This window comes from Haemaphysalis longicornis, unplaced genomic scaffold (genome assembly GCF_048455015.1).
Source record: "Haemaphysalis longicornis isolate Haplotype H1 unplaced genomic scaffold, Haemaphysalis longicornis Haplotype H1 scaffold_265, whole genome shotgun sequence".
NCBI classification, from domain to species: Eukaryota; Metazoa; Arthropoda; class Arachnida; order Ixodida; family Ixodidae; genus Haemaphysalis; species Haemaphysalis longicornis.
Genome location: NW_027526323.1, coordinates 54,883 through 126,971, shown reverse-complemented (window position 1 = coordinate 126,971; position 72,089 = coordinate 54,883). Strand labels below are relative to the sequence as shown.

The 72,089-nt window shown below is 48.7% G+C and overlaps 1 protein-coding gene across 1 annotated transcript; it reads right to left on the bottom strand.

Moving 5' to 3' along the window:
* Positions 1-21,043: 21,043 nt before the first annotated feature.
* LOC144172894 (monoglyceride lipase-like) lies at positions 21,044-45,919 on the bottom strand. The gene is made up of 7 exons (XM_077701485.1): positions 45,830-45,919; positions 31,066-31,178; positions 30,068-30,204; positions 28,624-28,734; positions 24,278-24,451; positions 22,068-22,199; positions 21,044-21,279 (listed from the first exon to the last, which is right to left on the bottom strand). Exons 2-7 carry the CDS (start codon positions 31,163-31,165, stop codon positions 21,091-21,093), a joined length of 843 nt encoding a protein of 280 aa, XP_077557611.1. The 5' UTR covers positions 31,166-31,178; positions 45,830-45,919; the 3' UTR covers positions 21,044-21,090.
* Positions 45,920-72,089: the final 26,170 nt, after the last annotated feature.

The window sequence follows — 72,089 nt, the reverse complement described above, 5'->3', positions numbered from 1 at the left end:
AGTAGTAGTAGTGGTAGTAGTAGTAGTAGTTCTTGTTGTAGTAAGCTTTGATTTATGAAAGAGAGATGGGAAGGGATAGAGCTCTAAGGCGGGATTAAAATTACAGAACCTCGGAAGCTATTCGGCAGCTTTGGCCCTACTCAGCAGCGAAAGCTGCTCTAAAGACTCCGAGCTGGACAGGGCTCCCTCCCAGGACTCTAGTGAGGTTTTGTAGCAATTTCGTCCGAAGCATTTGGGCGACTTCAAATGTATGAACTAAATCAGCTTTCTGCTGACATTGTTGGCAGTCTTTCTTGTACATTGGTGAGAGTCTGGAGAAGGTGAATTGTATGTTTCTGAGATTTGTTGCTTCTTCAGGACCTAAGCTGAGGTGTGTCGCAAGCATTGATCTTCTTTTGAGTTTATTCGATGTTATTTCGTCTGTGCCATGAGGGGAAGCCGGGAGGGCGTACGAATGTTCCGGCTCTCAGTATGGTATGGTAGTCCTTCCAAGTGAGTCGGCGCCCTCGTTACCATCTAGCCTCTGACAGGCAGGAGTCCAGAAAACTGCGTGTTTGTGTTTAAAATTTTTTGAAGCACTTTTTGAGCATCTCTTGGAATGACGGCGCAGATTAAGGTTCTCATGGCACTAGTCGAGTCAGTGCAATTATGGATTCATTGTTCTTGAATCCAGCCCATCTGATTGAAAGTATATATTGGCAGGTGGATCTCCTTCTTGTGTATTGTTTTTTTTATAATGATGAAATAAAGCATTTTTATGTTCTTTTGTGCCTACGGCCAAAGTTTTAGTGTGCTTGCTTACGGTTGCAAAGGTATACATAGCGGTTGGGGTGTCCTGGTAAGTTCTTCTAATGTATCGAATTCATGCCAATCTTCTGCCGTTATTGTGAGTATAGTCCATTTTTTGGGAATAGGACAGGCTGTGATACATTTCCGCTTTCCTATTCTTGACGTCAAGAATAGTGCTTAGTTGTCAATAAACTTACCGTATACTTGTCAATAAACTTACCAGTTTAATGGTGCAACAATAATAACAGTATTCTTAGTAAGCTTATTGACAGCTACGCTGCTGCAATGATGTCGTGAATGGGAAAGCTCAAGGTACAATTGCCGAAAGTGTCGTTTTGTTACTGTCATCATAGAACATGCGTCTTTTTTCTCATCTTAGTTATTCTGCCTGAGAAACATGGCCCATTGCACAGCGGCTCGGCGTAAATACAGGGTTAACTGTATGTAGCCAGAACGATATCCTTAAGGCATGACGGTAACATCAACGTTTTGCGTGTGCATCGCCAGCAGGACAGCACGTGGGGATGGCAAAGATTTCGGACACACGGCAGGGGCAGACACGGTAACTTTTCCGTGTGGAAAGGCGGTGTTTCAATTTTGTAACCATGTAGCGCCAAAGAGGTGTTTGTGAGGCGACACCTTCGTTTTCTCGTGCATCTTGGGGGCCACACTAACACGAGCTAATTGCTTTTCGAACGTTATGTTTAACTTCGTCGTCTACCATTAAAGAAGGTGTTGCTGCATTAGCTGCTTTGTAAAGTCGACGGTGCCGCCTGGGGCCACGGCCGCAAAGTAAGTTCGAGAGAAAGATTCACAGGTAATGGTTTAGGAGATGCAGCTTTTTCCTCCATGAATTTTTTTCCGGGATCTGAAAATGGAAAATGTCGCATCCGTTTGAAGTGAAGCAGTATGATTAGGAAATTTCGGACTAGAAGAGAAATCAGTCATGGTCCGCAATTTTATTGATTGTAGTGTTTAACGCGTCCATGCAACGCAGGCGATGAGGTGCGCCGTAGTGCAGGGCTCCGCATTAATTTTGACCACCTGGGGATGTTTAACGTGTGCCAAATCTCGTAAACACGCGAGTTGTTGTTTTTCGCCTGCATTTTAAAAGTGGCTGCCACGGCGGTGGATCGAACCAGCGTCCTCGTGATCAACCGCACAACGCCTTAACCACGGAGTCACCGCGGCGGGTATGGTCCAAAATTTGAGCCCCCGAATTACATCCATGGAGGGGAGTCGGTCTTCCAACTCAGCTATCTAAGAGGCTAGCTGTCTATAGTGCTAGAGCGAATTACTTGAAATCTCGAAGTGAGGAACTAATCTGGAACCAACGATCGCACCAGGACAATTTCTTAAACTGCGAATTTTCTTGAAAATTTTTATAGGCTTCTTTTGTATCCATACGCCTGCCTTTTAGGAGGATGTCAACATTTTCTTTCGCCAAAACGTACTGCACTTTAAGGGCTTTTACTGAACCCGTCGCAGTGATACGCTGACTTAGTAGCAAAGGCTGACGTTACGAGCAAAGTTCTTTCGTGCGCATGCAGGTACACACGTTTACCATTTAGGTGTGTACACTGTGACCAGGATTAGTTCGTCGGGAAGATGAAGTATTGCCTTAACATTGCAGTTTTTAGGAGCGAAGCACCTTAGCGCCTGGGGCTGCTGTTGGTGGTGCTGGTGGCCCACAAACGGCCCCGTACCCACTCAGGCGGATTGGCCAAGGAGATGTTTTTCAATAAAAAGAACCACAGAAGGCAAAACATTACAACCTAAGAAAGAAATTAGTAAGTAGATTCAAGAGAGGAAAGGAAAAAAAGAGAGGAACGAGAAAGCCAGATTTGAATTCTTTTAACACGGCAGACGAGCCGCTTCCGAAATGAAGGAATGGATGGCGTGACAAACATCCCCACGGCAGTGGCCTAGCTTCGCGCCCCAAAAGACAAAACGACTAGCAAACTTAATGTCAGTCCAAGACGTCGCAGGGGAGCCTCCAGTAACCTTGTTGTTGGCGTCTCCTGTGGTCGTCGTAATCGTCGTTGTAATCGTCGTTCGTGTCATGTAGTCACGGTACTGAAACACCAGGGAAACTCGTTTACCCTACGCGCTAAGACGTAACGCTTACTAAAACAACGACGGGGCACTCAATTACGCCTCGCGCTGAAGTGCTTTGTAACGCCTACTAAAAACAAAACACCGGGACACTCGTTCACGCCTCGCGCTAGAGAGCGTCGTGCTTCAAAGATTGATTGATAGATTGGCTGTTTATTGGAGGAGGTCATAAGACCCTGAAGGGGATGGGGGAGAGTGGGAAAGGGAAAAAAATATGAAAATAAAAGTAATCGATAACACATTTGCACTTTATGACCCATTAGAAAGTCAGTTCGCACTTGTCACAGAATCACTGACCCATACAGGGCTGAGTCAATCACGAATCAAACTGCTTTATAGAGACCATTCTGGAGAGAGAACTCTACAATTGCCTCTAATAAAGAGGGATTAGCACGCATTTGGCTAATATGGTCCTGTTCATCACACGGGATGGAGTGTAGTGTTAAAAGTTCCGATCGTCCTTGTGAAAAGGCAGAGCACATCCAGATAAGGTGGTAAAGATTGGAAACGACTGATTCCCCACAAAATATGCACTTTGGAGTATATGCTGTGCGAGGATAGGTACATTTAAAGGGTATATGCAGAGTTTGCGTATATCTTGTTTGCAATAACTTCTCCTTTTCTGGGGAGACGTTTTAGAGGTGTGAGGAAACCCACAGGGGAGGATTCCTGGAGGCGCTGACGACTAAGGATCTTTGCTTCAAAGACAAGAAATTTTTACAGCAAAGCCTTACACCTACTGTACCCCAAACGGTTTCATCTTCATTGGCAAAAAACGCCAAGGTGCTAAGAATACACTTAAGAACTGCATGCTCCGCCCCTCACCAGATTTCACCTTTGTGGAGATGTCCAGGGATTTTTTTATTACTACTGGTTTCCCATAATAACTGGACCTGGTGCTTTTCAGAGCAGCTCAAGCCGATATCTTCTATTTTAGCATTTTTTATTTATCCAGTCTTGAAAACTATTTTTAAGCGTTGTACTTTTAGTTCAGAATGGTCAGCACAAAATTAACGTGCCTTCGTAAATGAAGGAACTCTGGTTGACTTGGCCATGTACTTATATATATCGCCTCAAATATGGCTGAGGTTTCTTTCACGCTGAATACCATGGACGTGTAGTATCCTCGGAAAAATATCATTAACACTTTGGGATGGTCTCACGTATAAAGAATTTGTGTTTACCGACAGAACAACAGACCAGAATTTCCGCTTTGAGATACCCCAAGGAAGACTACCACGATTAAAAACAAATGTCCACTTTCCAACGCGCTTTGTAACTCCTGTTAACTGCGAAAATATTTTAGCATAGTCGGGTGCGTTTTCAAAAAAGAAAACACTGCACATTCTGTGGTCACGAAAATATATTGCTTGAAACAAGGCTATTTTTAAGATGAAGGTGGCAATATTGAAACGCATAGTAAGCGAATAGTAGCTCCGCAGAAATAATTTATTTCGAGGAATTCAGAAATCCGCATTAACAGTTACGCTTTATAAAATCTAAATGCTACTTCGCATATAGGGCGCCCCTTTTCTCGTTAAATCACCAGAATATAGAACTGATTTCGTGAATTTTTGTTCACTAACACTTCGGGACACCTCTTTAGCAGGATTTCTTGCAAGTTACTGATAGCAGATGCTCAATCTTGTGCACGTGTGTTCATCAGCAATTTTCCTCCACCAAAAAAGTTTTGTTTGATCCCCGCAAGTTACTAAGCTAGTACATTCGGTATGCAGCGATCGGTTTTATTTGAATAATAAGCGTAGCCATCATTTCATATGCGTTTGGTCCACCCCTGCTGAAACAACATATAAGAAAAATTGGAATCTGTGTGCCCGCAATTTTTATATTGCAGTTATTTCGCATAAACGAACTAAAAATGGTCCCTATACTTAAAAAATCTTCCCACGCGATCAAAACGTGTTTGAATGAATAGGTTATATGTTCACCTTCTTCCTCTGCAGAAACAATGAATTGTTCTTACATGCACAAATAAGAAGCCGTAATTGTAGGGGATGTAAATATTAGGTTGCTTGACACGGATAGTACTTCTCATGCAAATTATACTGATTGTTTTACTGGATTTGGCTTCAAATCGCATGTTAAGTGTCCAACTAAACAAGCACCTCACGCGACCGGTACACTGAATGATCACGTGTTATGCAACATGGCACCACCTGTCTGTGTGTGGGTTGTTGACACTGATATTACCGATTATTTTCCTATTTTTCTTACATTTAGAACCATAATCCACTCACGAAATACCAGCCACTGTATATCTGCATTTAGTTCCGATTCCTTTGTTGAGGCTATGAGCAAAACTGACTGGGCGGCTATTATGTCTAAATCCGATCCCGATGCAGCGTAACGAAAATTTTGCTCGTCATTTTTACTCGCCTTGTCGGCTAATACGCACTGTGTAATGTAGAAAGAAATACGATCCATGGGTGGCAAAGGGTCTCCTAATAAGTTTAAAAAAGAAGAAGGCATTTATAAATAAAGAAGCGTCAGCCCTTTAATATGAGTCTGGCTAAACGATATAAGCCCTACTGCCGCCTACTAAATATCTTGCTCAAGCAAGCGAAAAAAGCGTGCTATGAAAACGAATTCGACAAGAATAGGAATAGCCCCCCAAAGCAATGGCAGCTCCTCAACTCCTTCCTTAACAAGTCATCTGCTGACGTCCCTGTAATAAAAATTGACTACAATTGATGCACCCTCTCCGGGCCCAAATAAATTGCCAATGCCACATTGGAATACCACATGAAGTCTATTCCACGTTCGTTGACTCTAAAAATACAGGGGCTCAGATGGATGACATTTATGAAAGGCATTTAAAGCCGTTGCGGCCGCTTTTCTGATAGAGGCGAAAAGCAAAAACGCTCGTGCGTACGAGATTTCGGCGCACGTTAAAGATCCGCAGGTGGTCAAAACTAATCCGGAGCTTTCCACTACAGCGCGCCTCATCGTCCGCGTTGAGTCAGCGCGTTAAACCTTAAATCAATCAAATGCACTTAAAACTGGTTGCACATTAAGTTTCCGACAAGCGTTGTCATAGTATCAACCTTGTGTTTGAACACGGTTTATTTCTTTCATTCTTAAAAAAAACTAAGTTATTCGAATCTGAAAAGGCGACAAACAAACAGTTTCCAACTACAGTCCGATTTCAATTCTTTCCTCCCTTAGCAAACTATGGCCCAAAAATTGTTTGTTAAGCATCTGAATGGCTATTTATCCAGATTTAGGTTGCTGTATATCGATTTGGGAATTTAGTTGCATCTGTTTTTTTAGATCTCACTGGAGCATTTGACACAGTAAATCACCAAGTCTTGTTTCATAAACCTCAATACTATGGTGTAACTGGACCTGCGCTGACATTCTTAACAAATTGCCTGCTTGACCAACAATGCACAGTACACGCACAAATACCTTCTCTGCAAGAAAATATGTTAACTAGGGAGTACCGCAGGGCTCTGTTTTGGGTCCTTTGCTTTTTATTTTATATATCAATAATTTTCCGGGTGACCTTACCTTTTATAACTGTCGGCACTGCGGTTTTTACGCAGATAACAACCACATCTTCATCTCATAAAACCATTCGTGGTCTTAAAGTTAAATCTTGCATGAAGTGTCATAATGAACTGGTGCCGCAATAGTCACTTATTAATCCCACAAAACTAAGTTTATGGTCTTTAAAAGTATTTAGATGTCATCTATTATTGCCGTAATAAAACTTGGTATTCGTTCCATTCCCGCATGTACTGCTGTCGTCTTTCTCTGCATACATCTAGAGCCGAGCCTTACCTTTCGCTGTCACCTTAACCATCTTAAGCAGAAGTCTGCGTTTGGTATGGGCTCATGGGTCAAAGCTCGCGCTTTGTTTTTTGGCGCAGCACTGCTGGCGTTGTATTTTGCTTTCATTAATAGTCATATCACTTACGGTATAATCACATTGGGCAAAACACATGCTTGTAACTTATCAATACAGCACATTCAAAATCAGTCAATACGCATTGTCATTTCCAGTTCTTTGCTGTGAGCGCCTACACGTTACTCCACTCTAACAATATCCTACCCGTAAATCTTTTGTTCGTCTTGAATCTTACTTTAATCCACAAATTGCTGCATAATCAGCTTGCACTCCCACTTATGGCATCTCACGTTCCGCCTAATAATAATGTGAGAAGTTTTGCGGCTAATAAAAATTTCCTGTTGCCCCCCCCCCCCCTCATATTCATTACGAGAAAAAGACCTCCGCATTCAGAGCGATTTTATTCTAGAAATGGGTTGCCGGCATGTATAAAATCCTGCATTTCATTTCCATTGTTTAAAAAGTCTCTTAAAATCACTTTCTCAAATAACTGTTCCTGTCGACCTTCAACTTTTTGACTTGTTTGTTTTTCGTTTCCTTTGATACCATGTTGAGTCTTTTGCAGCGTAAGCTACACTGGCTGAGGTTGAGCAGTTCCGCGTGGACCTTGAACGGCCGAGCTGCGCAAGCGGGAGCATTGGATAGGATTGGATTGCATTGGAGTAGATTTGGATTGTATTAAATTGGATTGGATTGGATTGGATTGGATTGGCTTAGCTTGGCTTGGCTTAGCTTGGCTTTGCTTGGATTTGATTAAATTGGACTGTGTTTGCAATCCGATTGAGCACGGGTGTGTAGAGAATTGGGTCTGCACATTCGCCAGTCTGCGGATTCCAGAGGAGTGACTTAATAGCCGCGGCAGAGCACTGGCGCCGCGCGGCGCGTGCCCAGCTGTGCGCCTGGGTTGCGCAGTAGCCAAGTATGACGCTGCACAGGAGCCGCTTGATAGCCGTTTTGCGTGGTTCTGGAGAGCCGTGCTTCGCATGCGCGAGGAGCAGTGACCGGACTGGACTGGTCTGGACTGGACTGGACTGGACTGGACTGGACTGGACTGGACTAGACTAGACTAGACTAGACTAGACTAGACTAGACTGGACTAGACTGGACTAGACTAGACTGGACTGGACTGGACTGGACTGGACTGGACTAGACTAGACTAGACTAGACTAGACTAGACTAGACTGGACTAGACTGGACTAGACTAGACTAGACTAGACTAGACTGGACTGGACTGGACGGGACGGGACGGGACGGGACGGGACGGGACTAGACTAGACTAGACTAGACTAGACTAGACTGGACTGGACTGGACTGGACTGGACTGGACCGGACCGGACCGGACCGGACTGGATTGCACTGGACTGGACTGGATTGCATTGGGTTGGATTAGAACTAGTTTGAGCAGCAGTAATCATGATAATCAGCTAATCCTAGACAAGCAGGGAACCTAAGAATAACCAGCTGAACCTTAGCTCATGATACGTATATTCTGGAATAGCCGCGCTAAGCCACTGCTAATTTTTTGGCTTCATTTGTGGTGTAAAAGTGGATTTGCATGTCCTAATTTTGTAACAACGTTCAGTTGCTCTGTGCAGATTTTACCATCGTATCAACCAATAGAAGGTCCCACTAAAGTCTTTGGCTCGGGGGCTCTCGTCTGTATCCCCTTGGTTTTGTAACTACTACTTTTCGGAAACAATAAAAATTAAAACGAATTACATTTTTATTCTACGTTGGTTGCTACCCGCACGCCAAGAACAATCCCCGTTGTTATACCCACGGGTGAACGGTGCCTAATTATCTATTGACACCAGCTGTAAACTCGCGTGCATCTGGAAATATGTCTCGGAACCATTTACATCATCGTTTGTGTACTACTGTTACTAAAAAAAATGATGTTCTCTAATAAACTTGCCGAACAGTTTGTTCTAAGCTTTCAAAACCCCCTAACTCTCAAAAAAGATACGTAAAGAAAAGCGCCGAAACAAAAAATATTTAAAGCCGTTCCCCTCAACTTGAAAGCTGTCGGAGATGGAGAGCACTGATTCGCCATAATTGGCTGTGGCGCCGTTATCCGCTCACTGCTACCACCCATCACGCTCTTTGCCTCCCTGTCTGACTCCTCTCTTAATGAATTGAACGGAGGTTGGTCCAATGAAATTCAAATTTATCGCCTTCCCAGTGCTCGCCCGCCCCCTGCCTTGAACAGCGTGAGCGGGATCTCGCACGTTCCGGTGCCTTACTGCTCAGTTTGGAATGCGTCGTTCTTGGCCGCCCCTTTTATCGCTTACTATCGTAAAAACTGAGCCAACGGGCGCTCCTAACTAAATGAATGCGGTGGTGCCTGCTAACTAAGCATATTTTGCCTCAAATGTACCTGCAGTTTTCTTGGCGCTAAACAACGGGGAGATGTATGACAAGCGCCAGTGGTTCAGGAGTAGCGAACGGTTATATAAACGTTACGTTACGCCCTGGGGCTGTACTTGGGTCCGTTATTTCGTGGCGCCGCTAGAGTCCGGCTGTCGCGTGACATTGTGACAGCGAACTACGACGACAAGGCGAGACCCTAATGTGCTCTGCACTTAAAAAACCCGGGCCGTGTCCACTAATGTGAAACCTGTGGAGAGGCTGAAGCATGCAGTGCAGAAGTGTATTCAAAGATTGTAAGTCTCTCTCTTGTCACGCGGCGCGCGCTGATTGCGTGCCGGAGAAGCGCCGGTCGGAAAAGCAATCGCGTGCTTGTTGAGGTGGTGGCGCCCACACTTGCGTTGAACCGGATTCAAGAAATTAAATGAGAGGCCGACAGTAAGTTGTCTTCCTGTTACACGCCACATAATATAAAGAAGTATGCTTTACCGAGAGAACCTGGCGTTTGAAACCAATTTCGAGACGGAATTTCGAAACGGAGGGTATAAAATGTTTCTCGCCGTCGCGGCGGGCTTGTCGCTTGCGCTCAGCTAGCCTCACTAGATCCAGCGTAGCCTTCAAAGATAATCTGGAAACATAATATTTACCAGGAAAACATGGTGGGGAGTCCAATTGTTCACTGGCGTTTAATCATCCATAGTGCGGTTTTGATGCTCAGCGCTCGAGTCTGAGGCCTTGGCGCATTGGCGTTTTTGCCCACGGATATTAAACCATTTGGGGGGTAGAGGTACACAGCTTTGCTGTAAAACGTCATGCCTTTGAAGCGCGAAACGTTCTAGTGCGAGGCGTTGGAGGACGAGTGTCCCCCGGTGTTCTTTAAGTACGCGTTAGGTTCTAGCGTGAGGCTTTGAAAAATGAGTGTCCCGGTGCATGACTACATGACTACAAAGTAGTACTACATGACTACATGGCTAGTACTACATGACTACATGACTAGTACCATGACTACAAAAGACGGCGACAGGAGACGCCGAAAGCCCTAGCCCCTAAGGTCCTTCGTCCCTAAAAAGTATTATATCCGAAAGCGGCTCCTCTTTTCGTGCCCCCCGCACGGGGCACCTTGAGTAATCTTGGTGACGGTACTGGCGATACCGCGGACCCCGAGCCCCCAAACATAAGCTGGATCCAACCCTGGCGATGTGTTTATAGGTGGAGGGTTAGAAACCACGAACGGTGGCCGTCGGAGCCCAGGTCAAGCTCCGGCGGATGGGCTCCCTGTCTGTTCACCAGGCAGGGAGCTCCGGGACCTCTTTGACTACCAGGGTAAGGTCCAAGAAGAAAGTACCCCCGTCTTCCTGCTTTTTCCTATGCCATATGAATAAATCAAACCCCCCCCCAGACGTGATCGGCCCCCTAAAAGGGGCCGCACCGAAGTATCTTTTCCTTCTTTGCCTTCTATCTCGCTCCCAAAGCCAGATAACTACCCTCGTTTTTTGATCATGGAATCTGAGGACAAATCGAAGCCGGTTTCTTCTCAATCTGTATTTCTTGTTTCTAAATACTTTGAAGGTATCATCGACAAACCATATGACGCCAAAAAACTGGTGAAGTGCTAGTTGAAGTTAAAACCCAGCAGCAATCCACAATCCTCCTGAAACAAACCCGCATGGCAGATCTGGAGATCAAGGTCACACCCCACCGCAGCCTCAACAGTTGTCAAGGTGTGATCTCTGAGGCAGATCTCCTAACCGAGACAGAGACTGATCTGCTCGAAGGCCTAAAAGAACAAGGCGTGACAGCAGTAAGGCGCATCGTCATCAGGAGAGAGAACAAAGAAATAGCCACCAAACATCTGATCCTGACTTTTGAACGCTGCACACTGCCCGAGCATGTCAACGCAGGTTTCATCCGTTGTTCTGTCCGGCCGTACATCCCGAACCCGAGGCGCTGTTTCAAGTGCCAGAGTTTCGGGCATGGTACCAACTCCTGTCGAGGCAGAACAACATGTGCCAAATGCGCCCAGCACGATCATCTATCCGACAACTGCACTGCAACCAACTTCACCTGCCCGAATTGCCAGGGTCCACACGCAGCATACTCTCGCGCTTGTGAAAAGTTTCATCTTGAAAAAAAATCATTAACCTTAAGATAACCGAAAACATCACCTTCCCAGAGGCGCGAAAGAGGTTCGCCTCCTTCCCTCTGGGCAGGTACGCCGACGCAGCTCGCCAGGGGGCGGAGCGGCGTTTGGTTTCGGCGGGGACCCAGTACCGCGAGTCGGACTTGGTCCCGCCTCCGCCCCCCCCCTGGGTTGCCTATGGCAGCCCAACCCGCCTCCGCACCGCTCGCTCACCCAGCTGCGGCTGTGGTGGCAACAACATCTGTTGGGGATGCCGCTGCATCCACTGCTTCCTCTCCACCGGCCCAAAGCACACGCAAGGGCACGGAGATGGAGACGGAGGCAGTCGCAGCGACCCCCTCCCCCGCCTCACTGCCTGTGCCACCTGTGGTGCTCCCCACGCCTTCGGCACTGGCAGCGCAGGCAAAGAACACCCGAAAGGGTACCACGTCAAGGGGGCCCAGTCCGCTGGGCACCCCCTTGCCATCAGATGACGACATGGACGTCGAGCCCTTCCGGCTTTCATCGCAGCGGAAGGAACGGGCTGCGACGTCCAGGTCAGTAGAGAAGGCCAGAAAACCCCTTCCAAGAGTGCAAGCCCCGAAAGACCCTACATAAATAATCACACTCCAGTAGCTCTAACACATCATAATAGGAAGAGAAAACGTAGTTCAATGGAACTGCACAGGCCTTCTGAATAATCTTGACGATGTGCATGAGATTCTGCATGCCAATCAGCCAAGTTTAATGTGTGTCCAGGAAACACATCTGAATTCTAAACACACAAATTTCTTGAATAGTTACCTGGTATACAGGAAAGACAGGGATGGCTGCACACACTCTTCTGGCGGTGTGGCCATAATTGCCCGCAAATCCTTAGCATGCCACCCTGTCACCTTGAACACCGTCCTTGAGGCTGTAGCCGTCCGCACAATATTATTTAATAGATTGATAACGGTATGCTCCATCTACATTCCTCCTGATGTAGCACTTACGAGCTCTGACTTCGAGGCGCTGGCTGACCAGCTGCCCGAACCATACATCCTAACAGGCGACCTTAATGCTCACAACTCTCTTTGGGGCTCTTCTCGCACGGATGCCCGAGGTCGCCTGATAGAGAAGTTTTTAACATGCTCTTGAGGATTCCTTTTCAACAAGAAACAGCCTACATACCATAACACAGGTCACAACACATACTCACATCTTGACTTGGCTATTGGTTCTGCGATTCTCTTTCCATGTCTTGAATGGGGCGTGGGCACATACCCATATGGTAGTGACCGCTTCCCCACCTCACTAACATATATAGGTAAGGGCCCGAACAGTCCATCTTCCCAAAACAGGTTTAATGAAGCAAGAGCTAACTGGAATACATTTACAGAGACATCCAAACTACACTACACGTCCATAACACACCTACACGTCGAAGAAGCTACCCAACTGCTCACGGCGCACATCCTCGACGCCGCCGAAAGGTCTATTCGCCACGCCTCTGTTGCCCCGCGCAACCAGCGGAGGCCGTGGTAGAATGAGGACTGTAGGCGGGCGCGAGAGGCCCAGAACAAGGCGTGGGGTATCCTTCGTCGGTACCCCACGTCGAGTAACCTCCTCTTGTTCAAACGGGCCAAGGCGTTCGGAAAACGTGTGCGCCGTGAGGCAAAACGCGATAGTTGGCGTACATTAATAACATCAATTAACTCCTACACAGACACACGGAAAGTATGGACACGAATACGCAAACTCAAGGGACATCAAACACACAGCCTGCCTCTGGTCAGTACAACAGGGAACACACTTGAAGACCAGGCTGACACACTCGCACAACACTTCCAACACGTTTCCAGTTCAGCACACTACACAAACACCTTCATGAAACACAAACTCGTGGCCGAACAGAAGCCTTTACATGACAATGACAGGTCAGCCACCTCTTATAACTCCGAGTTCACGCTTCATGAGCTGAGGGGTGCTCTGAGCACGTGTACACCCTCAGCTCCAGGCCCAGACAACATTACATATACAATGATACAGAACTTACACACAGACACTCTTGTAACACTTCTTCACCTTTTCAACAAGATTTGGCTTTCGGAGCACATTCCAAAGTCTTGGAGGGATGCCATAATTGTAGCATTCTTGAAAGAAGGGAAGGACCCTTCTTCTCCCGCTAGGTATCGACCCATTGCCCTGACCAGCTGCCTGTGCAAGCTTCTCGAGAAGATGATAAACCGGAGGCTCGTGTACTTTTTGGAGTACAACGGCCTTCTCGAGAGCTGCCAGGCAGGCTTCAGGGCGGGGCGATCCAAGAATGATCAACTCGTAGCTCTTGAATCGTATATTAAGGATGCCTTCGTGCATAAACAGTACTGCGTAACTGTGTTTTTCGACCTCGAAAAGGCTTATGATACCGCTTGGCGTTATGGAATCCTTACTGACCTCAAGTCATTCGGTGTTTCTGGTAATATGTTTAACACTCTTGCTAGTTATTTGTCGGAGAGAACCTTTCGCGTCAGAGTTGGTTCTGCACTGTCAAAGGTACTGTCAAAGGTACATGTGCAAGAAAATGGCGTGCCGCAAGGTGGAGTGTTGAGCTGCACGCTCTTCATAGTTAAGATGAACTCTCTTGGAAAGGCATTGCCACCCACAATCTCTTATTCCATGTATGTAGACGACGTCCAGATATCCTTTAAATCATGTAACATGTCCATCTGCGAACGTCAAGTCCAGATCGGCGTCAAGAAGCTTACCGGCTGGGCAGACAAGAATGGTTTTAAAATTAATTCCGGAAAGAGCTCTTGTGTTGTATTCTCCAGGAAGCGTGGGGTCCACCCGGACCCAGACATCACTCTTGCGAATGTGCCAATTCCTGTGAACAAGGAGCACAAGTTTTTAGGCATTTTATTCGATGAAAAACTTACATTCATCCCTCATATCAAACAGCTCAAATGTAAATGCCTAAAAACGATGAATATTCTTGAGGTTCTCTCACATCAATCTTATGGGGCCGACAAACAACTCCTGCTGCGCCTGTACACGGCGTTGGTGGGGTCTCGGCTCGACTACGGCAGTGTCGTGTATGGGTCGGCGACAAAGACCGCACTGAGAATGCTCGACCCAGTGCTGCATCTTGGCCTTCGCCTCTCGTGCGGCGCTTTCCGCACTAGCCCTGTCGAAAGCCTTTATGTCGAGTGCGACAAGTGGTGTCTAGGGCATCAGCGGGAGTATGTTGACCTGCTATATGCATCTAAGATTGTATCCCTTACCAACCATCCTTTTAATCCAATCATAAACAATACATCAAACTTGCAACTCTTTTTAAACAGGCCATCCATTTCCTTACCTTTCTCTCTCAGAGTTAGGGAGGAGGCTTCTGCACGCACGGTCCCTCTTTCAGACACGAAAAGACACCCATCCATAATTTAATTCCACCATGGCATCTACATCCTATATCATGCGACCTATCATTCACATTAGTAGAAAAAAGTAGGGTACCCAGAAGTGCAATTCTGCAGCACCTCCTGTTCCTGCAGGACAAGTACAGGTGCGCAGAATTCTAGCGACGCGTCGAAAACTGGTTTTACTGTATCTTGTGCAGCGCACGGACCAAATTTTACCGTAACTAAAACAATGAATTTTCATAGCAGTATTTACACGGCAGAAGCCTATGGCATTTTACTCGTTTCAAACCACATCCTCGAACATAAAATTCCAAAGTCCATCATCTACACAGATTCTGTAAGCGTTGTACAGGCACTGCCATCCGGAAAGTCATCTAAAAACTATGTGATCAATGCTCTTTTCAAGGTACTAATGACTGCATATGCCTCAAATCTTCAAATAACTATATGCTGGGTACCAGGTCACTGTGGGATCCCTGGAAATGAGACTGCTGATCAAATGGCTGGTGCTGCTGCTCTCATGACCACAGTTGACATAACAACAGTACCTTACACCGACCTAAAGACACACATCAGACGACAGCTTCGTAACACATGTCAATTACGCTGGAGTCAACAGACAACAAACTACACGTAATAAAACCACAACTGGGACGCTACATAACTGACTCACACAACAGATACACTGAAGTCGCCCTGGCTAGGCTGCGGATAGGCCACACACATGTTACGCACTCCCACCTGCTCACTAGAACCTCGGGACCCACGTGTAGCAGGTGTGGAAAGGGCCTATCCGTAGTCCACATACTAATCACATGCAAGGCACTTGACACAACACGACACAAACATTTCCCTGAATTATACAGACGACACATTCCTTTGCACCCATCATACTTTTTAGCCGACGAACCAATGTTTTCTAGTCAACGTGTTTTTAAGTTTTTAGCTGAGGTAAACTTTCTACAGCTCTTGTCATATCACGTGTAATCACCCTGGCCCTATACACCAGCCATCTCCATTGTCTTTTGTTTTGCATCACCTTTACTTTTAGTCACATGTTTTAGTACTTACGGTCTGGTCAAAACTCAATAATTTCTTCTTGGCGCTCTTTGCCCATAGTCGGCCTTGCGCCAATAAAGCCCAACCATCATCATCATCTTTTCGTGCCGATTGCATTCATGTCGGATACCATTAGCGGTGCGTCTTTCCAAGTTCAATAAGTTTTCAGAATTTCGACGGGATTTATTACCAACAAGCCTGCGCCAAAACGCGACAAATAAAAGAATTTCTATTCAATCCCCGTTAGGCAAGTTAAGAGACATAGCACGGCGTTTCGGTATAAGCGGCTGCTTTGCGTCTGTGTCACTTTCCGTGCTCAGTAGCACAAAAGCACTTACTTCCAATCGCAATGAAATGAGGGTCACTTTATCTCCCTTTACGTCAGCTGTATACCGAACGCTACACCCCTTTGCCTCATCTCAGGGCATAACAGTCATCAGACGATGTACTAATTGCTTCGTTAGGCTAATGCGAGGAGTAACGCTTACGGCGATGCATAAACCAAGTGACAATAAAGTGAAAACTACCCGAAGCTATCAATAGAGGGCTGCTCCGGAGAAGTTCTGCAGATGAAGAAGACATATCCTTTTTCCTTAAATCAAGAGATCTAGGTGCAGACTCCTTGGCAAGGTTTGGTAATCTGGACAGCCATTTTTTAGTTTGCGTCGATGTTTTTAGTTTTTGTGCAGAATCATTTATTTGGCCAGCGCCCCATAAACAAGTTCAAACACGCCTCGCAAGGGAGATAATGCGGTAGCTGTAATAGTTTGAGCACATAATTTTTAAATGCAGAGCATTTCTTTAACTCACGATGTCACCCGTTCTAGGCGTCCGTAGTAGTCCGCATCGCTCGCAGGTGCGCCCTCTCGACGTGATAAAGGCGGGTGCCGGCGAGGCTGGAACGCACTTATCGCCGCGCTCTCTCGTCAGCCCCGCTCCTCCTCGCCTACTCTCCGCTCGCGTCGCGCGCTCTCTCCGCGGTCGGTTCGCGCCCAACAGGTGGGGGCGCGCGCGTCGCGGGATCAACAACATCTGTGGCGTGATCGTGACGTCAGCATCGCGAGCGCGTGGCGCGATCGTGGCGTGATAAAGGCGGGTGTCGGCGAGGCTGGAACGCACTCATCGCCGCGCTCTCTCGTCAGCAGTTCCCACAAGTGCAACAACATTAACGTAACGCAAACTACTTAACCTCGTGCGCCCCCGGAAATGCTCTGCATTTGATCGTGCCCCTCGCGAGGGGGATGTTTCTTTAAACTTTTTTTTTCAACTCGTGTGCTGTAGTTTTTTTGGCGGTATTGAATTTGAGGGGCAAAGGGGATTCTGTTGTATTTACCGGGCCCTTTTGCACTGGAAGTCCACCGTTTTCGGTAAGTGTCGGGATGCTATTAGAGTTCCTGTGATCAGTGATACCAGTGGTATCAATGCAGTGCGTATGCCTTCTAGCAGCGCTTGGTGAGCGAAGAAATCCGAAGATTTCTTTCTCACATTTGGCGCTGATATTTGTTACGCAAATAGCTGAGCGATTGTGACCGAGACGTTTGATGTTAGGCTATCCGTTGCTTCATGATTCACTTTGTTATTTTGTGTCTTGCTCCTCAGAGCTTGTTGAGTCACATGGTGATATAACCTCGCCGAGGGCGGGGTTTATGTAACCAAACTAGGTTCTCCTCCTCTCCACTTCTGAGCCCTCACTGCTACCCTATCGCCAATAGAATCGAACATCTCGGCGAACTTTGTCGAATGTTCTAAGAATTTAACAAGTCCCCTCTTTCTCCAATAAACGTCCTCTCCCATTTGATTTGTATGCGGACATGTTGCAGCTACAGCAGCACGCACAGGTATAAAATGCTTAGCGAGTACATTAACCGCATTTCATGTTTAAAAGGCGTAGGACGCGAATATTCAATCACGTTTAGAGCTGACGTTCGTCGAGCCTTCGCATCAATACCGTATTTCAACCAACGACGCCTTAAATTTTCCCTCTTTCGTAAAGACCAGCACGAGACGTCGCACTTTTCGAAAAGCTGTAGGGGAATTCCGGAACAAAGGTTGCGTCGGGAACTCATTCTAGAACAGGCATGTCGGGCCGGTGCTGATGCGATCCGGTATCCGCCCTTGTAGAGACACGATGCCGGCGCGCAGCCCGTAATTTATACGCTAATAAGGACATGTCAAAAGGAACGTAATTAATGCATCGTTTCACACGTTCTTTCGATATATCCCCGAGCTCTAATTGGCGCAGGAGCCTGGGACGGGAGCCCGAGAAGCGTAAAAGTGGGCGCAAGGAGAGGCAGCGAGATTTTATATCCACTAGCTGGCTCCCAGCAGGCTCAATATATATAAGGACGCCGTCGAGAGCTATGGATAAAGGTTTGAGAAGAACTAGGCCCAATAGGGGAATCGGCAAGCCCAAAATAGGCATCAAAGTGGCACTGCAGCCAATGGGTGTCCGCTGCGTAAGCGACCGCTCAGTTTCCAAGTGTTTTGGTGGGAAGTTTCTCACCAATGCAGTTATTTCGCGCTTGGCGCCGTAAAAAGCCGTGATAGCAAAAATCACCAAAGTTTTACTTCTAGTGACATGAAAAATTGATAAAGGCACTATTGCGATAAGCAAATGACTTCTTCCACGTGGCTTGATGAGTCGTGATTGGACTGCGGAGAAAGCTAACAAGGAATATATCTTAGTAAGGTGAACGTCTGGGCTTGTTGGTTTCACATGCTCAATCTACAGCGCAATCAAAACACACACAAGGACAAGTGACGGCAAGTACAGCGCTGCGTATGTCTTTTACTTGTCCTTGTGTGTGTTTTTTGAGCCGTATATTAAGCTAACAAGGAAGGTTGAGCTATCTGAGCGAGCTGTTTGATGTTGTTATCTTCTTGTCGAGGCGGCCTTCAGGCCAATGGACCTTCCTTCCAGTGAAAACATTTAGCAATCGAGCAGCGATGTTTGCGAGGTAAACGAATGAATCGCGTAAAACAAAGGGATAAAAATTATCAAACCAACACTGAGGAGGCAGTGTTCTTAAGTGCTATTTATTATTTAAATATTGATCATTCCCGACTACCATTTATATCTGACCACGTAGATCTGCAATGATTCACACAAAAAACGCTATAAGCGAGCAATCAGCAAAGTTAGTTGCAAGCAAACATTGCTAGCAGCCTTGCTACCGTCCCTGGGCCACTTTTCGGCACGATTTGTCGCCCATCCTTACACCTTTTCAGGCGACATTTACATAAGGCAAATATTAAACACAATGGCGAGCAGATAGATATTAGTTTTCGTCGACAGGCGTCGTAAACTTTCCTGATGACCGAGTACGGAAATTGACTGTTGTAATGCCTTCCTTCCACGTGCAGCGTGCACAAGTGTGCGGGGTAAAAGCGATGCTACTCTTCAGTGTGTGGAGTTACTAGTTCGTTTACCAGAAAGTGTTGCGCATACAGTGAGCCATGAGTCACGCCTCCTCCTTGTCCTCTACATAAGCTGGGGCATTTTTCATCATCCATGTCAGGCTTAACAAGCTCACATTTGTTTATCTGTGCTATCAACCCCCCCCCCCCCCCCAAAAAAAAAAAAAAGAAAAGAAAAATTGCCCCTTTTAACAGCAAAGCTGTATAAGCGTCAGCTTGGACTAGTGACGTTAGCAAAAAAAAAAAAAATTGGCCGCATATCTGCTCTTTTCGTTGCAAATGTCGTCAAAAGACGATAGTCTTTGTAGGCATTTGCCGAGGAAATGCCCCCCTTCGCTTTCCTGCTCACCTGTCATGATGTTCCTGTTCCGTAGCGCTCATCCCACAGTAAATACACCAAAGGTTTGCTCAACGAGATTTGAATTTACCGCGTTCCACTGCTACAGGCGGGGTTCCTCGATTGCAGCGCTGCAGTACGGCGGAGACGCGCGTGAATGGAGGCGGCCGACTACAAGGTTTATAGAACCGCGTGCCGTGCTCCATGTGCGTTCCAAGCAGAACGTGGAACCTAGCTAGTGGAACCTTTCGTTGCTGTTGCCGCGTGATTTTTCATATGCTGCCAGGAGGCGGCGGTTTTCGGCAGTAGATGTACAATATAATTTCCTATCGAAAAACCAAGCACCCAGGGATTTTTTAATAAAGGAACACTGTATATATCCCTTTTGTACTAATTTCCTGTCTTATATTTGAGTAATGCCTTGTTCTTGTTCAACAAAGTTGACAAGTATGAACATATAAACCGGGCTTAGACGTTTACATGTGGCTGTGATTATATAAGACTATTTCGCAGTAGGCATTTTACTTTGGCCGGGTGGCTGAATCGAGTTACAGACAGACGGACAGACAGACAGACAGACAGACCAAAATTTCTGGGTTTAAATAGCCCAAGAAAGACTATCGTCTTTAGTAGTAAGAAAAATACGGAGCGCACTTGTGCGCGCGCCTCGCGAGGATCGCCAAGCGTCTGCCAGCCCGACCTTCAAGAACACTCTGCCCAACATTCGTGGCGCGACCTCTCGCGTGGTGTCCTCCTCGCCAGTTCGCGAGCGTTTGCACCTGAAGTGGGGAGGGGAGCACGGACGGCGAGTTCGGTAGCCGGTTTACACCTCTCCCGAAAGGGCCGCTTCCGAACGCGATCCACTTTGTGAGAGATGTGAAAGCCTTCCGACAAAACGATCCGGGCCTGTCAGTCATGCAGGACTCTCAGCGAAACCGGCGTGCTCGCGCCGAGCTGTTGCGGAATTAGCCGGCTTACACATTTTTGCTGCGGGGCGCACCGTAAGCATCTAATCGCAGAGGTCATGCGCAAACGGTCTATACCGCTATACATCACCGCCACCTCGATGGCTTCCGGTTTACCGTGACGCGAACAGCGAATGTCGCTGTTTGCGTCGCGTTTTATCTGCTTTTGATTAGCGTATAATCGGCAATGAGAAATCTCTCGGCCTCGAATCAACGCTGAAATGGCTATGGGAAGGTCACACTTTCGTTTGGAACCAACTTGCTCGTTGCCTTGAGTGTTCCTTGTGCCCTGAGAAAGTTTTGGTTGCAGGAGAGGCGAACAAAACAGCTTTTCACCTGGAACGTGAAAGAGGCCCGACGGGGGAACTGCCTGGTCGCCACTTATTCCCTGTTTCGCGTCTTCACATAAGTGGGGTCGCTACGGCGACCCGCCTAGCGCTGACACCAACCTACCGTACACGGTTGGTGCAATATCTGACTCCCCTTATATGCAATCCATTGAGAGCAGCCGTTTACTGTGCATGGTGGGCAAAGTCACAAAACAATAGTGACAGAAAACAAAGCCAACGTAGCGGTTCCAGTTTCGAGACATTTAATTTTCTCCCTGTCACGTTTGCATTTCAGCATGTTTCAAAATGTGTTTCTGCGTCACGTTAGGATTCAGTGATCTCCGCTGAAGTCGTCGTATCTTCTTCCGGTGATTTCTTGCACGATGACGGGCAGGACACGGAGCGTCGCCTCGTTGGCAGCCTCGCCACGAACCATTCGGTGATGTCCTTCAGGACCTGTTCTTTTATCCCTCCGGGTTCCATCAGCAGGTTGTGGTAGGCACCCTCGTAAACCTGCAGAATGGGAGGGCAGTATAAACGAAGGGGCTACTATTGGGCGATAAGCGGCGTATTCAGCATGGTATAAGCGATGACAGGGTTTTAAAAAATTGCCAATTCCAGGTCTCTGATTTGACATTTTGCAGATTTTTATTGTGTCAACAAAAGTTGCGGCGCACCGGCAAAAAATTGCCTTGCACAGACGTTCTCTGTGCTTGGAGCTGGTGTTGTCTTCGTCAGGGAGATCGGCGCTTTGAAAGGTTCGCCTTACATCTATTATTTCACGACAAACTCGCCACGGCTCTCTATTCTGAAAAGAAATCAGCAACTACCACGTACAATTATTTAAATCCTTTTGTTGTGTAACTAGCACCTTTACACACCATCAAAAACAAAGAAAAACACTCTTTTCAACGGTGAAATTAACAAAACTACACCATTTAATAGTCTATTCTTGGGTCTTTGCTTGGGTGTACGGGTGGTTTAGGCAACGAAACATCTTAAAGGGTGTTTTCATCGGTACTGTTTTTGGCTAGGGTGTGAGGATGTTAGTTATAGACAGTGAATTACATCCTTAAGGGTTTACATTATTGCGCATTGTACGCCAAGCTCAATAGGACTATGAAAAATGCGGCATGCCCGATCGTTCAAACCGCGGCATGACAAAATAAAAGCTTGTGACGTGAACATTTTTTAGAAGCCTCTATGCTGCAACCGACTATCCTCACTCTTCCTCACCTCACTAGGCTACAAGTTACGGTTAGCATTTTGCACGCGAGTAGACATTGATGTAATGATGATACCTTTATGGTCTTGTCCTTGCTCGGGATTTTTTGGAAGAATGTTTTAATAACTTCCACGTCGCCGAGCTTGTCGTCAGAGCCCAACAGGACGAGCAAAGGAAGTTCGAGAGTCCCCGCTTTATCCAACGCCTCCTGAAAAGTTGGGAAAAATGACACGCGCACATAGCACTTTCTCTGACGGACTGAACAGCGTCGACGTGCTCATCCGGGCCGATCTAAGAGTACGTTTTCTTGGGTCGAATTACAGCTACCGGGATTTCTAAAGACAGACAACAGGGCGACCATAGCGCTTCTGAGAGATTGTAACAGGAATCTAAGCAGGCCAATGATTGATAGGAGAACCATAAAACTCTGAGGATGGGCTAAACCATCTAGGAAGATAGAGACAAGTTGGAGGAATGGTAGGTAAATTCATCACGTGAGGCTTTATAACAACGGTGGGTATGTTGTAGTCATTAGGGAAACGATACAAAATGACACTTATACTTTAACTCTTTGCTATCCATCCTCTCGTGGCAAACTAGACGCCCACCTGCATATACGTAAAAGGAATTGTTGCCGAAAACGTTGGCCACGTATCTTCTCGCTCAGATGCAAATGTTTTTCAAAGACTCTGCCGCCCCTGCCACGTACACGCCCCTCTTTTCTCACTCTCCCACCTCTCAAGCTCTTTCCCTCCCCTCCTCCTCCTCCTCCTCCTCCTCCTCCCACGACGAATGCAGTGGAAGTTGCTTAAATTAAAATCAAATTTCCCGCCTTCACACGGCTCGTGCACCATCTGTTGGGACAGCGCGCGTCATTTTCTTCACCTTTCGTGTTTTGGTGTGCTTGTAACAGCACGATCCGACATTCTTTGTTCTTCTGCTCATTTTCCATTTTATCTTGCTTCTGTTCGAACCGCTTTTTACACGTTGTTTTGAGCCCGCAGAGGTTTGGTAACCGCGCCAGCGAACGAGGCACTCCATGGAGAAAGGAGCTGGTCCGGCGATAGGGTGAGGGGGAGGGCGGCATGTGCTGCTAATGCGTCATCTCCCAGCGCGTCGCAAGGCTCAGTATGTCTCCCTGCCTCCTCCTCACACCCGCCAGACGCCACACCTCCGTTTGTGGCTCTTCCGAACCAGGTGACATTTGCTTAGGACGTTCAAATGCGATTTACATTTAGGTCGATTGTACGTGCGTTTACGTACTGCGCGAGAAATTGTCGTATGGGTCCATTCTTCGTCTGCGATTACGGTGTTTGAATATTTGACGGTCCGTTGCACCGTCGAAGATTGGACGCACCTAAAGAGAATGGTTTTGCCGCACTTTTGAAGCCGCTTTGATGTGACAAAACTTCCGCGCTTCTGTCAACTTCCCCTAGGAAGGCTGGTAAATATTCTTGCTCTAGAGAGCACCGCTGAAGAAGCAGTCCGGCACATTTACACTCTGTATAATTTATTTTCCGCAGCAAGATGGCGCAAGTAGAAGCGGAGGATAAATACCGATTTTTTAAATAAACAGTGACCTTTAAAACTAACAAAACGTTCATTTTTGGTACTTGTGGTTAACTGAAAGGTATTTGTCGTCCACGTGAAGTGTGTATTAACGGGAGTTGACCGTAATTGTTTTTGGGGACGTTTTTGGTAAATTGACCGTTACAGCCGTTTTCTGCTGAGCATCCGTGATATAGTTGGCTTTGGCGCCATGCATTTATGCTTGCCCAAAGGCGCCGGTGGACAAAAAAAATCCTGGAACCTTAGCCATGTACATCTCCGTTGCAAAACAAGTAAATTCGCATAATTTGTCTGTTCATAGCAACGCGTGGCTATTACAAAGCTCAGATTTATTTAAGGAAATCCCCAAGGTCTGCCTATAGTCCAGCGCCCTCACTGAACTAAAGGAATAAAAATTAGCACACAAGAGGCCACCAAATAACGCGAAAGGTCTGTGAAACCGGAAAGCGGCATAAGAATAGTCACAGTTTAGTAGACAATTCTGGGAATTCGAACACAATACTTTTGTCGACATGACCATTCTGTCGACAGCGCAGCAGTTTCGAAAAATACAATGCTGGGTTTTAACTCGTCGAAGTTAAATCTAAGCTTTTCGGCTTCATCTGAAAAGCGACCATAATCGAATCCGCGACCATGGGCTAAACAGCACAACACCTAAGCCAGTGCGCAACCGTGACGGGGGCCCATCTTCGAGCACCGTTTTCTCAGGGAACTTACTTCCATAGCCTTCAGCATAGCGAAAACCCATCCGGCTGGTATGCGTCCGTGGTAGCGCAGAGGGTCGTTGGTGGCGGCGGAGAGGACTTCGGGGTCCCTGCTGATCAAGTTCAGCTTCATGGGCGCCAATCGCGCGTTGGGAGCGAGGTTTCCCAGGACCTTGGTCATCATCTTCTGAATGACCGAGAAGTTGAAAGAAGCCAGGAAGTCGCACGCTCAGAGTGGTCTTGGGAGTGGTTCAAAGTTTTATGCAGAAAAGTATGCAATATATTTGTGGCCGAGCCCCACTAGATAAAGACGAGATTAGTTCCTCTTTCCGAGGCATTGGTCAGGTCATAAAGTACGGGGGCATAGGATCCCAATAAAAAAAAAAAACGACAGAAAAAATTTCTGTTGTTTTGTCGTATTTTCGCGTGTTGTACTGTCGTCTCTTCGTATTCTTGTCATATCGGGCATCTGGTGTTCTATTGAGTGCCGTATTCCTGTCCTGATTTTGAAGTTCCGTCCTGTCGAATTCCTTTCTTGTCGGGATCCTGATGTTCCATCAGTAGTTCCACATGGTTTGATTGTTATTGCTCCTTGTAAAGAGTAGCGTAAATGGCAGTTCTGTTGTGACAGCAGAAATTTTTGTCGCTGAGAAAATTGACTTTGTAGCTACGACAGAAATGCGTGTCGTAACAACTGATGGGTTTGTCGTAACAACAGGACTTCTGTTGTCACAACAAAGGTTTTTCTCGTACGACAGGAATTCTTGTTAGGTTTTCGCGGTATTCCTGTTGTGATTTTAGACTGGGATTGGTTTGTCCGTGTAGAAGCAGACATATCTCTCGAGCTTAACACTTCGAAACCTAGTTATCACGAGCAAAATATTAAGCACAAGCACAGACGGCACAGCCGCCGCGTTATCGGCTGTGCCGTCTGCCACGACTGCGCTGCGGCGGCTAAAGGTCGTTGGGACGCTATCAACGACCTTGCGACGCCCGGCGTAGAGCTCGCGCTTTAAAACGCAACGTTAATTCTCCTTTTCAAGGTATTCGTCAGGACATACAGTACAGTGACATATGTCACCGTAATTTATATCTATCCTATATAGGATGGATACGCGCATAAACGTACAGAAAAACACTCTTCTTCTCGGTCTGACATAATGGCCGAGTGCGCACAACGCTGTCAAGAACACGAAGTTTCCAAACTGGATGGCCATCTCATGAATTCGGATAAGGCCATGGAATTTTGGTACGGAAACTGGAGCAAGGCGCCAGCCGTCTTTCAAAAATGGTCCGAGTCTCCGAGCAGATACCCCGCTGGGCCGCTTGAGCCCTGTCGTGAACATTCGCAGTATTGGCAAAAAGAAACAAAAAAATGGAGGGGGAATTGAACAAAAGGGCAAGGACGCTGTGCGTAATATTTTTGTGACCACGAAAGTGTTGTATGTTTTGCAAATATTGACTAATTCGTGTGTCTTTGAGCAAGAGCTGCACAGGGTATTCGCGGTGTGTATTTGGTCGTCTAGCACTGACCGGACTAGCCGAACAAACTTGCTTCAATCTGTATAGAGCACTCAGCATTCGCTCGCTCGCTCTGTCTAGAGGGAAGTTGTATTTAAATTTTTTTTTCTGCGTGACCACAAAGATCAATATTATCGCGCAATGACACAAGTCAGCATGAAAAATTGCTTTCCAAAGTTCGTTGCATCCTGAAGTAATATCTTCAGTCCTGCTGTACGAGGATATTCGCATGAAGTCGCGCTTTCGTTTCAATTCATTTGTGTATGTTTTTCTAATGAATATTTGTGTTTAGTTACTGAGAAACAATTTTTTAAATCTCTACTTGACAATGTTCTTCCTATCCAGGTGCACATATCAATGTATTCTAAATGGTCAAGACTGGACGTCATTAAAAGCTTAAAAAATCGCTATAAAACCTGCAATGCAACGTTTCTTCTCAAAACCTGCATTTAACGCTCTACCAGTGTCAAGCTGGTGTACGAGGAAGGGTACATTTTTGCTTTGGGTCACGAAATGTAGCTATACAGATTAGCTGAAGCGTTTGATCATATATTCGTTGATTGCAGGGACATATATTTTATTTGGATATCCTACAACGAACAATGACAAACGAATTGCCAGTCACGCCCCACGGACTCCACTTTGTGCCAGTGCTGAACTATGGGGGTGTACCTACGACAGGATCGTGGTTCCAGCATTCCATAGTATCTTGAAATCAAGAATGGCTGTGAATGGTGCCCATGTGGCTGCGCTACCTGTGCGCAAGAATTTCATCAAAAGTGTTATGTATCCACGGTACGCGTATCGCAATCAGGCAGAACCAGTGTTGTACGGAACGGCGTTCCAAGCAATGGCGTTCCTGGAACTAGTTCCTTTTCGGAGGAACGGAGGAGCGCCACCGTTCCATAAAGGGTCGGTGGAACTGTGTCAGCGACACATCTGGGCTTTTGCGTGCCACAGAGTTTGAATTTTTGGAAACGTCATTTTGATGGCGTCCATCACCTATTTAGTGCTTTCCATTTAGTGTATTCCAGTGCTCATGCTCCTAGTGATGCATGCATAAATACGAGACGATGTTTTAATAAATGTTAGTTGCAAGTGAGCGCTCGTCCCGTCATTCTTCATTTGTGTCGTTGTCGAAGTCGCGCTCTATTTTTCAATCATAACGCCCCATCTTGTCCAACAGTTGTGTTTAATAAAGGACAAGACTTTCATCATTTTTGGGCATAATTTCGTCGCGCGCCGTATGGACAATACCTGAAAGAGGCCACCCGCTTTATTTAATCGCTTTTAACTTGTGTTATACTATTACTTTGATGAGTACCTGGGAGTTTGAGTTGAGAGTGAGAGGGTGGATTAGGTGATTGTTTGCGTACAAATCTTCGGGTTTTGTAATGTAATGTAACGTTAATGTAAAGACACGTTCCAATGTTCGAAGTGGTGCTGGAACACGTTCCTTTCGCAATAAAAGAACTTCTAACGGGAACTCGTTTCAAAAATTTCGGAGGAACGAGGAACGAGCTTTTGTTCTTGTTTTAGAGGAACGTGTGCAACACTTGGCAGGACCCCCTGAGGGGTTGCCCGTTCCCGATGAGTTAGTTCGCCTAAAAACTTTGAATGGAAACGCGTCGGTGGCAAAGCCATCGATGTGTTCCTTTGGTGTTTTTGTCACCAAGAACCTCTGTTGTATATCAGCAGGCAATGAAGAAAAAAAGCGATAATGGAGCAATCGGATCGACGTTGGTTCATAACGCGAGGTACCCAAGTTCGATTCCGACCAGATGAAGTGTTGTTTGTTGAGGCGCATGGTTGGTGTAAAAGGTGGTTTTCACGCAGTGCATTTTGGTGTAACTACATCACCATAAGTCCTCCATAGGCAGCTTCTCTTCAAAAACCATTCTTAATGCTTTCAGAATGCGTTCGCATATCAACCCTCTCCGGCGCGAACACGAGGCCTGACACGCTTAGCTTACTTTGTTCCGGTTACGGGATCCCGCAACTCGGCGCTTCTCGCACGCTACACGCACACTGTACAGACCGTGCTTTGAGCTCAAAACGCCGCCTCAGTCGTCAGGTTTTCTCGCTTTGACAGCGTCATGGGCCTACAATTACTATTCTAGTTGTTCACCAATATTGCAGCTTCGTCGCGTCATTCCCATTCCACCCTCTGTGGCGCCTTCTATGCCCTGCTTTAGCTTAACACTCCATTTTAAGCCGGTATGCCGGTTGACCGCGCGTCAGGCAGCGGGAGGCGACGAGGATCCACGGCTTCACGAGCAACTAGGCTGAAAGCTGCGTGCCCCCACTGCCCGCTCGGCTTGACGTCACCTCCCGGATCCGCACGCGCTCTGCCGCTGTCTGCTCTTGTGCGGCTCTCTGCCCGCGGATCGACGGCGGAAAGTTTTGCCGACACGCAAAATTTATTTTTTAGGCCATAAACTATCCCAGTGATACATTCAAAGCACTTGCTGTAACGAATACGCTGCGCACGTGTTCATGTCATCCATCCCACAACGCTGTATCCATCGACTTCGTTAGGTACGTACAAGGGCTCACTCTGGCGGGAATAGTGGCGGGGGACCGGGCTGTCGTGTTTAAAATAGTCTAAACAAGCTTTAGACAAGAGACAATATTACAGTTTGTAGTGGGCATTTTATCGCCGTCTGTGTAATTCTTCGTCTGCGTAATCTGAGCGCCAGCACGTTTCGCGATACAGAATTGCCGCCACATCTGAGCCTGCATAGCTTCAAGTCAAAACTTCAGGTCCCTGTGTGCCACTCGGTGAACTCTGATCTGGACACAGAGAAATGTGTTGGGTGATAGGGAACGCGCTCGTACCTTGAACCAGTTGAGGTGGTTTTTTTTGAAGGCCATTAGCGGTGACATCAAGACGATTCCGGCGAAATCAAGGGGTCTTCGTTGGGCGGCCATGACGGATATTAAGCCTCCCTGGGTAGTGGGGAGGAACAGAGGCGTGCGCAATGTCAATACCGGGCACCCAGCCGTCTGAAGGTGCCGGAAGCACACCTTTACTCCGTCGAACGTTCTGAAGCTCAAAAAGTGTTTAATCCGATAGTACCCACACACCAGTTGGACCAGTTGCAGGTGTAGAAAGGCCCAAGCCACATGGCCTTTCTGTATCTGTTTTTCGTATCTCCACTTCCGCAACTTCCGTAAGGTAATTAAGGCCCAGTTTTTTTAATGTTCGGGACCGGCAACCAACCATCCATACATTCATTAGGTATTCAAGTCCATCCCGAAAGAAAGAGGGGAACAGCGCAAAACCGACGATGCTCAAGACGAAGAAAAAATGGCAACCACAAACGCTGTGGTTGTCCCTTTTTCTTCGTCTGGTGCATCGTTCGTTGTGCGCTGTTCCCCTCTTGGTTAACCATGAACCAATCTGCCCACGCCTTGACCTTATCGTCGGGAAAACCATGCTGTATTGGAAAATTTCATCGAGCCTTCGGCAGGGAAAATAAGAACGAGGTTTGAGGGATCTTTATCAAAGTTTTTCTTCTGCGAAGGTCTATGTCGCAGCTGTGCAGTGCATTTCAGAGATGTTGAGTTTATCTCAGCGATTTATACATTTATGTCCAACTCAAACGCCGGAAGTCACGCCTTACTGTATTTAGAAAAAAATTCGCGCATTTCCACGAAGTGAATCATGAGTGGGCGAAGCACTGGGGATCATTCTTACCGTAAAGCACCCGTGGCATTGCCCACTGGCGCATGTAAATGAGTGACAACGCGTGTGTACAGTATATACAATTCCAATCCGATACAATTCAATTTAATCCAATCCAATCCATTTCAATCCAATCCAATCTATATCCAATTCAGTCCAATCCTGGAACCTTTTAGGTGGGCTGGCACACATATTCGGTTTATAACACTGTGTACTACAAGGAGGCCAAGGCATGGACAAAGAAAGGTCCTAAGGTGCATATCGCACCTACAAAAAACGCTTTTGGGGTGCCTGTGCCGCTGCGATGCCTAATGTTAATTGTTTTCCTTCCCATAGATAAATATCGTCTCAGCTGCGTAAGGTTCTGTGGTTGTCCAGTATACGCGGTTAAATAGAAATATGCTGCCGGTGCAGTTAAATTTCCATAGACTGCTTATTATTTCGACCAAATTTCCTAACATGAATCTGCCCCCCGGCCTTCAGTGGTTAAAGTGGAGTGATTTTACTGCATGTCATGCAGTTATTATTCTCGCATTTATCGGTTCGGGTATACCAGAACGATACTTCTGAAGAAATTCCGCAGAACACACTGACCATGGAATACCCAAAGAGGTAGACAGGCCTGCGCGGGAATCTCCGCCTTGCCACGTCGGCGTGATTAAGGACGTCGTCCACGTACGTGTCGATCGACTTGACGATTGCCCGTGGTCCGCTACTCTTGCCGTGTCCCACTGCGGAGCGAAGTGTCACCAATGCAGATGGCGCATTAAACCTCACATAGGCCTCATAGAAGGCCTCAATTTCACATGGTCATCATACAATTCCTCATAATTTAATACTGGGCTCATAAAAGGCTCTACATTTTTACATGTATCTCATAACTGGCGTTATAATTTCGCGTGGGCCTCGTAATATTTCTGTCTTTCGAGGTCCCATAGCCACTTTCAGACATCTTTGAAACGCCTAGAACATAAATTACATTTCTAACGAACACATTCTCACTTAATTTAAGCAAATGATGGGCGGACAATACCACTCTTTGCTCTTGGATGTATAGCAAGAAAAGGCGCAAGTCACCCCCGTGTCACAAAACGTTTAGCATCTTGAAAGTCGTTCTGTTAGTGTGACAAGCTGCATGCACTGCTCTTAATTCCCTTCCTTGCATCTTTGAAAATGGTTTGCAAGTTAGTTACACAACGTGAGTTGCGTGCTGTACCGTGTTTTTTCGAGCTGTACACAAGCCTATTTGATATACGCTAATTATTCGGCGTCCAGTGCAGCTCAAATTATCACTTCTGTCTGCTTCCGCTGCCATTTCGAAGGAAGACAACTTTACTGCCATTTGTAAGGATTGAGAATTGGGAGTAGAATAATACCTGGTCCCACGACCATGAATTGGGTGCAAACTGAGTGGTTTACGGCTTTCTCAATATGTGTTATGCCTGCTGTTATACGGGCGCCCCTGGCCATCAGCAAGTACTACCGCTAGTCTAACTTTAAAAGCGCTGTTCTTACAAGCCCGGGTACAATACAATTAATTCGTAAATATGAAAGCCACCGCGTTGGGGCACCCAGCTCTTCGGGCGGCTCACCCAAGTCCTGGGCGAAGACGCAGCAGCCGAGCGCGACCAGAGCCTTGGCCAGGGTGTCATAGTAGGGCTGGTGGCAGTGCTCGGTGTATCCGTGCACCATGAACACGAGCCCCCTGCGTCGACAACCACTGAACAACTTAGCTTGCAAATGAAAACGAAACAAAAGATCCCTCAACGGGCATTTGGTTCTGGTTAGTCGGTTCTGACTATCAAGCAAATTTGCTCAGCACACACAAAAAAAATCACGGGTTATTGCACTCTGTGAACGCCGGTGACCAGCACCGCTTTCTAGCATGCGACCCAGGAGGGAGTGACACAGAATTTAAGTGAAATGTCAGAACAAATTTTATTTATTTCGAGCGTTGGCGGTGTTCGCAACTACGAATGAGTTTTCCGTTTCGTACATGGTACATATTTTATTTAGTCAACTGTGCCGTGCTGGAACGCGATAAAACCCATTTTCTTGAGCAAAAGCTTGGTTTTCAGGCGACAGCCTGCAGTGAACACGCAAAAAATTGCACGGCAAGATAAAATAGACGCGTCTCGGCGCAGTAGCCGTTGTAGACGCCGATGTGCAGTGAACTTTGAGACAGCCAGCACCTTCTTGCATTGTTTTATCATGGCACACGCCTTTAATAATTTAAGTACAGAGCACTTTATAGGGTTGCCTTGTCGTCTTAGCTCGGTAACGGTCGATGTGACTGCCGGAATCAAATTGCGCAGCGAGATAACGGACCAAAGTAGAGTCTTAGGGAAGTCACGCTCAGACTTCAAAAACACGCAGTTTAAATAGCTATAACCGTGCAAAACTCGTGAACCCCTGGCGCTTGTGATTCATCTATTTCTCCGTTATTTAGTGCGAAGAAAACTGCAGGTACATTTCAGGTAAAATACGTGTGTAAAACCGGCAGCCCCGCGTTCCTTTAGTTAGGAACGCTGGTTCGGTTGGTTTTTACGACAGTAAACGAAAAAAGCGGTCGCGCAAAAAAAAAAAAAAAGAATGGTGCGTTCGAAATGCCGCAGCATGGCTCCAGCCGCGCAAGAAAAAAAGTGCGCGTTCGAAATGACGCAGAAACGAAGCGACGCGTGCTTCGACGGGTACTTCGAAAAAGGAAGTGTGTGGATTGATAGCGTCATTTTGGTACTGTTTCTTTTTTTTTTTTACGTCCCCCAAATTGTTGTCGTGAAGCTAGCGCCTATCAATGCTGCCTTGCAAAATAGTTCCTTGCGGGCCTTCCTTTTATTCGTTCTCTGTTTTGCTAGTTTCCAATCCTTCAGACCTTAAATAACAAGGCATTACTTTTTTTCGTGCGTGTAACGTTTTAATGCATTATGCATCCCACTGCGGGTTGGTGTAACCGTTTATCTTGAAGGGCTTGTTTCTGTTCTGCTGTATGCAGTAGTTCATATGTATACTCTTCTAAGTGCAGAACACTTTAGGCGCGCGCCTTGACGTCCTAGCTCGCTTTCTCGACCCAAGTATATAGAGTACCAAGGCGGCGTCCCGGGTTAACGCTGTTGTTCGCGGCGTACCCCAGAGGCTTCGAAAGCCAAGAGGTTTATATAGTCATAAGCGTTCGAAACTCGTGAAACGCTAGCGCTTGTCATACATCTTCCCGTTGTTTAGCGCAAAGAAAACTATAGGTACATTTGAGGCAAAATATACGTAATTAACCGGCAGCGCACGCGTTCCTTCAGTTAAGGACGCCCGTTGGGTTGGTTTTTGCGATAGTAAACGGAAAATGTGGCAGTGCAACGCCGGCACGTTCGGGGAGAGAAGCACAAGGAAAACAGAACTTCTGCTGGCGTAGTTTCAGGCAGGGAGGCGCGAGCACTGCGAAGGCGGGAAATTTGAATTGCATGGGGTGGTAGCAGTAAGCGGATAACGGCTTTACAGTTCATATGGCGAACCACTGCTCTGCACTTCCGACAGCTTTCACATTGAGCACATTTCACAATTTTCATCACTTTTTGTTTACCAGGGCATCTTTGTAGACTTTTGGGTTGATTGCTGTAGAAGCGAAGGCGGGAAATTTGAAATGCAGCAGTAAGCGGATAAGGCGCTGAAGCCCACTATGCCGAATAACTGCTCTACACTTCCGACAGCTTTCACATTGAGTGGAACGGCTTACGTTTCTTTCCCTAGCCCCCTCCGCACCGCCTTCTCGAAATGAAGTAGCACTTAGAAGCTTTCACTGCGGAAGCACACGAAGCACCGGCTTGACCTTTGCTAAGCTTGCCCTTACACTTTTCCCAACTCCCTTTCGCACCCCTCCCTTTGAGCAAATGAACGAGTAGACGCTATCACTGCGGAAGCTGTCGGCGGCGCGGCTACCCTCACGTCTACCTGACGAAGGTTACCTGGCGTCTACAGTGCCGTTCCGCACCGTCACTGTCACCATTGTGACGGTTGATAGCTGTGACGGCGGGGTGGGTGCATATGTTATTTCAGCGTTTTAATGTACCCTGTTTTAAGCAGCAGTCGACATAATCATGCGGTAATTGTTCCAGTTACTCAGCGATAGACGGTCTTAATAAACGGGTCGATCATGATTAACGTTTAGTACTGGCGGCCGAAGCATTAGGATAGGTCTTGGGGCCTGGTACGAAGTGCGTGTACAGGCACTCCTAGCGTTACGTGGCGAAGAACCAGAGCGCTAAATTTCGAGAACATGCACAAAAAGGGGAAGGAGAAACTGTGTGCATGGTAAATAATTATAACCGTAGTTTATTTCGAGGCTGTAGCGGTCGTCCCTTGCCACAGGAGCTCCTTCCTTATTGCCCGCTGCCCGCATACGTCTTAGTTCCCGGCGGCAGCTTGGCTTATTTTAAAAGATTACAGGGTTAACGCAGCGAAGCTATACCTGGGCTTTGAGATGTGCCCTAATGGAGGGCTCCGGATTATTTTTGACCATCTGTAGATCTTTAATGTGTGCCGGGATCTCGACAGAATGGCGTTATCACGTTTGGCCTCCGTCTGATACGCAGTCACCGTGGCCGGGGTAGAACCAGCGTTCTTGGGCTCAGCAGCCCAAGACATTACCAAAGCTGCGTCTAATCTCACGTCAGTTTCCATGAAAGCTGGCTGGCCTGAAATTCGCTGAAATATATTACGCCCCAACGTAACCTAACGTAACATAACCTCAACGAAACCAATGTAACCTAAGCTAACGCGTCATGACCCACCCAAATCCAGCCCAACTGCAACAGACCTAATGTAACCCAGCCCAACGACATAGAACACAACCTACATTAAACGTTATTCAACCTATTCTAGAAGTCCTGTGCGTCGACCTCTTGGTATAGTAAACACCAGCGAAAAAGTAAGCATTAAAAATCACGATGACCGAAAAATTCCGACCCCCCCCCCCCCCCCAAAAAAAAAGACATCGCAATGTCGGTTCCAACCTTCCCCTTCTGCAGGTTCAAAACCAAATACCACACCTCAGCGCTACAGGAGCAGCTGCGAACTCCGCTTTTTAGAAATATTCATCCCATAGAATGTCTGGGCAGCGTTGTTAGCCAATAAGAGGTGACTGCCGTGAGAAATTTCTGACGATAAGTCTCACGGTTGCCGTGATAATAGACACTACCTTAATTTTTACCGTCTGTGGATCTTTAACGTGTGACGCAATCTCGACACCCTGGCGTTATCACTTTTAGCCTTTATATGATAAGCAGCCACCGCGGGCGGGATAGAACCCGCGTTCCTGGGCTCAGCCGCCCAGGACCTTAGACACGGCACCAGCTTGACCAGCAGCGCGAGGGAGGCTCTCCCAAGACAAGGCTTGCTTCATTGCTGATTGGGCGCCGTTATAGCGAGATATGGCCCAGGTCTACAACACAAGAGAAAGGAGGGCGGCACGAACTTGGCGCGTTTGCCCGGTGACCACGATTTGCAGCAGATGTTGAAGCCGTCGGCGCTCTGGAACTCGCTGTTCTGGATTATGGGGACGCCTTGGGGGTCGTCTTCGGGTTGGGGCTGCGGTTTCTCGGGGTCCGTTGGTAGCACTTTCGACGGAGAGGCGGCGGGATCCATTCTCGATGCTCACTTCTCTTTATTCTCCTCGGGGTGACGGGAATGAAAATGTTGACGCGGGTGCTCGTAGCTCGAGAAATGAAGACGACGAAGAAGATGATGGAAATGATAGCTGTCTCCTTTTGTTATGTCTTGGCAAATCCTCCTGAGTAGCCACGCGGTATTATTATTCAGGCACCAACTGACCAGCTTTTATTTAAGCGATTGATCAATAACAGCACTTTTTTGTTACAGCGAAGAATGTGACAACACGTGCCGTAATAGATCGAGAAATGACGACGAGGAAGATCATGGCAATGTTAGCTAACATCTTTGCTCTGTTCTCCTAGACAACCACCCTGAGTGGGTATGCGTCACTCTGATTAGAACAGCAAACAAACAGCCTCATTTTTAGCCGTTGATTGATAAGCAGTGGCGTCATTTTTTTACATCGCAACAATTATGGCGTAAACTGTATAAAACTATGGAGGCCTGTCTCCAAAATTAAGTTAAAAAGAACCCGGTGCAACTGTTAATTTTCTAACTATTCCATAAGCAGTAGCAGTAGCAGAAAATAAGTAATTAGAAAGCCGGAAGTACTCCTGCCATTATGCCGCGTCAAATGCGGCCGGCGCTTGAAATTCATTTTTCCCCTTACCTTAGTAGAGGTAGCGCTTACTGGTCCCGGTTATATTTTTTCTGAAAGGTCTCCCTTCAGCATAAAGGGACGTTAGATTTTTATGACTCGGCAACAAACGCCCTTTAGAGAAGAACGTCATGAAGAGGAAGGAACTGAGAGGGGGACGGGGAGTAGGAGGAGGAATAAACATTTATTTAACTGTATGAGTTCCGTTGTGGGAGGCCTCCTTAGTCCAGGAAGCCTTCGTCCTTGGCTGTCCGGCGGGCCCTGTCCACCAGTAGTTGCTGGTCTTGAGGGTGTGAACTGGTCAGCTGGTCCTCCCACTGCTCCAGTGTTGGGTTTGGTAGGGGGTAACGATGGTGATTGTCGGCACTCCCAGACCATTAGGTAGAGAGTGTTGGGTGTGGGGCAGTGTTGACAAGTAAGTGTGTGTGTTGTTGGGTAGTTGGCATGGAGTAGTGTTCCGTGGCGGTAGGTGTTAGTTTGCAGCTGTCTGAGGGTAATGGCGTCCTCTCTGGTCACGTTGGGGTGTGGGGAGGGGGGTAAATGCGGCGCTGCAGTCGGTAATGGGCGAGGACATCCTAAATCTTCTTGGAATATCATCGCTGGCGGTTATCGATCGGTCTGCCTACGAAGGGAAGGCCCCGAAGGTATGCTCGCGGACAGCGGCGTGGGCCGCTTCATTCCCCTGGAGGGATGCGTGGCCTGGGGTCCAGACTATGTGGAGTTCGGGGGAGCTTTGTGAAGTGTTCAGGATGCGGATGGCTTGACCAGAAACACGACCTAGTTGGTAATTCCGGCAGGTGGTTTTGGAGTCTGTGATGGCAGTGAGGTAGTCAGAGTCCGCGGTAGCAGCGAGGGCGATGGCGATTGCCTCGGCAGACTCTGTGTCCGGGATTAGGATTGCGGCCGACGTGAGTTGTGTGCCATGACTGTTGACAACGATGATGGCATGCGCAGACTTTCGAGGGTACCGGACAGCATCTGTGTAGCGGACCGCTGCTTTGTTGTCTCTGTCGGATTTTCTGATGGTGATGACCCTGGCTTTTCTTCGGTGTGCATTGAATACGGGATGCATATTTCTGGGGATGGGAGCAATGGTGATAAGTTGGCGTAGAACAAGGGGGATGCGCTGTTTGCTATATGATGTCTTCTGTGCATCGTAGCCAAGGCGACGTAACGTGTGACGACCCGTTTTGGTGAGTTTGAGTCTTTCGAGTTGGCTGGTTTTGCGAGCTTCGGCGAGTTCCTCCCAGGTGTTGTGCAGACCAAGTTTCATTAGCTTGTGGGTAGAAGTTGTCGGAGGTAGACCAAGTGAAAGTGTTTAGGCCTTCCGGATAAGAATATTCAGTTTGTCGCGCTCGCTATTCTTGGCGCTGAGGTATGGAGTACCGTAAGTAATCCTACTGATGATGATGGCTTGGGTCAAGCGTATTGTGTCGTGCTCTTTTAGACCATGGCGTCTCTTCCTCACATGGCGAATGAGATGGGTGACTTGAAGTACTGCTTCTTGAACTTTTTGGATGGTTGCAAGGCCTGCTCCGTATCTCTGTAAGGTTAAGCCGAGAATCCGTCCTTCTTTCTTTGTCAACGTCTCGTTAATGCTTTTCGAAGTATGCAGTTTCCTTCTTCCTCGAGGAAAGGCGTAGTGAGAGTCGATGTGCTTGAGACGACGGCCAGGATGTCTTGGTTTCCAGCGGCGTCTTCGGCCCTTTGGATGGCCCACTTCTAGATGTCAGAGTGCTCGCTAGGCAGCATCGTCTCCAACTGCTGTTCGAATGCAATTACAAATGTGTCTTTTGGATTGATTAAGTCGGTTTTTTAGTTTATGGTAGGGGCGACTTTGGCCGTGACCCAAGACAGAATTCAAAGACCCCCACTGTATAGCCTTTTCTTTCATTTGACCAAATTTTTTTCAAAATTAATATTTAATATGTGAACGCTTACCTAGATGAACCTTGACTAGCACTCCTAAATGCTACACCAGGTGGGAGAAAAAATTCTGGTCGATGCTTGTCAATGCCACGGAAGGGGCAAAATGCAGCACATCAGCACATTGCAAATGCAGCACATTGAACATGGAGATTATACAAGCACTTTCACTGTGTCACTTAAAGTGGAACTGGTTGCAGTCATGAAAAAGAAAAGGAGTGTTTGCTTATTCCTTGTTTGCCTAAATTATGCTTGTTCAACGCAACATTTAAAAATCCTGCTGTAATGTTGAACTCCCGGTTAGTAAGAAATTTCAATTAAACAAGACACAGTCATGAACATATGTGATTCTACAAGACAATTATGAGTTGGTAAACCAAACTTTTTCTTAATTTCTTCTTTGGAATGCTACCTGCGGCTGTAGCAGGTGTTTTATTTACAAATTAAATGTTAAATTCTACTTAACGGCCAGATGGTGTCAGTCAAAGAGCTAAATATAATGGCAATATGAGTGTGGTGATGCATCTATCTCATAGCTGCGGTGAAACACTTTATACTTGGATACAATCTAAGAACAGCGATAGCTCATGTGGTGTATCACTCAGATGAAGCGAGGATCCGGATGTCAACCTGCGCTCTTCTTGAAAGGTAATTGGCTCATGCACGGCATCGTTTGCTTTGGCTGGGTGAGCTAATACAGCCCATTTCATGGCGATGAGGTCATGCTAGCACAGTTTCCAGTCTAGGTGAGAGCGTGCTAATACAGACTGTTGGCTTCTGGGCACCAAGGTTTGTTGGTCAAGTGACATCATTGGCCAACATACATGTTTGCAAACAAACAATGGACACATTGACCAAGAGATATCTTTGGAGATCATTGGCCAACAGCCTGTTGGCCAGCGGACATCAGGGTTAATGGGCGTTGCCATTTTTTTAGGTCTTCAGCTCTATGCAATGCTCAACAAATACCCTCGCAACGTACGTTCCACGTTACCAGTGAATCAGGGCACACAACTTTCCATAATTGGATGCGTTGCACACCAGCTTCATAAGTTGCGCCATTTTTCTAAAACATTTTTTGTGGTGCTATCTACAGGCATAAATAGCAAGTAAGGACTTCAATTTTCTGCAATATTTCTGGAAAGCTACATCTCATTTTTGCCTTGTTTTGTTTTGTTTTTCTTTGTAGGTGCCAACGGGAACTTGGGGAAAAAGGAAGACAAGGGACGCGCCTGGAGCAAGGTGCATCGCAAACAGCAACAGCTCTACGCGGTTTATGGGCTCCTGTTTTGGGATCCTGCATAGTCCTGAAGACAGCCTTCAAGCAAGGGATCTTCGAATACGTCTTCTGCAATGGAGATAATAAAAATGAAGCCTGTGTGCATGGACAATACAGTTCCATATCAACGCGCGAGAGTTGGCAACATAGAGATGTCCTGTGTAAAGATATGAACAAGCAATAAAATTGAATGTAAATTTTCGAAATATCGTGCTGTAGCGGCCAGCGGTACAGCACGGTATCCATCGGCAGCGCACGCGAAAAACAGCAGAAGCGCAAGCGAAAAACAGCGCCAGCGCACGCGAAAAAATTCCCCGCATTTCCCCGAGGGGAAGAATGTGAAAGTGCGAATGCACGAGTTGAATTTGCGCGGTTCGGTAATGTTCGCGAAAGAGAGATCACATACACACACACAACTACAAAGAAAGAAAGATGCATTTATTCACAGACACCTATTTGTGTTGTCGTTGTACTTGATTGCTTGATTGCCGGTGCATTAGCCCTTCTCACGCCCGATTGCTTGATTTGCTTGCATTTGCTTGCCCGATTTGCTTGCCCAATTTGCTTGCCCGATTTGATTTGCTTGTCCGATTGCTTGCATTTATTCACAGACACCTATTTGTGTTGTTGTACTTGATTGCTTGATTGCCGGTGCATTAGCCATTCTCACGCCCGATTGCTTGATTGCCGGTGCATTAGCCCTTCTCACGCCCGGTTCCTGGCCAATCCCCCACGTGGGTATGTGCCATGTCAGCAGGAACAACAACAAGAATGAGCCATGGGGACGCGGCCAGGCAGCGCGCGCCCATCTCCCCCCGTTGCTAGGGAAGACGAGGAGCGCGCGCACCCGCAGCTGTTGCTATGCGGACGACGGCGGCGGACGATTCAGGCTCGCTTAAGAAGTGCATTCGCACTTAAAACAGTGCCAGCACAAGCGTTTTCGAGCTGGTAGGGCACGCGTTTTTCAGCGGACAGCGCCGCTAGAAAACGCGCGCGCTGGTCCGTAAATCAGGCGGGCGCTGATCGCAGCTTGCCAGCGCTCTGCCTTTTCGGATAGGGACAGTATGTCGCTATTGATGAGTGCGTCTCCGAAGAGTTGTACGTGTACTCTGCAGTGGCAGAGCGCTCTGTGCTGGGCCCTCCCCTTTTTTAGTATATATAAATGATATTGATCTTACTGTTCAACCCTCTATTCATATTATATATTTGCGGACGACTGCGTGGTGTACACAGCTATTATCATACCGAGACGACCAAACTAAATGAAACAATGCTTCGCACTCAATTGAGATGTGGTGTAGAAAGTGGGAATCAAGAATAAATACTACCAAGACAAGTTCTATTGCAATCAGCCACCAAAAGAGGCCCCTCAGTTTTGCTTATTTTTTGGTAGTGCTACCATCAACAGAACTGATAAGGTTAAACCTCTAGGCCTCTCGGCCTCACCCTTACAGGTAACCTCACTTGGGAAACGCACGGTGACGTTTGTCAGGTTGCACTTCAGAAAATGATATTTTTGAAACGAAAGTGCCGTAATACCCCCCTGCTGTGAAATTAAACGCTTACAAAGTAGTGTGACCTAAGTTGGAGTATGCAGATGTTATTTGGAGTACTTACCAACAATACTTGATTAGTAAAATTGGAAGTACAGATTTTAGCTTTGCGTTTCATTTATTCTTTTATTCGCGTCACTCTAGCGTAATCACTTTACGTAATAGCGCCAACCTTCAGCAACTAGAACAGAGTAGGGTGATATCTAGCTTAAAAGTTCTTTATTTGCTTTACTACGGTCACTTGAAATTGTCTAAGGAATACTACACCCAAGAGCCTTTCAAACGTTCAGCGAGAACACATCACAGGAAGACTATTAGGCAACCGATTAGCGGCATTAATATGATCAATTGTTCGCTTCCTCCTGCAATTTATTACTGAAATATGTTGCCTGAAGGAACAGTGAATTGGGTGTCGTTAGAAGTGTTCGGTCAACGTATTGGTAATATATCTTTTGGTTGAAGTGTTGCTGCAAAACTGGAATACACTATCATTGTGTTCATGTCCCCGGCCGTTTTTGTCAGCATATTTAGGCCTCAGGTATGTGTGTTGTGCGTTTTAAATTTACGTCAAGCAACACTGATGAATTGTCGAGTTGTATGTTGCATTTCTGTTGATGTATTTCTTTCTGTTCACTTATGCATGGGCCCGGGAAGGGCTTGCAGAATCTGTAAATAAATTTAAACCCTAATGAAACCACACACGCTCGCAAACCATGCGAACGAAACCAAACGGGTTGCCAGCGAATCATTTGGTGAACTCACGGTGCGCTGCAGTGAAATAGCATGATTTGCGGTGCTGCCAGGTGGGTGTGCTTGGCGAGCGATGACACACAAAAACGTTTGCCCGCATCTGCTCGCTTCGTTCGAAATGTCGTCTAAAAAAATTAGAAGTGGCTTAGCTCGGCTAGGCCAGGATATACGTAGCGTAAGCTAAGGTTCAGCTGGGTATTCTTCGGTTTCCTGGTTGTCTAGGATTATCTGATTATCATTCTTAGTGCTGATCAAACGATTTCCACTCTACTCCAATCCAATCCAATGAAAATCCAATCCAGTCGTGTCCGGTCCAGTCCAGTTCAGTCCGGTCCAGTCACTGCTCCTCGCGCATGCGAAGTAAAGTTCTCAAGAAGCCACGCGAAACGGTTATCCAGCGGCTCCTGCGCAGCGTCAGACTTGGCTACTGCGCAACGGAGGCGCACAGCTAGGCAAGCGCCGCTGCCAGTGCGTCTGGCGCGGTTATGACGCGACTTCTATGGAATGCGAAGACCGGCGAATGTGCAAACCCAATTCTTTAAACACCCGTACTCCAATTGAATTAGCCAATACAAACCAATTAATTCCAATACAATCCAATCTATTTATTTATTTATTTATTTATTTATTTATTCATATTACCTGCAGCGCCAATAAGGCATTACAGAAGGGGGTATATGCAAATACATGAACATGATTCATCACATGGGGAAAAAAGAAAAAGAGAGAAGAAAAAAAAACTGACATGAGAATAAGTGGTACAAATCTGCACAATAGCGCGTCAAATGTACAAGAAGTATCAAAATGAGAAATTTACATGTGCGACAAAAACGTGTGGAACAGAGCATCAGATGTACTATTAACAATATTACTTGGTAGTTTATTCCATTCCCCAATGAAATGGGGAGAGAAAGAACCCTTGTACACATTAGTACGGCAATCAATTTCACGAATTTTCCACTCATGGTCGCGACGCACGCTTAAATACAAAGTGCGGGGGTAGTAAGAAAATTTTAGGATCAATACCAGTCTTATTGAAATAAATGCGATATAGTAGTTCAAGTTTGTGATGCAACCGACGTTTACTTAATGTTTCCCAGCCAAACTCTGCTTTAAGTGATGTAATGCTAGTGCGAAAACTATAATTTTTAGTTACAAATCGGCGGCGCGGTTCTGGACGCGTTCTAGTAGTGCACATATATTTTCAAATTGTGGGTCCCACACGGCGCAGGCGTACTCCGCAATGGATCTTACGTTGGTGAAATATAAAAGTTCTTTACCTTTTGGAGGAGCATCACTGAAGTTGCGTTTTAGAAAGTTGAGCATGCGGGAGCCAGAAAAGGACACGTGTTCAATCTGACGTTTCCAGGTTAGGTTAGATGAAAAATAGACGCCAAGATATTTATAATCTAGCACTGTATCAAGATGCGTACTTCCCAGAGTGTATTTTGATAAAACAGGGCTGCGACTGCGTGTGAAGGAAACGTGCTTACATTTCGCAATATTCAAAGTCATTTTCCATTTTGCACACCACGTTTGGATATGGTCGAGATCACTTTGAAGATAGTCCGTGTCAATTGGGCTTTTGATACTGCCATAAACAACGCAATCGTCTGCGTAAAGGCGTACTTTGCAGGACAAATTACTTACAATATCATTAATATATACAAGGAAAAGCAGGGGCCCTAAAACAGACCCCTGCTGAACACCAGAACTAACACTCACAGCACCTGATTTACAGCCGTTTATCAGGACGCATTGGGTACGATTATTCAAATAACCTGTTATCCACTGGACAACATCATGATGTAGGCCAAGAAAAGACAACTTATGGAGCAGCAACGAGTGCGGGACAGAATCAAATGCTTTTTTTAAAATCCAAAAATACCCAGTCTGTCTGTTCTTTCACGTCAAATGATGAGAAGAGATCATGGCTAAATTCTGTTAATTGCGTTGTGCAGGAAAAACCTGCCCGAAAGCCGTGTTGGCAGTTCGTAAAATATCTATTAGATTCCAGGTGTTTTATTTTGGCGCTATATATTATATGCTCTAGGATTTTACTACAGACACTTGTGAGGGATATGGGCCTATAGTTTTCAGGATTGCTTTTCCACTTTTGTGAATGGGCGCAACGTTAGCAATTTTTCAATCCTCAGGCAGGTCACCAAAAGCGATCGACTTGGAAAACAGAGTAACGAGAAAGTGGGCAATAGTCTCACGGCAGGCATTGGGTATGCCGTCAGGTTCGCCTGAAGAATTAACTTTAACATTCTGGAGTAGTTTGAGTACACCATTATAGGTCACAATGACGGGATCCATTTGTTCATTTATTTGTTCTGAGACACTTGGAGCATTTTCACAATACGTTGGAGGGAAAACAGACTGAAAGTAATGATTGAAACAATTCGCCTTTTCATGGTCCTCAGAAACAGTTGTGCCGTTAACGTGAAGACAGGGTATTCCTGTATGTTCCTTGCCCTGGGATTTCAAAAATTTCCACATTTCTTTGGGATTTTTTTTAATTTAGTTCCAAAGTAGCAGAGATATTTCTCTTTAGCAATTTTGTTCCGGATTTTTATGTCTTTGCCGAGGAGCCTTACGGCATCCAATACCCGCTGGTCTTTCTTATTTCTGTACGTTTGCAAAAGACGGCGCTTTTTGTTGATAAGTAGACGCACGTCACGGGACACCCACGGCTTGTCGGCACGCCTTTTGCGGGATATTAGTTTGCTAGGAACACATTTTGCTATTAATTGCTGTAGTTTGTCCTTTTAAGCTTCCCATTGAGTGTTGCAGTTAGAGCATCGGCTCATTTCGTTAAACTCTGGTAAAAAGGATGCAAGTTCCCTGGATAAGGAGACAAAATCTCCTTTATTATAAAAGAAAACTTTACGTAGATTATTGTGCACAGTTTTGAATCTGATTGGTGGTAAATAGGCAAGGACGCAGTCATGATCACTAATTCCAGGGACGACTACAGTATTTCGGTCAAGTGAGGGCCTATTTGCGAAGAGCAAATCTAAAACGGAAGCGGGGTCTTTTCCTTTCCTGGTAGGTTCGGTTACAAACTGGAAAAGATCGTTTGCTTGTATCAACTCGTAGAAACTGGCAGACAGCGCACACGAGTCGGTGGAAATGCATTTTTGATCCAACCACTGAACTTGCGGCATGTTAAAATCACCTCCAAGTATGTAATCGTAGTTCAATGTTGACAGAAAGTCTGATAAAGACCTGAAGGCTTCCGGATCAGCGCATGCTGGTGAACGATAATATGACCCGATAGTGATGACTCGTCCGCTGTTTAAGTGAACGTCACACCATACCGATTCTGCGCAACTCAACGATACGGTTAGTGAAGTAGATTGTAAGCTGGCATCGACAAGCAGAAAAACACCTCCCCCTTGGGTATTTCCGTCACTACGATATACGACAAAGCCATGCGGAAAAACTTCAGCGTCCCGGACCGAACTACGAAGCCAAGACTCTGTGCCAATGATAATGTGGGGCTTGGCTGTTGAAGTGAGCGTAGCAAATTCATCAACTTTGTTTTTTATGCTACGGCAGTTTACTACGAGGATAGTAAACTCTGGAATTTGTAATACTGTCTGAACAGAGTTACGACCGCATGCACCATGTTGCGGAGACAACTGCGTCCCGCTTAGCTAACTTTTTGTTTCGACTATACTTGGTCGAGCCCAGAATCGTAGACGAATGTTTTTTGTTGATAACTAGCTTGTCATGCCTCGGTTTGTACGGTAAATCTAACGTACGGGCGTTTTGTACAAGTTTGGAATATGCTAATCTTACAGCGGGGGTAAGATCATTGCGCATTGCAAAATCAGTCTCTTTTAGCTTAGGCCCACAGGAAAGGATGCGCTCCTTATCTTTGTAGCTAGAAAACATCACAATAATCGGACGGTTCTTACTCTCGCAGAATTGCCCAATTCGATGCGCACGCTCAATACGGTCGGGACTGACGCATTCGCCTAATTGTGTTTGAAAGAAAGAGCGTCCTTTTTCTTCCGAATCAGCCCAGTTTTCGTTTGCAGTATCAGTTATTCCATGTATGATTAAATTATTTCTGCGAGTTCTGTTATTGGCGACTTCTAGTTGTCCTTTTAGCTGGGCGATGTCTCGGATTAGGGAACTAGCAAGATTGTTTTCCGATGATGCGCTAGGCGTAGTTTGTTTCAACGAGTTAACGTCGCTCTCAACCACGGTTACCCTGGCCAGCAAAACTTCTATAGAGGTGTGCATTGCAACTTGTTGGTCCTTCGCTTCTTTTAGTTCGCGAAAAAACTGTACTTGCCCTGATTCCAACCGCTTTAAAATTTCAAAGATGCCATCAATGCTGGCCTGAGAGGATTGGCTGTCATGAGGGCCGGAAGGGGTGTCACCGTTAGGGCCAGGGTTGCTTTCAACATCTCCCGACACCATTAACAGCATACGGGCAAGACATAAGCTTACGTTCAACACCAGAAAAACACCGTCTCTTGAGAAGCGGCACACTCAAATACAGTATCAGGGCACGACACCGCCATAACATATCTATTCGAGGTACGGTAACATGAAGAAGAGCGTAAGTAACCAACCTGTACAAAAAAGGGGTGTGAGCCCATGTTGATAGCAATGTCGTGCCCCACGCGTCCAACGGAGTAGTGGCGGTTAAGTGCTTGTGTCAGACGAAGGATGTCGCTCGCTGTAGCAGGTTGCCAGGTAGAAAACGCCGTCGACGCCAAACCTGGCGATGTGCGACACGTATCCGGGAAGGGATGAAAGGGCAGTACCGCTTGCTTGAAACCCGTAAACTCGATGCGGTGGCTTGCAGGAAATGGCGGTGGAAACTGGTTATCCGTAGCGCTGTACATCGGACGGGCGACTGCAGTCAGGCATTCCAGGACCTATACAAAAAAGGGGTGTGAGCCCATGTTGATAGCGATGTCGTGCCCCCATCCAATCCAATCCAATCCAATGCTCCTCGCGTTTGCACAGCACGGCCCTTCAAGCTCCACGCGAAACTGCTGAACAACGGCTAGTGTAGCTTAAGCTACTTTGTCTTTTGTATCATTAACCCATCTCTCACGCTGTTGCCCTCCTGTCTCGGTTCACTCATTGGAGGTTTGCGGAGTTCAATTTTCCCGCGTCCATACCACTGCTTTTGGGACTGTTTGGACTTCGTGCTGCAGCCACGAGCGCGAGGTACCAGCGAGAGCCTTGTCTGTATTTCGTGGTTCCAACTGGTTTTTCAAAGCGTATTTTTTTTTAAGTTTGCTATCACAAAATCTATCAAGACATCTAGTTTATTAAAATAGCACTGCAAACACCAGTTATGCATTGACGTTCTCCAAGAAATATGGAGCAGCTGTTTAGAGTTAATGCATTGAAAACGTTCTGCCATTATAAAACTGTCATTCAAGAATTATTTTAAATAATGAACGGGCTGCTGAATCTGGGGCTGTTACGAATGAGCCCGCCGCTGGGCTTTGTTTCAATACTCCTCGGCTGTGCGGCGAAGCCTCCACTACGTGCGCCTTTCAAGCAGGCCCCCTTTGTCGGTGACTCACACTTGCAGCAAGCTCCGACGTGTCTGGATCTCTGGCGCCTATCTATCGGCGCGATTCAAACCGACGTTGGCAGACGGGGCACGCTTCAACTTGCCTCAAGGACGCAGAAGCCACGCGTCCGCTGCGGAGACCTCCTCTCTCCCCTCTCGGACTCAGCGTGCGCCGCTACTACCGACTGCTCACGAACTCTGGAAACAGTATTGTGTGTGTCTGTGCCGTTCGCATCGTGTGCACAATCTAGAGGGAACGCTGCTTTGACCGTTGGCGCTTTGGGTATACATAAGACCCCTCCAAGCGCTGTACTTCATTCCTGTTTCAGCAGCGAATCAATGATGTCACTCTGCTCGAGTCCTGTACCGTAACCTCACCCGTCGGGGCATTGTTCTTTGACTTCGGCTCATATATCGCTATGAAGTAAACAGTTACGTTTTCTCTACGGCTTCTGGGCTTATTTACGGCTGCACCATTGGCTGGAGGTTCGCACGCTACCACACGTATGTCGGAGGCGACAGAGCTCGGGTCGGATTGGCCTTCCAGGAACAAACAACTGGTGGCAGCGGTCGGAGGGCAACTTCGTAAACCCTGAGCCAGCGGTGCGAGATCCAACACCAAGGACGTCGAGGCGGCTTAGGACTTTGCAGAATTCACGGCGGTCAATAGTGAGGGCGGCACTTTTCTTCACTGAGTTTTACCAGGCTTCTGATGATAGCTGGTAGGGGGTGCGTTTTTGTCGCGTGGGTTAGGAGAAGATATCGGTCTTTTTTTGGTCAACTTCGAGCGTACGTGCGAGAGGCTCCAGTTTAGCCGATACTCATGGCCACAAAAGCTGCTTACGCTTTTGCTAGGTGAGGCATCCGACGTGATGGCCCGCTTGCCAAAGGAGGAGGCGGAGGACTACGAGAAATTCAGTCACGCCTCCTGCGTAAGTACAGGCTGTCGGCAGAAATGTTTCGCCAGAAATTCCGTGAAGCCGAGAAAGCTATGATGAGTCGTACTCGGAGTTCGTGTATAAGCTGAGCGCTAACATGGAGGAGTGTCTCAAAGAGGCAAAGGCTTTGGGAGAGCATGACAAGGTAGTTGAGTGCTTCGGTCTCGAGCAGTTTTAGCGCCGTCAACCAGAAAACCTGAGACTCTGGGTGCACGAAAGGCCAGGTGTAAATATTGTGGATCATGCAGCTCAGCCAGCCGATGAGTTCGTTACACGACGAGGTGCGCATGGGCCTAAAGACGGCCAAAAAGAGTTCAGGCCAAGGCCTGATAAGTGAGGGCCGAGAGGCAGAGCTCCCCAGGAAGACGGTGGAGCTAGCAGTGTCGTTCACTCGGATAATGAAACTGGCCTCGAAAACAAAAAGAGAGCAGACGCTGAGGAGCAGCGCAGAAAGAAAGCTTTTGAAGCGCGCAGACAGGCTGCGTGTTACAACTGCGGCGAGACGGGAAATTTTGCTGCTAGTTGCAAGACGGGAAAACTCGTCTTTCACGTGCTAGATAAGAGTGAGGACAGCAGGCAGTTTCTAGAGCCGTACGTACGTGAGCTAGTGGTCACCGGTAAACAGCGCCGAGTTCCTCGCGACTCCGCGGCGAAGGTAGACATTGTCCACCCTGCGTTAGTTGAACCGGATCAGCTGGCGGGACAGAGTGTTTGGGTGAAGGAGGCCGTAGCAGCATGAAACGTGCGCCTGCCGATTGCTATAGTCAGCATCGCACGTTCGTTTGGTGAACATGTCATGCAGGCGGCGGTATCCCCACAACTTCTTCCAGAATACAGGTACGTATTTTTGAACAGGTCGGATCAGCGGTTACGCGAAAAGGGGTACAATTTCGAGAAACAGCCGTGGAAAGAATGAGCTGAGCTCGCTGCAAAGGGCTCAAGTAACGTTAGTGTCACCACCTCTGAGAGGAATTGCGAGACTCAGACAGATAGCGAGGATGGGGCATTTCTGGAGGCTCACGACAGAGGGAAGCGTACATACACTTTGTGTAAAGACCCTACAGTGAGCAGAGAAATGTCTGCGTTGTGTTCGGAGTGCTCAGATTCACGGGAGGCCTTGAAAGCGGCTACCGACCTGAACGCGTGCAGTTCGCAGGCTAACGACGTTCCGCGGGAAAGCCCAAACCGTGACGTTAGCGAAAGGAGGCAACACGAGTCCTTTGAAACGAATGGTGTTTCTCCGGACGTGAGTTCCAAACCGAGCAACGCTGAGGCAGAGCTGGCAGTCGAGACACTGAACGGTTTTCACGGCAAAGCTCAGCTTAACGACGACGCCGCCACTGAGCGAGTCGCTAGCGTTGCACCTCCAACTGAGATACTCGATGTCGAGCAACGGCCAGCTACGCTCGTAGCCATTCCGGTGTCGCCTGGGGTTGAGCCGTCTGTTGAGAACGGGCCGCCCATGCGTCGATTCGCCTTGACAGCTGGAAAGGAGAACGAAAACACCCTTCGGTGTTCACTTACCGTCGGTGTCACAAAAAAGTGTGGGAACAGCTCCTTTGCGGGCCTGCAGAGTGGCAGCGCCACGCGCAAGCTGTGCGCCGCATCACAGCGGACCTCGGGGCGGCCTATAAAGAAACCGCATGCCTCGCTCGACGGTGGAAATTAAAGCAGTTTTCTCCGCGCGCTCGAGATACGCCTCGGAAGAAGGCCGATGTCCCCTCGACCGGTCGCAGGCCCTTTGAGAGAGCTGTCGCACGTAAGATGCGATTGCAAGAGGGGAAAGCTAAGGGCAATGACGAGAGCTCAAATCGCAGTTCTCAGCGCAAGAAGTAGCCTGTAGACGCCTGACTTTCTCAATTTCATTGTTTTTCCTGAAGCAGGTTTGCCCTTTATGATTACGTTTCTTTTTGTGTGGGACATTTCCAATCACGCGAAATATCACCTTTCAAGTTAGTGTGCTTGGCTAAAGTACTGCTGGGCTAAGACATAACTAGTGTAGTTAAATTTTACCGTATTTTATCGCGACTAAAAGCCTGGTAGAGCTTCAGTGTGAATTTGTCTTCGCACTTGTCGGCGATGCGGTTGTGTCTTCCTTTGTTGTTCGGTTGCTTGCCTGACAAAGCCAGAGACGTTCTTGGGGAGCCCAGTGACCGGCCCGGTGAAGCTCCAACACGGCGTCGTACAGCCCAGCCTGGAGTCGAGCATCTGGCGAGCACTTCTCTCCGAAAGCATCCCTCCGGACAACGGTTGAAGACCCTTATTTATCGGGATCTCGGACCGCCGGCGGAGAAGCTGCTACGAATGAGCCCACCGCTGGGCTTTGTTTCAATACTCCTCGGCTGTGCGGCGAATCATCCACAACGTGCGCCTTTCAAGCAGGCCCCCTTTGTCGGTGACTCACGCTTGCAGCAAGCACGTGCCTCGATCTGTGGCGCCTATTTATCGGCGCGATTCAAACCGACGTTGGCAGACGAAGCACGCTTCAACTTGCCCCAAGGACGCAGAAGCCCCGCGTCCGCTGCGGAGACCTCCCCTCCCTCGGACTCAGTGTGCGCCGCTACTACTGACTGCTCACGAATTCTGGAAATAGTGTTGGGTGTTTCTGTGCCGTTCGTATCGTGTGCATAATCCAGAGAGAACGCTGCTTTGACCGTTAGAGCTTTGGGTATAAATAAGACCCCTCCAAGCGCTGTAGTTCATTCCTGTTTGAGCAGCGAATCAATGCTGTCACTCTGCTCCAGTCTTGTACTGTAACCTCTTTCGTCGGGGCACTGTTGTTTGGCTTTGGATCATATCTCGTTATGAAGTAAACAGTTACGTTTTGCCTATGGCTTCAAGACTTCTTCACGGCTGCAGCATTGGCTGGCCGTTCGCTTCAATCCACGCTACCACACGTATGTCGGAGGCGACGGAGCTCGGCTCGGGTGGGCCTTCCCGGACCCAACAGGACAGACAGACAGACAGACAGACAGACAGACAGACAGACAGACAGACAGACAGACAGAAAATGTTCGCGTTGGCGTAGCTGAAGATACACTATCGCCTTTTATAAAACGCGCCCGATTAGGAACACGCATTGACACAATGACGAGACAAAACGCGCACCTCTTTGGCAACATATGGCCTGTTTGTTCCCCGGACGACAGGAGTTTTCCCGCAATGCTTGAAGCTTCTCTGCAATGCTCAAACTTTAAACGTCCCAGAAACCTCGTGCAACTAATATATGTATGCCGTATTTTACACATGCGGGTAGTTCTCCTTCCGAATATGGCGTGGAAAGTAATATTCTACGGAACATTTCGGGCTTTTTCTGTAAGCATTCAGGAAGAGCGCTGCCCGTGTGGTTACGCTAGCTCCTTAGCTCTTAGTGGCCGATAGCGGCACTAGACTTGGTCCGAAAAGCTGGAGTTGCGGTTGTAGCCTCGCGGTTTTTTTGTTTGCATCTTACTGCCTGCTCAACAGGAATCTGCAACTCTCCCTGCCCACCTAATCTTTTCTGTGTACTATGTGCTATACATATTTACCTGTACGTAATTTCCAGGGAGCACAGGAATGTTTCGTAAAACAGAAAGAAAAAAGTCGTTTATTTCTTTTAAAAAACACGTCTAAAAACCATGTTTACAAAGTTTTTTTTTCAGAAAACCACGTCTAAAAGCCACGTTTACAAGGTTTGTCAATGAAGTGTTTACAAGTACTTTTTCGTTCCTTGTTCCTGAAAGACAGTGGAAAAAAAAGAAAAAGTGCAAGTTCATTTTAATGAAATCTCTAATTAATCATTACAGCAAAGTTGGCATGCCATATTGCCACACTCAAGTGTATAATAATATTTTATAACGAAAACAGAGTTGAATAGAACCATCTTCGCCACAACAGCGCTGCCATGACTAATCCCAATCACTTTAAAACAGTCATTACTAACGCTCTTCGTTCAGCTCATTATTTCTAATTTATCCCCTTTTCTGTAGAAATGATAAAATTCTGAAAGGAATTGTTCTTCCGGTATGTATTCACCACTTCTTTGATATGTATGCCCTATCGGTTTTGAAAGTGGTTTAACTAAAACAAAAACAGAATAATTCCTGTTCACATTTGCTGCTAACAGCGTCCTAGCGGTACAAAGGCTGCTTTTAAGTACAGGCCTTGTTAACAATATACACAGTACTTTCGTCTTCTCCAGAGGTTGCTGCTGATTTATCCATTTGAAATGCCATTCTGTAGTGATTTCTAGTGAGCGTGTTTTGCAGAATATATTTATTCAGTGTTGTTTTCTGCGTTACTAAGTATTTGTTTTCAATTTAGAGAAAAACACAGAAAACAAACCTGAGACACATGTAACAATTCACATTTTCAACTCGCATTAATTTTGAACTGTATTTAGCAAGCTTTAGTGAGAAACTGTGGTTGATTCCTCTGACATATGAATCAGAAAACACGAAAGTTAAATGTGCAGTGAAATCTGTAGCGAAATGAGCATGATTTTTGCAGGTCATCTGCTGTCTTGTGGGTGTACTTGGCGAGTGATGTCCTGCTGCCGGGTCGCTTCGGCAAAGATGCATTGCCGTCCTTTCCGTTGCGGATACGACGTCAATCAAATATTGTTGTATCACGGCATAAAACACTTCCGTGTTAAAATATAAAACCCAAAAACGAGCAACCGTAAGTATAACGTACTCTTTAGTGCTAAAGTTTGCTTCCCCGCAAGGAGACCCTTTTCTCGGGTGTGTACCCTTTACAGGCACCCTGCTTCCTTGTACTGGCGTCATTTACCGTGTATCCTGGCACAAATTCTAATTGTGGACCAAGAAAACAATTATTCTAATTGTCTACTTGGTCCACAACACCTCCTAGTGTTGCGCATCAAGAAGACAATTAGAATAAACCTGGTGCGAGGGACAATCCAATTAGGGCTGTGAGCCAGGTAGACAGAAAGGTAAACTGAGAAATAGGAAGACGGAGAGCCAGGCTCAAATTGCCGTGCAGCCAGGGATTCCACTTGAAGCGTCGAGCGCTAATCCAAGAGCCGCACCGACAGTCATCGGCAGAGCGAGACGCACAAAACGCTGAAAGTTGGGATTCTGCAGGGCATCGACAGTGCTCCAGTGCCAATGAGGTGTTTTGCGTCGCTAGTAGAACCAGCGAGTGCCTTGTGCGTTAGTCGCTCCACGCTATGCACGAGGTTTTCTAGAGCTGTCTTACACGCACCCGATCGGCAAAATGAAGCTGCTGAAGATGGGCGTCGCCAATGCGGGATTCCATGGCTCCCATTAAGCTGTGGTAATCGAATATCGTGTACTCCGGCAAATATTCTTGTACATCAGACTCGGGAGGGCGCCTGGTGTTTCCAACTAATTGTCTAATCAATCAATCGATCGATCAATCAATGAATCAATCAATCAATCAATCAATCAATCAATCAATTGATCGATAGATCTATCGATCGATCGATGAGCCCCTTAGCCACCGGTAAACATTACTAGAATGGTTGCGACCCTGTTGAAAGAAGCCACGAAAGGTGGCATCTGCCTAAAGGCACGAGGCATCCGATTCGACAGTTGCATTGAGGCCGCGGAAGAGAAAGAAAAATGTCAGTTTTGGGAAACAATGATAAAACAGGCAGAAGTGGACACACATTTTAAAGGGACACTGAAGTGAATTTGTCAAGCTCCTGTTTTTGCTTGCACTGCGTAGACTGGCTCAAATTAGCACACTTTTCATCGTTTATCCGGTTGACAAATCGGTAATTATTTTAAAAAGCGGGAAAGAAGAAAAACTACCATGCGCGGTTTGCGGCGGCCGCACCAACTAAAGCTGTGACGTTGGGAGGAGCGGGCACCGTGATTGGACGACGCCCAAGGTGAGCAACCAAACAAGTTTCGGTTTCGGTTCTGTAAAACACAACCGGTGGCGTTGTTGGATGGGCATTCTCAATAACTCAGTAATCATCGTACCGCGCTTCTGTCATGTTGTCAGCTGTAAAAATGCATAAAGATAAGCCTCCCAGGACGGCTTGGAATCGTAGCATTCACTAGCCGAGGCCTACGCAGTGCATGGACACCCTCCGCGTACCCGCAGACGCCCAAATGTCATGCGCTTTTCCCCCATATTTGGAGCTTGCCTCCCTCATGCCTGTGTCGTAAAAAGCGTGTTCGCACCAGGCCAAGGGTCTGTTCATTCTGGCCTGTGCCAACTGCCCGCAAGCAGTCGGTGCTTATGGCAACAGCACGCCAACGAGAACTCGCTAGCGCGCCAGTGCCAGCCTGCGCGCGTTCTGTGAACTAGTTCGTGGAGCCATGAACGTTGCGGCCCAAAAAAAAGCGAACTCAATGTAGAAAACATCGGCAGAAAACGAAAAACTTAACTTACAAAAAAAAAGCACGTACCCACGGGGACTCGAACTCGTGACTTGCAAAACACTTGCGCCAACATACCTAGTGCCCCAGACCACTCGGCCACGGGACGGGATATGCCGACCTTGGTAACATAAAGTATATATTGTACAACCAGCTTACACTTGTCTTTAGTTTTGGCATTTCAAGCAGCTTAGGTGACTATTTGTTGTATTGCGCTCGTGCAGTAAGCGTCCCCCGAGTTTCCACAATAGCTCACGTCTAGCAATTGCATTTCGTAGACAGAAAAGCGTTCGCAGATGCGTAGTCGTGCTGCTGACCGCTGTGCTTGTTCGCCCAGCGCAAAAAAGTGCTTCCCGCACCCTAGTTTTACATTGTACAGTAAAAATAACAGCTGATTTTTTTCCTTAGTACCTATATTGACTTCGCTGACTCTTCTCCCGCCTTCAAGAGGCCTTATATTTTCCTACTGGCGTACCAGTCAGCGAAGCGTCGCATGTGCGCTTGTGCACCGCTTGTGTGAAGCGACCTTGACGTGGAGCTAGATACAGTGTACAAACTAACCAAGTAAAGAAAGGCCCATTCTTCCATTCACAAACGTGTCCTGGCTTCGTTTCAACTAAGCGAACGAATTGCGATGACCCGTCGGCGGCCGGCGGACGAAACGCTGGGCCGACTGACTCTGTCTGAAGGCCGGGGAGCCGTGCAGTAGCGCAGCCAATTGCGAGCTCGGCTCCTCGCGACGTCACACGAAAACGCCGCAGAAAATGGGCGAGCGTAAAGAGAGGAGGACAGCATTTTCGAATTAATTTTTATACTAAATAAAATCGCGTAAACGTGCCCAGAGTGGTCGTAACATGGCCTGGGGACTCCTGACTACAATTTGCGCAAGTAATGCCGCAATATGTACATATCACTTCAGTGTCCCTTTAAAGGAAAGAACAAGTGAAGAATAGAATGCAAACAAAACTTAAAACAAACGAAGTTAGAAGAAACAAGAGAAAGCAAGATATAGACAGGAACGAAGGAAGAAGAGTGGTTTAATGTGGGCTGGAGAGGTCGGCTCTGCTAGCAGCAGTGCTTGCTGCGCGAGATGGAGGTGATTACAATGCAGTGAAGTGAATGTGAAATATCGCGAAAGCAGCAATAGAGAGAAAACAAATGTTAAATGAAAAATCGCACGCAATGAAATGCGAGGACAAAACCCAAAATAAAGTTAAGTGAAAGAAAAAAATAGAGCGAATGGAGCCTAGGAAGCGCAGAGCTCCTAACAAGAAAAAGGAGTCAAAGCGTACATGAAGACGCAAATGCGTACAGACGTAGCCATGCGCACAAGAGATGAATTACAATGTTTTGCCTAGTCCTGAATGTCGCAAAAAATGCAGAAAAATTTTTGTCCCTAAAGCTGAGCCATTGTTGTTGTTGAATCTCGCAAAAAACGCAGAAGAATTTTTGTCGCTAAAGATGAGTCGTTGTTGTTGCGGTCCACTCTCTGCGTAACACGAGCTTCCTTTCTCTCGAGAGGATGGTTGTGCCCTTATCTATCGAACTGGTTGGAGTGAGCAAATGTTGAGGTGGCAGCACCCTCGCAGCGGATATCTATCCCCGGAAAGGAATTGATCCTTTCTGTAAATTGCGTCTTCCACCCGAACTATCCAAAGCTCCTAAAGGTGTACTGCATCGTTTGCGTCTCAACGTGGCTTATACCCGAAGCTTCCAGTTCAAAATAGGGTGGGAGGATTCTCCACTGTGTCCCACCTGGGCTGTGCGCGCGAGTACCGAGAACCTGTTGTGTATATGCCCGCGATTTCCCGCTGCGCGAGTAACAGCGGCGAGCTGCCTGTCTCGTGTTCGACGTGGAGCAAGCCTTCAGTTCTATAACTTCCTTGGACCCTGGGACAACAAGGAAGAAGAGACAGATTGAAGAAGATATGAGAAAAGTGTCACGGAAAGAGCAAGGTTTCACGAAGTAATGGAAATGAAAAAAGAAAGAACTGTTTCACCGCTACAGCAGCGTGTTGGAGTACCGAAACAACGGCGACAACGTTGTACCATTCCGTGCTCGTACCAGATGCTGTATTGCACTTCCTTGGGACCTGGAGCTTGTGCCTGTCAAATTTTCCGACTGCGTATAGCCCCCACATATTTGGGCGTTTGGAGTAGACCCTAAATATGTATCCTGTCTACCGTTGGATGCCTTCAGATCTGTTCTTTTGGGATGAAAGCGATTAGTGGGACAGTACATCCTTCCAGGGCAGCACCGTCTCTATCTACCAGCATGTTTGCAATTGAGATATCGGTAGCTACAAAACTGTTGTTTTCAAAATTGCGTTATCGCCTAGAGCACTGCACGGGCCTGATTTTAAGGCCCGAGCCCGGCCCGAGCCCGCTTTGTGAAGCCCGAGCCCGACCCGGGCCCATAACACCGAGGCCGGGCCCGGCCCGGGCCCGGGCATTCATAAGTGAGCCTAGCCCGGGCCCGGCCCGGGCCCGTCGTCTCAAGCCCAGGCCCGGCCCGGGCCCGTCGTCTCAATCCCAGGCCCGGCCCAGGCCCGTCGTCTGAAGCCCACGCCCAGCCCGGGCACGGTCTTTTTTTTTTTGAGCCTATGGAGGGCCCGCATGTGTGTGACCAGGCCTGGTCTTAGACGTCGAAGAAAATTTGTTTATTATATTTGGTCGAGTGTCTTCGTAGCGAGAAATCAGACGGTGCATCTAGTCTGTACAAGCACGCCCTGAATTGTAACGCAAAAAATAAGGGTTTAAAAGTACACGTAGCTTAGCTCACACCGTCTGCAGTTCACGCCACATGGGCGTAATAATAGCTCGTGTTCTTACACGAGAGACACCATCACATTTGATGACCAGACTCTTGGCAACTTCATGTGGTTGTTTCGGTCACAAGTTGGTATTAATGAAATTTTTTGCTCTCCATTTGAATCCACGAATATGTGTGTGCGTTGAAATATTTTCCCTGGAGTGGTTGTTAAGCGTTGGCGCTTCTCTAGCACGTGAGTTTGATTTCCAGCCACGACAGCCGCATTTAGATTAGTTCGACATCTAAAATACACGTACATAGACATAGGTGCACAGCTCCAGGGTGGCTTAATTAATTCCTTCCCCGCTAGGGCATTCCTTGTAACCGTATCTTTGATATCTTATACACCAAAATATAAAATCTTGATGCAGTAGATGAAATGTCATTAAAGTTACAGTATAGTGACTATCAGACCTAGCAAAACACGTTTTTAAAACAATGTGCACAACTAACATCAAAAGCGCGTAAAAGTATACTCAGAATATTCAATTTTATTCTCTTTTCTACACTTCACGTCGGAACTATTTATGGCCGGGCCTATGAATTCATGCCCGAGCCCGGCCAGGGCCCGTGGCGTCGAACCCGAACCCGGCCCGGGCCCGCGGCACTGAGCCCGGGCCCGGCCCGGGCCCGCCAATAATCGACTTCGGGCGGCCCGGCCCGGCCCGCGGGCCGGGTCGGGCCCGGGCTTTTGGGCCGGCCCGGGCCCGTGCAGTGCTCTATTATCGCCTGGTGTCTTTCATCCATTTCTCTTTACGTTTTGGGGTGACGACACTTGCATGGCCAACGGTACTGGTCTGCTGGTCTGTTCGTTGGAACAAGCGAACGAGCACAGTCGGCATGGGCTTGCGAGCGGACAACGATACTCTTCCACATTTAAATAGCAGAGAGGCCGCTAAAAGTTCAAAAAAACCCAAGAAAAAAGAACCTACACAAGAATAGAAAATTGGAACAGCAATTGTTTTGTACATCTGTATCAAGCGCGAATACTGTTAGTGAAAAGAAAGGCTTCTGCCGCCGACCTGTGAGCGGATTGCCGGCCGATCTTGGTCTTCTCCACATACTTTGATGAGTTGGAAATATCTACCGGAAAGCAGACCAGCAGAACCTTCGGGGGCCTTCCGGGCGGCACCTCTCCCGGGATGAACAATGCGGCAAAATGCGCGGGAAGGTGCATGATGGTGAGGAAGTGTACCGCACGAGATGCACCGAAGGGCAGCGACAAGGTGGACAGAAGCTAGGACACGGCCTGGCTGGCCGGACATGTAAGCGTCCTAAAATAAAGCCACTCGTAAAATGGATTGAAAAATGGATGCACCGCAACCAACATCGCGTTCTGGGCAATATAAATAAAAACATTGGTTTATGTGTCCGCCAAAAGTTTATTGCAAACCTTCGCGTGGGAAGTACCATGCATGACTGCGGTGGCTACGCCCGAAAGCAATGTAAACCCGAAAAACGAAGCTGCCGCCCATATAGATTGAGCACATTACCTCCACTATAATTTCCTTGACGTGAAAAAACGTGACTGAGAGAAAATTTCTTGGTTGCTAACTAACTAGTATATCTTTCATTTGAGGAGCATAAATACCCCCAAAATGCATTGGCCGAAGATCCTTATCCACGAAATAGCAGTTATGCCGAGTGCGCACCACCCTCTCCTTCGGTTATCCCAGTTCAAGTTATGTTCTGTTTACGAATAGCGTAACAAAAATGGCATAAAATGTGCGCACGCCAAAACTTTTCTTCCTAGTTTGTACATTAGGACAAACAAAGCTGCACCGGAGACGAGGACACTAAAGGCAACTAAACACACAAAGTTCAGGCTTGCAACTGATTTTTATTTCAGTAAAGAAACACATGCGAGTGAAAGTACGACCTACGCATGAGCGAAAATACTAGGGCAAGACAAGAAGGAAAAACGCAAAGTGATGAGGGGAACACTTTTTAAAATTTTTAGTAAGCTATTTTATTGGCAGCAGCTTGGCCACCCACTGCAAAGACTGAAGGCCATGCTTCCACGTCCGCGATGTTATCACGAGTTAGAAGAATGTGCGCGGAAGGAAAATTGTCGAAGCCTACCTTCCACCGTCTGCCCGTACTGATATGCAAGAGTGCATTTCTTGGCAAAACTTTTGGTGTGATTTTTAGTGTGTGTGTTTACTGTACCGGCCGTTGCTTTGTTTTGTTATGTCAAAAGCGATTACACATGCCTGCTGTCACTTGCCTTGCTCCCCGTATGGCACTATGTTTTCCTTCATTTTTGCCCTACGTGTTTCGCGCGTGCGTCGATGGCATCTTTGTTGGTATGTGTTTCTTTACTCAGTAAAGATAAGTGGCTAGTCGGCGCTTTGTGTGTCTAGTCACCTTTTTTTATCCGAAGGAAATGATGAGTAGCGCTCAAGAAACACACACGAGAAAGAGGACACGAACAAGCGCCTTTTTTAGCGCTACCAATTCTGTTCTTAGACCACAACTAACAAGCCCAACATCAAGTTCTGCCTAAGCTTCTTTCGTCGTTGCCTTCCGAACAGTGTTCATTACCGTTTTCTTTTCGCAGGCTGGGGTAAACAACGATTAGGCGCAAAGCTTCACAGGCTGTCGCTTGCGACAGAGGTCATTTTGAGACACTTCACGTGATCAGTAGTGAACTACTTAATTCTTTACATAAGGATGATTTATAAAAAAATTCGTTCGCTTCCTTAGTGAGTCTGAGGTGGACATTGTATTTGTTAAGGGAGTCGTCGCGGTGGCTCAGTGGTTAAGGTGCTGTGCCTCCGAGCACAAACACGGGGCTTCTATTCCTGGCCGCAGCGGCCGCTTTTCTGAATTATGCAAAAAGCCAGTGCGCCCGTGTTTTCGAGATTTTGGCGCACGTGTAAAGATCCCCCGCCTGCCGAAGTAATCCGGAGCCGGCCAATACGGCATGCTAAATCCCCTGTGTAGCGTCGCCGCAATAAACCTGATAATAAATTATTCTTAATGGGAAAAATGGCCGCCATCTCGCTTTTGGAAACCACTGCAGATGCTGTTGTGGGAGATCACGAAACGTTCTTGGTCGTCTCTGTAGGCACGTCATTTGCACTCGGATTCTATGGCAGAAAATTCTGGGTCGTGCCTAGCCAACATTCGCCCTCAAATGACGTACCCCCCTTTTCGACGGCAGCTGCAAACCTAAACTTTTCCAGGAACGCATGGGGCGCGGATTCCCATTGTTCACAGGTGCCTTGTCATCACTCAGTTTGTTTCGATGCATGTTTTGTGTTTTTTATTTACACAAATACTGAGCTCTATGCAGTATTCCTGCATAGCCTGACGCATGTGCTCGGCGTCTTGTTCGAGAATCCTGGGTCCTTACTGAGTTTTTTGTCCACGATACGAAATTTTTCCAACAACTAGAGGCTAACAGCTACGCTGGAATAATCATGGCTGACGCACATGCCATAAAAAAGGACTCTCCCTGCAATGCGGCCAGTTTTAAATTGCGCTGCTGCAAGGACAGCCCTCACAGGTTGTGTCAGACTGCACGGCGATTAGAATACACGAGGTGTGGCTGGTGCAAAGACGTAAGACAAATTATTTGCATTACGGTACCATACGCAGCGACCTGTGCACTGCCTAAGGTGCAAACAAATATTTGCGTTGATTTCCTTCAGGGGACGCCATCTTTCGGCACGTTCATAGACACTGAGCTAGTCTCTCATCTTTCTTGGGCGTATGAATCTCCGTCAGCTGCTACTGTTCCAAATAAAGGGAGAAGATTTGGCAGTTCCTTTTGATTGCGCACTACATGCGGTTACCTCAACCAACCCATATGTGAAATCGTTTGACGGAATTGGTGCAATATTGAACAAAGAAATCAAACTCAGTGCTAATGTGGCGGACTGTATGTAACGGATGTTTATATTATACTCACTGCGTACTGTCTGTAAATCGTGCAGTTGTCTGAAATTGAAGGGCGTATATAGTTGTCTCGGGGTGACGTACCGGCGACCAAATGTGTCGTTTTGTCAAAACTTGTCCCCACCAAATAACCACCCCTTGTACTCCGAATGAAGATAGTGAACATGTCTCCTTTTGACACATTGCCGAGAGGGAATAAGGCCGTGACGTCCTTGGAAGGGTCGTTCGCGTCCTGATTCAGGGAAACTGTGAGCCTGAAAAGAGTATTTCCACACAAAATTAGGCTTCATACTGTTTCCAAGGCACCGATGCAAAGTTGCACGAACGATAGTTGCATCTGGTGACATGAATATTGTAGTACTTTTTCATTTACAGGTCATACAAAAGTTAGTGTGAATCGTTTAGGTGTTGTTGTATACACCGTGCGGCATTAAGTTGACTAGTGCCATCACAGCATTTTCTGGCCGTGGCCTCACCTTCACAGTAGTTCTACCTCTTGTTCATTATTTCTCCACTGAAGAGAACAAAGACTGCCACACTACTCTGAAATGTTTCAGAAGGAAGCATCAAGCTAAGAGTGAATTTAAGACAGGAGTGGTGCTCTTCAAAACAAACGCGTGCACCAAATTAGAAATGCCATAAAAACACAGTGTTCCCCGGAGGGCTGTGTTCACATAACTAGAGCAGAATAAAGTAGCTTGAACTAAAGGTTAAAATTTTGCCATTTTGCGCAACTCTTAAACTTTTCTGACAGAAGAACTCGCTAATAAATGCGTCATGCCAGAATTCGCCTCGTTTTTTTTGCCGAGCATTTGAGAGCCAATCGCGCGTACCAACCTTTTTTTTTCGAGACCGATGGAAAGATTATTACAGGTTTTCCTGAAAAATCGCTACAGGGCGCGAACCACTGTGCATTCAGCGCTACAGAATCACCCCATCACAGGATCAGGGAAAAATGGCCATCTGCTCTACCAAGAAATACAATATAAACGAAATAAAATGCAACATTCTGGACGGCGTCATTTCCGTAGGCCTGGCCAGTTATACTCTGCGCTTAAAGGCAAAGTGGTTCAACTTCACGACAGACGCCTAGAAGTCAGAGTGCTAAGGAACGTAGTTAAACTACTCCTGCAACGTGGCATTTATTTGAAATTTAGTACCGGATTGCCGTTCGAAAAGCTACTGATACTTCGCAGGACGCTAAGAAATGTTATATAATGAATGAATGAATGAATGAATGAATTTATTGTAAACAAGGAAAGGAAAGACCAGCAGCAGGCGTAGTTTGTCTCACCTAAGGGTGGACACCGGAACGCCTGCTGGTGTGGGGGGTGTGGGGAATGGGGAAAATAGTTGTACAGGGAAGGGAGGATAGAGAGAAGAAGAGGTTACATATATACAAATATACAAGTCTAACAGGACATATATGTACAATATATACAAGGTAAACACTTTTTTAAAACACGAAGACAAAAAAAACACAAGAAAAAAAAAAACGAAGCACCCACACACACACCGTTTAGTTTATGTGGGGAGAAAGCGTAGAGCCGGGAGGAGTCCTGAGGCATCCAGGTACGACCCCAGGGCCTCATGGACGCCGTCCCGCTCTCTGGCACTGCCTGGCGGCCACAGAAATTCTTCGAGGGGCCGAGCCCCTCCCCCGAAGGCGGCCAACAGTTCGGTCCTCCCTGCCGCAAACTGGGGGCACTCCAGGACCAGATGTGGCAGGGTCTGGACAGCCGCCCGGCAGTGCTGGCACGACGGGTCATTATGAGTGCCAGGCGGTGTTTGCGCTCGGCTGTCCACACGCACCCCACGCGTAGGCGCAGGACAGCCGAGCGTTGATGTCTCGGCATCCGTGTGGCCCGGACGGGTGGTGGGGCCTCTCCAGATGCCAACCTCGGGTCCGGATGCTGGGCCCGTACATGTCGCTGTATCAGCAGGCGGGCGTCATCCGCAGCTGCGTGGGCTGCCGTGGGCGTAGGGGGCAGCTCGTGGGCGTCGGCGGCCAGTTCGTCTGCCCTCTCATTGCCCTCCAGCCCAATGTGGCCTGGCACCCATTGCAGCCGCAGGCGAGTCCCCTGCTGGGCCAGCCGTGCCACCTTGTACCGCACGGCCCGCACCAGGAGGGAGCGCGGGTCGCCCCCCTGGATCCGGAGTAGGGCCACTCGAGAGTCACACAGCACGGCGCAGCGCTCGGGGGGCGGCTCCAGCTCCAGTAGGAGGTCCAGGCCAAGGCTTACACCCACCATTTCGGCCGTGGCGGATGATGCGGCGTAGTGCAGCCGCGCCTGCCTGGTGGCCTCCCCCAGCACTGCCGCCGCCGTGGCCGAACCCTGCTGCTGCCGCACGGAACCATCCGTGTACACCAGGGTGTGGTCCTCCAGGTCGCCCCACACGACGCCCCGAGCCAGCTGCAGCTGCCCGCAGTGCGTCGTCCGCCGCTTGCTATGCAGGCCCGGGATGTCCGTGTGCACTTCGGCCTCCAGTGCAGGGGGGCGGCTGGAGGGAGGGCCTGCTTCCACGGGAGCCACCACCTCCTCGTACAGGGCCAACATGCGCCCCATGCGCGAGTGGCGGTGTGTGCGCAGCCGCTGCAGCAGGGGGCTGCCTCCCTCAGCCCGCCGCAGCCGGTCAATGTGGCCCAGGGCGCGCTGGTCCGCCGTCATTTGGAGCGTCCATGCCCCCGCCTCAGCCAGCGTCTTCGCACACTGGGAGTCTCGAGGCAGGCCAAGGCAGGTGCGGACGCCCCTGCGGTGGTCACCCTCCAGCTGCTGCCAGCTGGGCTTGCGCAGGGTGACCAATGGTAGCCCGTACATGAGCAGACCCACAGCCGCAGCATTGTAGAGTCGCAGGGCCGTTCGCTGCGAGCAGCCGCGGTGCTTGGCAGCCATCTTGCGCACGGCCGTGGTGGCCATCTGTGCCCTGGCTCGGAGCTCCCTGGTGGCCTGCCGGAAGTTGACGCAGTGGTCCAGTGTGAGCCCAAGGTAGCGCACACTGGACTTCCAGCTGAGCTCCTCGCCATCGATGTGCAGGCACCTGGCCCTGCGACGGGACTGGGCATCCGGGTGGACCAGCATCGCCTCTGTCTTGCTTGCTGACAGCTGCAGGCCAACATTGGCCAGCTTGGCCCGCACCGCATCCAGAGCTGCCTGCAGCTGTAGCACGATGCTTCGGCAGCTCCCCTTGGGGCCCAGCACCCACAGGGCAACGTCGTCGGCATACACAGACATGTACACCCTGTGTGCCCCTCCTCTCGGCAGACAGTCTGGTAGAGCCGCCATGACCAGGTTGAATAGGAAGGGGCTGACGACTGAGCCCTGCGGGGTGCCCACGTTCACTGGCCGGGGCGCCGACAGGGCGCTGCCCACCTGCACCCGCGCCGTGCGGCCCGTCAAGAACGCCTCGACGAAACCCCGCAGCTTGCCCGCGATACCTGCCTCCTCCAGGGCCAGGGAGATGGCAGGGCGCTGCAGGTTGTCGAAGGCACCCTTGACGTCTAGCAGCACCAGGGCTGCCACCTGCCTGGTGGTCCGGGCATGCTCCAGTGCTGCCACCACGTCGGCAATGGAGTCCGTCGCAGCCCTATGCCTCCGGAAGCCTGTGAGCTGCTCCGGGATGAACTCCTCCTCCGACGTGATGACCTCCATCCTGCGCAGGGCCACCCGCTCCAGCAGCTTGCAGCCACAGGAGATGAGGGCAACGGGGCCGTAGGCCGTAACTGCCCCAAAACCACGGCCTGGCTTGGGGAGGGGCCGCAGGATGGCCAACAGCCAATCGGGAGGCAGCCGCCCTGTCGCCCAGATGCGGTTGTAGGCAGCCAGAAGCCTCGCGAACCCCACCTCGTCCAGGTTGCGCAGCATCTGGTAGGAGAGGCCGTCAGCCCCTGGTGCTGACTTCCGCTTGCAGGAGCGCAGCGCCCTGCGGAGTTCGGCCTCCGTGATGGGGGCGTCATTGAGGGGATGTCGTCCCTCTGACTCCTCCGGCGCTGCAACCACCTGCCCAGCCGCTACCTGGTGTGGCGGCAGGAAGTGCTCCGCGAAGAGCTCGGCCAGCTCCTCGTAGCTGGCGTTCCTCCTGATGGCCAGGGCTGCCAGGGGGTTGCGGTTACCACGGGGCTTGAGGACCGACTGGAAAATGTCCCAGAGGCGGCGGCAGCGTGGGTCGGCCTCCGAGCTAACGCATAGCTCGGCCCAACGCTGCCTGCTGAGGCGGTTGGAGTGCCGTCGACAGGCCGCGTCCACACGGCGGTATGCCGTCCAGTCAGACCTGGCTCCGGTGCGCTGCGCCCTTCTCTCAGTCCGGTTCCGCTCCGCTCGCAGCTGCAGCAGCTTTAGGTCTGGCGTGGTGGCATCCTTGGCAATGGAGCAGCTCCGCGTGGCTCGCTTGGCGCAGCGAACCAGGCCCGCGAACAGCTCCTCTCCATCCCCCAAGTCCTCCTCAGCAAGGCAGCGCCGGAAGTGGTCCCAGTGGGTGACGTGGTGCCGCGTGGGTCGCCTGTCCGGCTTGCCGGTTGGTGCGATGTGCAGCGGGTAGTGGTCTGAGCCCCAGGTGCTGGGCTCCCGCCTCCAGGTGGCCTCGACCCCGGCTGACACCAGGCTGAGGTCAATGACCGTGGCAGTGGTATTGCCTCGCCTAAAGGTGCACTCACCGGTGTTCAGCGCAGTCAGGTTGAGGCGCAGCATGGTGTCCCACAGGTGTTCTCCGCGTGTGTCAGTCCGGCCATCTCCCCACATAGTGTGATGTGCGTTGAAGTCACCACAGAGGAGATGCCGGGCTGCGCAGAGGGACACCAGCCGATCCAGGAGGCTCGAGTCCCAGTGTTGGTTGGGACGCACGTACACACTGCACACAGTCACGTCACCACCCGGCACGAGCCGAAGCGTCACTGCCACACACTCCTGTACAGTCGTTGTCACCGCCCTGGTGTCCAGCACCGTGTGCTGCACGTCGCTGCGCACAAACAGTGAAGCCCGCGAGGATCCTGGGGGGTGGGAGGGGTCGCCGCACACCACAGCCGAGCACTGCCTGCTGTCACACGCCGTTGGACTATGGTAACCCGTGTATCCCGGCAGCGTGAACCCCGAGCCATCACCCACACGCACATAGCTCTCCTGCAGAGCCACCGCATCGGGCGCGTGCTGCAGCAGGTACGCGCTCAGTTCCGCACGACGCGGGCGGAGCGCGTTTACATTCCACTGCAGCACAGTGGGCACCGGAGGCTGTTTGCGGCGGCTCTTAGCCATGATGGGGCTCGGGGAGTGGTCGTCCCTGCACGGCCTGGACGCACAGGGGCCGGAGGGGATTGTCAGCAGGCAGAAGCTCTCCCACGCTTCGAAGGACAAGGTCCAAGTGTTCCCGCTGCTGCCGTAAACTCCACCGCCCTCGTCCCGGCCGTGCTGGGGGTGCCTGGCTGCTCTGCTGCTGCTGGGCTGGGGCGACTTGGCTGTCATGCGGCGGCGGCTGCCGTCCGGCGTTCTGGCTGCAGCTGCTGCTCCTCGGGTGCTGGTGCATCGATGTCGCCGACGCGACAGGGGGCGGCTTGAGCTGCGCGGCCGCCCGCACGGCCGCTCGAGCGTCCACGCGAGAGGTTGGCGCCTGCGCTCGTGCTAAGGCAGCACACACTCGGCGCTCTTCCTGCCAGCGCGGACAGGAGCGGTCGAGCACGGTGTGGGGGCCCCCGCAGTTAGAGCAGAAAGGCTGCGCTGCCCTGCATATTGCCATGGTGTGGGAGCCCCCGCATCGCCAGCACCTTCTGTCGCGGTTGCAGCTCGCTGTTGCGTGGTCAAGCCCGCCGCACCTGTCACATTGCAGCGGTCGCGGTCGACACGGCCTCACCGGCCGCCGGAGCCTGTGCAGCGCTACTTCCGCAGGGGGGATGGGTGCCGAGAAACGCAGATACACTGCAGGCCCCCTGCGAACGGCCGACTGCACCGGCACGGGCGTCTCAAGGCCGGACACGACTGCCTCGGACGTGATCGTCGCGTCGTCGACCACGATGACGCCCGTGCTGCTCGACGACGGCTCACGGGGGCTCACTTCGATGCCACAGATGATAGTAGTGGCCAAGAGAGTCTCCATGGCTTCCTGGGTGGCCGCGTCCGCTGCAACGACGTTCCGCCGGCCGTTCACCCGAACATCCAGCACACCAGGCTGCACAGTGAGCTGCCCAGCGATAGCGTCGCGCGCCAGCTTCGCGAACGTAGCCCCGGACGCCTTCGGCCGAAAAAGGACAGTCCCGAGGGCTGTGGGGCGTGGGGGAAGCTTCGGCCCCTCGTTCCGAAGCCTTCGTGCCGCTCTCTTACGTTTAGAAGGCGACACTACCTCCTGCCAGTCGTCCTGGGCGGTGTGGTTACGGCTTCCGCCGCTGGCCGCCTCGGCAGGAGGCCGCGCTGCGCTTGGGTCCTCGCGTGGGCAGCTCTTAGGGCTCGTAGCGCCACCTGAGGAGTCCTCACTCGCTCCGCCGGTTCCCGTCTGCCTGATTTCACCACTGACGGCAGCGGGAGGGTCTCGACGGGCGCTGGCCACCTTCTCGCTTCTCCCTTGTGGTGGCCGTCCCTTTCCCCGCGGCTGCCCCCGTGGCTCTCCCCGCAGAGCGTCGGCGTAATTGCAGGCGGCTCGCTTGCTTCCCGGAATGTCCCCAGGCCGCGCGCCGATTGTCACCACCGGGCTGGGCTCCTCCGCCGCTGCAGCCGCGAGGAGGGACCGAATGGCCGCCGCTACTGCGGCATCCTCCTCCGTTCCATCCAACATGGCGCCGCTGGTCGCCCCGCCGTCTCGCCGACTGCCTCGCTCCTGCTCGAAGTGGACGGCGTCCAATTCGCCCATGACGACAGCGGCAAGCGCGATAGCCCGCTGACCGCGCTCGCCCTGTGCTGTCGGACGCCCGTCCAGATTCCGCAGGTGCTCGAGCTGCCGGCGAAGCATTTCCAGCGTCGCCCTCACAGCGGCGTAGGCTTGCTGCCGCTCGGCGTCCCCCGCCGCGCGCTCCACGTCCGTTGGGGGGCTCGGGGAGTTCCCAACATCCCGCGAGGACAACTCTGTGACGGCCGGGTCCGTCGTTAGGCTCAGGCTCACCTCGGTGTCGTCAGGAAAGCCCTCGATCTCGGCCAGCGTGGGCACCGCACCGGCCCGCCGTCGCTCGTCGTCAGGCTCCACGCTCGCCGGTGTGCCGGGGCCCCCGTCGCCGATCTCCGTGATGCCCACGCGCTCGGGAGAGCTGGAGCGCGAGTCGCCCCGGGCCATCTCTTTCGATACCACAGCTCGGGATGGGCAAGAAGCACTATTTGGCCTGGTTTCACCGTGTTATGCGGAAAATTCCCGGGAGCACATGTGAAACGCGGCCGCCATGCTTGGTCCCCTGGTGGCCCTTTCCCGCCGATAATTCACCGCCGATATCCCTTCTTGTGGTGTAGTTTTTATTGCGTGATCTTTGAGGAACCACCTTCTAGACCGGACGTTGCCGAGCAGGCAAGCAATTCCCGCCGCCATGATCAAATAGTTTGTGAAACCCTTCAAACCATATTGGGTGAGTGTTGTGGAAAGAGCTAGGTTAAGCCAAAAAGAAGCACAGAAACCAACACTTTTCGCCCATTTGTTCCTCTACCCTTTTCGCTTAGAATGAGAGAGCGAGCCTCGGATCTAAGCGCCTTGTTTTAGATGTATACAGATCATTCTTTTCAGACATTTTACCGCCTTGGCAAGTTCGCTCGGTGTCCTGTGACCTTTTTTTATGAAACTTGACAAAAATGGGGTACCACGAGCCGCAGTAGTGCAGCCCTTTCTGTCTTTGCAATTTAAATACCCATGTGCAGAATTTTACAGTGACGCTTTTAAAGCCTCCCCTATAGTGTCTTGCGCTGCTCATGGTCTGAATTTCTGTGCCGACAGTACCATGAACGTACACACAGCCGTTTTTTCAGCAGAATCATATAGAATTTTTCTCATTGTACAACACATTCTTGAAATTCAAATTCCCAATTGCACCATCTGTACAGATTCCTTTTAAGTGTTGTTCGGGCATTGCCATCCCACACGCCCGGGAAAAACTACACAGTTAATCTCGTTTTCAACACTATTATGCCTATGTACAAAAGCATGAACTGGTCCTGTTCAGGGTCCCAGGACACGCTGGGATCGCTAGCAACGAGTTGGCAGACGAGAGGTCCGCTGCTACTGCCCTCAGAAACACTGTAGACATTACAACGGTACCCTATACAGACCTCAAGCCACACATAAGACACATAAGAAAACGCTTACGTTGAGCATGGCAAGCACACTGAAATGAACAGACAACAAACTACATGCAATAAAGCCAAACTTGGGACGGTACACAGCTGACTAACACAACAGAAACAGGGAAGTCGTCTTGGCTAGGATAGGGATAGGGCTCACGCATCCAACTCACTGGTACCTGCTCACGGGATCTTCTAGACCCGAGTGCAGCAGGTGCGGAGAGGCCCTATCTGTAGTTCACGTAGTCATTCAATGCAAGGCACTCGACACCACGCTACGCAAACACTTCCCTGAACGGTACCGACAACACATCCCGCTACACCCATGACACTTCTTGCCCGACTACCCAATGTTTTCTAACAAGCGTTTTCCTATTTTGATCTGACGTCAAGTTTTTACAGCTTCTTTCATATAATGCATTATCGTCCTGGCTCAATACACCAGCCATGTTCATACATTCGCTTCACTTTTGTTTTTAATGAGACAATGTAGTATTTAATTGCACATCTGTCCTCATCAAACAACTTCGTCTTTGGCGCTCTTTGCTCTTGTCAGCCTTGCGTCATTAAACGCAAAGCAGCATCATCAGAAACCAACAGTTTGACTTTGGACCGCTCGAACAATTTCGAGGCAAAGTTCGCGTGAACGACCCACATTAGCAGAACTGAGGTTAGCTGATTGTGCAACGTTCGCATACTTCTTGGACAAGTCTGTGCTCGCACCCTTTTCTTCGCCCAGCCAACATCGCTTGCGGAGTTGCCAAAACCAAGAGCAACCTTCCTGAGCCAACCCGCTAACAACTGTTTCCTGTTCATTACCCCTTTGTGTACACGGTTTATCTCCGTTTTTGTATCTACATTGTTGGGAGCGGGACGCGCCAACGGCGTTGGACGCACGCATCCCTTTTGCCTGCACGTGAAGCCCATATGTATCGGTCACTTACGTTTTGTTTACTTGCTGTGTTGTAGCGCAATGAGCACAACAGCAGTTTTAAGCAAACGTCACTCTTCGCTCTCTTGTTTACCCCCAAAGACAGCCCATTGTGTATACATACACCGTCTTTCGAAATGTCTCCCTCTGTTTTTCGCTGCTTGCCGCAATTCTATTTAAGAAAAGTTATTTTCTCTGTGGCAGCGATATCATGTAAATGTTACTGTGATGCAGGGAAGTCCTTTTCCGATGCGTGAGCAGACATTTTTGTTAAAGCTCTTCTCGTGGCACCGACCATTTACTCATGATATTTCTGCGCCCGCTTTGGGAGTGCGCACGCAGGCGCGCACGCACGCGCGCACACGCGCGCACACGATCACACGCATATACACACACACGCACATACATACACACATGAACATACACAGGCATACATACATATCCATACATATACATTGTTTAGGTTACGAGCTCTGTTGATGGAGTCATCGACCACTGCTGCTGGGTACTTTTGACGAATGAGGGCATTTTTTAGTTGTTGGGAGTTGTGGTCAAAGCCGGCGTTGTCAGAGCAACCTAAACCGCGAGGAAATTCTACATGGAGGGAATCCCAGGAATGAAGGAAGCCAGACAAATCTTGTCCTCGCCCACTCATCTGCGTTGCCCAAACTTAATAACATTCTTTCGAGACATTTTAATATACTGCAACAAAGTAGCCGGCTATCTTCAATTTTCCAAAAGCCCCCACGAGTTGTTTATCGCCGCGGAAAAAACCTGAAAGATATGTTAGTCAGAGCCAAGACGACTGCCATTGAGGGCACTCAACGGGGATGCCAGCCATGCAAGAAAACACGTTGTAAGGTTTGTTCACACATGACTACCACCACTATTGCTAAAGCCAGCTCCTCAGATTACGTATTCAAAATAAATGCGCATCTAAACTGTGACAGCCAAAATGTCGTCTACATGCTTGACTGTGACATCTGTGGCATGCAGTACATCGGACAAACAGAAACCGCCTTCCGTAAACGCTTTAACAACCACCGTTCTCACGCTAAAACACAACCGAACTTGCCCATTTCAAGACATGTTAGCCTCCCAGGACATTCATTCGACCAAATTAAAGTCACTCTGCTAGAGGCCGGTTTTCACACTAAACGGGAGCGCGAACAGAAGGAATCGTACCTTATTTATAAGTTCAAAACGCTGACTCATTGTATCAACGAGAGCGCTGGCAGCATGTCGTGCCTCCGGAGGACCACGGACGTTGATTGACAACAGGAAGTGGATGCACATTGTTCCACCCCCTTTCTCCTAGCATAAAAGTTTTTTTTTTAATATTTTATTTTTTTTATTCATTCAGGACCACCCGCCATTAGCTCAGCAGGCAACGGGCGCATACCGAGAGGGTGCGCCGCCCAAAAAAGCCGCCTAAGCCCCGCACTGCACGTGCTGCGCGATAAATGCTGTCCACATTGGGACAACTAAGAAGAGGAAGAAGAGAGAGGGAGGTGACGTTGACCGGCAGTGCCAATCTGGCCGTACCTTGAGATTGTCGTGTTCTGTTGAGACATAGCGGTGTCGTAATTCAGTGGTTTTCTGTGTCGGCCATCCATTGAACTTCACGCTTGTCGCGTCGTATGTGTGCCTTTACATTACTCTACGCTGCGGCCAAGGACGGACGGGGTACTCGTCGCCTTCTCCGAACTCGCCGCGCCCCTGTGTAACTTGATCCCTGTCTTCCGCGCGGTCCGACCGCTATGCGGCTCGCCGCTGGCTGCCGCTAGTGCCTTTCTCTGTCGCCATGTCGCGGCCCTTCAAAGGGCAAACAAAGTAGACTTATCACCGGTTTCTTGGTAAAAGCAATGATTCTCCGTTTAACGGTCTGTTCTGAACCCACGAAACAAATGCCGGGCCAAGACCGCGTCCTTAGTTACTACACCACCGCCCCGCTCTTCCCATCTGTGCTCATGCGTTGTCTGTATTTTGTTTGTCAGTTCTCTTTCATCCCAGCCGCAGCGGGCCGACAGAAACCTTTGGTCCCGCTCCCTTCCCCCACCAGAGCCGTTTTCTCACTAAAACCACCGCCGTTCCTCTTTTTCTTCCTTTTTTTTTTTTAATTTAAAT

Coding starts and splice junctions, on each gene's coding strand:
- LOC144172894 (XM_077701485.1), bottom strand. CDS start 31,165: ATGGTGCACGGATACACCGAGCACTGCCACCAGCCCTACTATGACACC. Junction 22,200..24,277: donor CTATGCTGAAGGCTATGGAA/GTAAGTTCCCTG, acceptor CCAACTTTTCAG/GAGGCGTTGGATAAAGCGGG. Junction 21,280..22,067: donor GCAAGGACAAGACCATAAAG/GTATCATCATTA, acceptor CCCATTCTGCAG/GTTTACGAGGGTGCCTACCA.